General features: G+C 46.3%; 1 protein-coding gene across 1 annotated transcript, besides 5 other annotated features; it reads left to right on the forward strand.

Moving 5' to 3' along the window:
- Positions 776-1,277: an enhancer, noted in NCBI's record as "H3K4me1 hESC enhancer chr16:23183549-23184050 (GRCh37/hg19 assembly coordinates)". NCBI's record gives its function as "activates a minimal SCP1, AML or CMV promoter by ChIP-STARR-seq in naive H9 embryonic stem cells {active_cell/tissue: H9 hESC(naive)}" and the evidence as "EXISTENCE:reporter gene assay evidence [ECO:0000049][PMID:30033119]".
- Positions 11,015-11,264: a silencer, noted in NCBI's record as "silent region_7275". NCBI's record gives its function as "represses an Ori minimal core promoter by ATAC-STARR-seq in GM12878 lymphoblastoid cells {active_cell/tissue: GM12878}" and the evidence as "EXISTENCE:reporter gene assay evidence [ECO:0000049][PMID:35858748]".
- SCNN1G (sodium channel epithelial 1 subunit gamma) lies at positions 11,293-45,431 on the forward strand. The gene is made up of 13 exons (NM_001039.4): positions 11,293-11,361; positions 14,776-15,136; positions 17,919-18,219; positions 20,900-21,090; positions 22,719-22,822; positions 25,812-25,975; positions 38,298-38,396; positions 40,582-40,699; positions 41,226-41,304; positions 41,385-41,442; positions 41,650-41,711; positions 43,260-43,335; positions 43,637-45,431. The coding sequence occupies exons 2-13, from the start codon at positions 14,820-14,822 to the stop codon at positions 44,015-44,017; spliced, it is 1,950 nt and encodes a 649-aa protein (NP_001030.2). The 5' UTR covers positions 11,293-11,361; positions 14,776-14,819; the 3' UTR covers positions 44,018-45,431.
- Positions 14,300-14,801: an enhancer, noted in NCBI's record as "H3K4me1 hESC enhancer chr16:23197073-23197574 (GRCh37/hg19 assembly coordinates)". NCBI's record gives its function as "activates a minimal SCP1, AML or CMV promoter by ChIP-STARR-seq in naive H9 embryonic stem cells {active_cell/tissue: H9 hESC(naive)}" and the evidence as "EXISTENCE:reporter gene assay evidence [ECO:0000049][PMID:30033119]".
- Positions 14,802-15,301: an enhancer, noted in NCBI's record as "H3K4me1 hESC enhancer chr16:23197575-23198074 (GRCh37/hg19 assembly coordinates)". NCBI's record gives its function as "activates a minimal SCP1, AML or CMV promoter by ChIP-STARR-seq in naive H9 embryonic stem cells {active_cell/tissue: H9 hESC(naive)}" and the evidence as "EXISTENCE:reporter gene assay evidence [ECO:0000049][PMID:30033119]".
- Positions 51,996-52,290: a silencer, noted in NCBI's record as "tiled region #8546; K562 Repressive non-DNase unmatched - State 21:Repr". NCBI's record gives its function as "represses a minimal TATA promoter and a strong SV40 promoter by Sharpr-MPRA in K562 cells {active_cell/tissue: K562}" and the evidence as "EXISTENCE:reporter gene assay evidence [ECO:0000049][PMID:27701403]".

The raw sequence follows: 70,942 nt of genomic DNA on the forward strand, positions 1-70,942 counted from the left end.
AACCGAAAACACAAAAGAAGGGAGAGAAAATGGCCAAAACCCTGGTCAGGATGACGTGTCCATGACTCTTCCAGGCAAACACGTAGGCAGTAATTGGGGTCCCTGAAATTTCCTCCTTTTGCAGAATACCTACTGATTATTCCAACCCCTAATTGAAGAGACACCCATAGAATTAGAAACCCAAACTCCATCGTGTGAGATTCGTTCTCCCAAGCATGCCCGCCCTTCTCTCTTAAGTGTGTGTTCCCACTTTGCAATAAAAGCTTCTTGCTTCATTCTGACTCATCCCTGAATTTTTTCTCCCGACAGTGTAAAGAATCTGGCCAGTGGCTAGGACTGAGGCCTCAGCGGCATCGGGAGACCTTCCTGAGCCTTCTGGCAACATTACTAAATCATGTAAGGCTCCAGGATAGACCATATGACAGGCCACAAAACAAGCCCAACCAAGTACATTTAAAAGATTGAAATCATGCAGTGCCAGAGGTCTCTAATGGGATGCCCATCTCCCATGAAATGCCATTCACAATGTTGAAATGAATACAGTAAGGAGGATGAAGGAGTGAAAGGGACATTGTCCAGCCAGCCTATTCAGTGTGTATAGATGAGTGATATCATGGTCAGATTACCTTTAGAACCGGACATGCACAATTTTTTTCTTTTTTTTTTTTTTTGAGATAGAGTCTAGCTCTGTCACCCAGGCTGGAGTGCAGTGACACCATCTCGGCTCACAGCAACCTCTGCCTCCTGGGTTCAAGCGATTCTCCTGCCTCAGGCTCCCAAGTAGCTGGGACTACAGGCACTCACCACCATGCCAGGTTAATTTTTGTAGTTTTAGTAGAGGTAGGGTTTCACCATATTGGTCAAGCTGGTCTCGCACTCCTGACCTCAGGTGATCTGCCTGTCTCAGCCTCCCAAAGTTCTGGGATTACTGGCATGAGCCACCACGCCTGGCCTATTCTTGCTGTTGTGGATAGCTATGTTCTATAAAGTTGCCACAAACACTGACTTAGTGAATACTGAACCATTCTTTCTTCTTCTTTTTTTTTTTTTTTTTTTTGGCAGGTTTCAAAAACTCGCTTTATTCCAATGTAAAATGAAGACATGATGGTTTAAAAACAAGAAAAGTTATTGATCAACTGTGAGGATGCTTTTGCTCACGTCCACCGCCTTTGAAACAACATGCCTGGACAGACCACACCCATAAGCAGCTCTCCGCAAAGACCCAGGCAGATGCCCCAGCCCCCTCCAGCTCACAAGGCAGCCAGCTACTCCTTCATCAGAGCTCCAACAGCAGGCACAGAGAAGCAGCACGGGCAGCGGGGAGGGGAAGCAGTGGGGCCTGTGGGGGCCCCCGCCACCCACAGAGCTAGTCTCTGTAGAAGGTGCTGTGTGGCAAGGACCAGGAAGGGAACTGCGCTACAGAGAGCTGACATCACTTCTGCATCTTTAACTTTCCCCAGGATCCAAGATTCAGCCCTGCTTCCCCCAGCCCCTCCCCAGCCCCACTGTGCATTAGGCAGCTCAGGTTAAAATGGGGAGAAGGTCAACCATTGCTTCTAGACAAAATACAGAGTTAGGTTTCCGAGAGCCTCTGGTCACAACATTTTCATCAACTGATCAATATGTAACTTTGCTTTATGTGTGTTTCTGTTTAAAGTCACCTTATTTAATATGTAGTTGATGCAATAACATTGACATCATGGCCAACATTACTATAATTCATGCCTTAATAAAGCCTGTCTAACATATGCCTTTCTCAGTAAGGCACATACAGTCTTGCTGTGCTTAGGAATACTAGATAGCACTTCGCACTACACTTGGGGGCCGTTGTACTCTAAGCACAATTTAGTGGAATTGTAAATCAGTGACAGAAAGAAATTTGGGAAATTCACAAATATGTGACAATTAAGACACTCCCAAATAAATATTGGATCAAAAAAGAAACCACCGGCTGGGCATGGTGGCTCATGCCTGTAATCCCAGCACTTTGGGAGGCTGAGGAGGGCAGATCATGAGGTCAGGAGTTCAAGACCAGCCTGGCCAACATAGTGAAATCCCATCTCTACTAAAAATACAAAAAATCAGTAGAGCGTGTTGGCAGAAGCCTGTAATCCCAGCTACTTGGGAGGCTGAGGTAGAATTGCTTGAACCTGGGAGATGGAAGTTGCAGTGAACAGAGATTGCATCATTGCACTCCAGCCTGGGTGACAGTGCAAGACTCTGTCTCAAAAAAAAAAAAATTAAAAAATTAAAAAATAAACCAACAGAGAAATTAGAAAATATTTTGAGGTGAGTAAAAATGACACAACATATAAAAATTAGAGGATGTAGCTTAAGCAGTTATTAGGGAGAAATTTACAGCTGTGAACACCTACATTAAAAAAGAAGAAAGATCTCAAATCAATAACCTAACTCTACACTCTCAGACTCAAGAAAAGGGAGAGTGAATGAAATCATGTAGGGCCTTATGGGCCATTGTAAGGACATCATCTTCCATAACCTCTGAGTATCTTTTGTGTTCTGAGACTTGGAGAAAAATCCAAAAGATGAAGAACAAACCCACGGGCTTAAAGAAAACTAAAAAAAAACCCAGTCAATTCTCATTATTCATGGATTTCATATTTCACTAGAATTTATTTGTAACCCTAAAATCAATACTTGCAATGCCTTTAGGGACATGTGCCAAGCAGCAAAAATTTTAGTCACCCACTGTGCTTGTTCCCAGCTGAGGTCAAATAAGGCAACACTCTACCCTCTTGTTTCAGCTCTTATACTGTAAACTCATGTCCTTTTTTGCAGCCTATATAGGCTGCCACAATTTTCACATTTTTGTTTTGTTGGTGAGTTTGCTCCCTAGCGCTGAAGTGCTATCTAATATTCCTAAGCACAGGAAGGCTGTATGTGCCTTACTGAAAAAATATATGTGTTAGGTAAGCTTTATTCAGGCATGAGTTATATAGTGCTGTTGGCCATTATTTCAATGTTATTGAATCAACTATATATTAAACAAGGTGACTTTAAACAAGAACACACATAAAACAAAGTTACGTATCGATCAGTTAATGACAACGTTGTGACCAGAGGCTCTCGGGAACCGAACTCTATATTTCTTCTAGAAGCAATGGTTCAGTATTCACTAATTCAGTGTTTGTGGCAGCTTTATAGAACATAGCTAGCCCAAATAGCAAGAATTGATTGTACATGTCCAGTTCTAAAGGTAATCTGACCATGATATCTCTCATCCACACAGACTGAATAGACTGGCTGGAGAATGCCCCTTTCACTCCTTCATCTATTCATTCCAAAATTGTGAATTGCATGTCATGGGCGATGAGGCTTCCACTGGAGACCTCCTGCATAAAAGGAGAAACTATGGCTGCTGTCCGCAGTGCTGATATCTAAAGCCAGCTTCTCTCAAGAGAAGCAGCATCAAAAAAATTGAAATCCACACAACTGAATCTGAGGACCCTGGTTCCTACTCCCCAAAGGTCAAAGACAGTAGGTTGCCCCAAAAGACTAAGTCATTAAGAATGCATGAAGAGAGAGCATTAATCCCATCTTGGTGGGGCAAGATAACATCCACAAGAACTGAGGGACATCATTCTAGATTTGTAGGAATCCTGGAAAGAGTCAAACTTGGGAGCAAGATTACTTATCTCCTCTGGATCCCACATTTAGCCAACCCTGTGCCACAGATGCCTAAGCCTTAGTAGCAGCTTAACCAAGTTTTCTAAGCCACTTTATATATCTTTATATCTCCTCTGACTCTATGGAAGTTTTGAGATCTCCTGCTATCTCTTGTGACTAGCCTCCTGAGACCCTGAACCCCAGCAGTGATCCTCTAAGGACCAGAAACTCTACAGAGGTATTGCAAAAACGTTCCAACGCTGGGCGTGGTGGCTCACGCAGCCCTTTGGGAGCAGCACTTTGGGAGGCCGAGGTGGGCGGATCACGAGGTCAGGAGTTCGAGACCAGCCCGACAAACATAGTGAAACCCCGTCTCTACTAAAATATATACAAAAAAATTAGCCGGGCGTGGTGGCACATGACTGTAATCCCACCTACTCAGGAGGTTGAGGCAGGAGAATCACTTGAACCTGGGAGGTGAGCTGAGATCGCACCACTGCACTCCACCCTGGGTGACAGAGTGAGATTCTGTCTCAAAACAAAAACAAAAACAAATGTTCCAAAGGAGTATAAATAGAATTTCAGGGAAAGCAATGCATTGGAGAAGCCAAGAGAAGAGAGTGTTTCACTGAGACAATTATCAGTTGCAAGTGCCAAAGAAGGCAACAGTAGAGAAATTATGCAATATGAGATGTTTTTGCAACCCAGAATTTATTCTGATTTTGCTTGGAAAGAACCACTTCTTCCCCATTCTCAGCCCTTGTGTTTTGAGTGAAGCTGAATCTACCCAGAGACAGAGCATATAATCCAAGCCTAAGCCAATCAATGCATCCCATTCTTCTAATCATGGTGTTCAACTGGAAGTTGAAACAGCCAGGCATGGTGACTTGCACCTTTAATCCCAGCTACTCAGAAGGCTTAAGCCCAGAAATTCAAGGCTGCAGTGAACTATGATTACACAACTGCCCTCCAGCCTGGGCAACAGAATAAGACCTCATCTCTAATAAGTAAAAAAAGAAGTTGAAACATGCCTCAAACAAGGCAATAAAGCTCAATCAAGATTGTCCTACAATATGTGCTTAAGCTATCAGTCCTTCTGGACTCAGCATTATGTATATGTAGAAGCTAGAGCTAGTGCAGCCATCTTGCAACAACACTGGACAGAGAATGGTGTGAACACTGATGAATTAGAACCAAGACTCAAAGGCAGAAAAACCAGGACCTGTTGACATCTTTTGAATTCAAGTGTAAGCTGAGCCTGAAGCCAGACTCCCTTATACATGAGCTAATTTGTTTCATTCTTTAGCCTAAGCTAGTTCACGGTTGTTTGATTCTGATATCTGCAATATATAGAGTTTTACCTGAATTAGAAATAAGTGCTGGATGCAGAATGTTTTGAGTGATGCATGATAAAATGTGGAATTTACAAGGGCCAAATCGATGGGGTATAGGGCAATAAAAGCCCCTCCGACACAGCTGGGAAGTTGTGCTTTCAATAAGCCCCCATCACCATGGGTAATCTGTGCATTCTCTTGACCCATAAAAAAGTCTAATTAGTAAAAGAATGTTTTTTCACTCTGAAAGGCCAAGGCAGGCGGATCACTTGAGCTCAGGAGTTCGAGACCAGTCTGGGCAACATGGCAAAATCCCATCTCTACAAAAAATACAAAAGTTAGCCAGGCACAGTGGCATGTGCCTGTAGTCCCAGCTACTTGGGAGGCTGAGGCAGGAGAATAGCTTGAACCCAGTGGGTGGAGGCTGCAGTGAGTCGACACTGTGCCACTGCGCTCCAGCCTGGGTGGCAGCAGTGAAACCCTGTCTCAAAAAAAAAAAAAGTCTCTTACACTAGAAAAATGGTACTAACTTTTGCCAGAAACATATGTGTACCCTTTGGGGAAAAAGGGTCCTAGAAAATTAATGTAACCAAGCTTATATTTCTCTATTTCAACAACTGATGCTATTGGCTTAAGCTAAGACTATACACAGAAATAGTATCCAGGTCATTGAATTAGAGTCCAATTAATAAATAAGAATGGTCTTCTACCATGCCACCACCCTCATCAGCCCAGCAAGAAAGACTTTCCTTGTCTTCAACAAGGAAGACCTTGTTGATTGCTTCTTAGAACCCTCCCATCCGACTACATAATATAAATGTGATCCTGGAAATGTGAGTCCCTTTGACCCCACACCTGACTCATATTAGCCTTAGGTCCTATGAAGATAATTTGGTAAACTTTGGGTCTTATTGAGATAGCTGGTTGGGCGCGGTGACTCACACCTGTAGTCCCAGCACTTTGGGAGGCTGAAGTAGGTGGATCACTTGAAGTCAGGAGTTCGAGACCAGCCTAGCCAACACAATGAAACCCCGTCTCTACTAAAAATACAAAAGAAATAGCCTGACATGTTGGAGCATGCCTATAATCCCAGCTACTCAGGAGGCTGAAGCACGATAATTACTTGAACCCAAGAGGCAGAGATTGCAGTGAACTGAGATCACGCCACTGCACTCCAGCCTGGGTGACAGAGACAACATCTAAAAAAAAAAAAAGAGAGAGAGAGCTAGGATCAAGGGGAGTCTATTTCCCTGTCAGAGTTCTAATTACCTGTTATCCCTTTAAATAGCTCAGGGCTCTCCCTGTTGTCATTTGGCATATAAAAATGTTGCCCAGATTTGTAGATATTCATCTGGGACTAGATATGAAATACACTCACTTTAAGAAACAGAAGAAGACATCACCACATCCAAGTGGGAAGATAGGATTTTTATTCTCTATATTAGTTGGGACTTTTTTGGTTTTGAGTGAGATAAACAACTCAAAATGTCCTAAACACAATAGCAAGTTTATTGGCTCATATGACTGAGAATTCCAGAAGGTAGACCCAGCTGTAGGCAGTGCTGGGTCCAGAGACTTGCTGGAACCCTCTCCATCACTGGGCTCTGCTTTTCTTTGTGTTGGTTTCACTCTAAGGCCCTATGTGATACTTTCCACAGCCCTTGGATCACACAGTCCTTTCTGCTAGAAGTCCCAGTAAAAAGAGACATCCTCCTTTGCAATATTCTAGACAAAGTCTTGGGTGGGTGTGACTCTCAGACTCTCATTGGATTGAATTTCTGTCTGTGCCCACTCCTGAGCAAAAGACTGTAACCTAAAGGCCAGGCATGGTGGCTCATGCCTGTAATTCCAGCAATTTAGGAGGCCAAAGTGGGTGGATCACCTGAAGTTAGGAGTTTGAGACCAGCCTGGCCAACATGGTGAAACCCTGTCTCTACTAAAAAAAAAAAAAAGAAAAAAAAGAAATTATCCGGGTGTGGTGGTGTGCACATGTAGTCCCAGCTACTTGGGAGGCTGAGGCAGGAGAATCACTTGAACCCAGGAGGCGGAGATTGCAGTGAGCCGAGATAGCACCACTGCATTGCAGCCTGGACGACAAAGCGAGATTCCATCTCAAAAAAAAAAAAAAAGACTATAACCTGAGTGACAAGATAAGCTGATTTGCTAGAGCCAGAGATGGGGGTCAACCTAAGTTGAACCACATGAATGAGGATGGGGGGTGTGGATAGGATTGAATGGTTCTCCAAAGGAAATTCAGGGATGTCTCTAGAATAAAAAGAATGGATATTGGCAGAAAAACAAGCAAATGGCTTCTACACCATTGCTCTCGACAAGCAAGTCTAAAATCTTAGTATTTAGGGGGCAATGTAAGTCTCATCTATATTGCTTTTTCCTAAGTGGACCAGAAGTGTTTTTTTGAAAACAAAGGGAAATGTTGGTTCACTTGTTTTAAGGTTTCTTCCTCACTTACAGCCACATGATCTGAGAATTTCCCATTTACCAGTAGTGGTGAATCTCTTCAGTCATATTTGTTTTACCCATTCCTACCCTCACAGTGTTAGCTGATTGGACCAGGAATGAATACACCTGAGCCAAAGAAACTAGCTCATTGGCAGGCCAGTGGCCAATCAAATTTATCTTCAGGACTCATGAGACTAAGACAGGCTTTGAAAATTCAAGAAAGCCCACAAAATCCTCTGCCAGGCGCACTGACTTACACCTGTAATCCCAGCACTTTGAGAGGCCAATGCGGGTGGACTGCTTGAGCCCAGGAGTTCGAAACCAGCCTGGGCAATATAGAAAGACCTCCATCTCTACAAAACCCACAAAATGTATCTGGGTGTGGCAGTGCATGCCTATGTTCCCAGCTACTCTGGAGGCTGAGGGGGAAGTATCACTTGGGCCCAGGAGGTGGAGGTTGCAGTGAGCCGAGATCGCACCACTGCACTCCAGCCTGGGTGACAAAGCCAGACCCTGTCTCAAGTAAAAATAAAAATAAAAAAAGACCACAAAATCCTCCTCCTGAGAGATCCAGACCTTTCCTGGTTCCCATTCTCCTGAGACCCTCTGTGTTTCTTTGGATTCTGTAAAGGAGCCCTGCCTGCATCCATTTAATAATTTATTGATTCTGCTTGAGCTAATTTGAGTCTGTTTCTGTTGCCTGAAACCAAATGACTTTGCTAAGGCTAGGTTCGGTCATAGTCATATGCAAGGATGGCACGGAGGCCAGTGAAGGTGAAGCAGAATATGCGAGTGTGAGTAGGAAGAGACGAGGGCAGAGGGACAACAGGGTCAGATGATGGAGGGCCTTGCAGATGACCATAAGGATTTTGGCTTTCATTATAAATGAAGCAAGAAGCCACTGAATGGGTTTAAATAGAGAAATGGCATGATCTAACCTTAATTCAATAAGAATCTCTTTGACTGGCTTATTGACAAGAGGCTGTGGAGGGCAGAATTAGCAAGATTAGTGAGGAGCCTATGGCAATGATTCGGGTGAGAGACAATGATCAATTAGAGCATGGTGGTGGCCCCAGAGGTGGGGAGAAGTAGATTCTAGGTATATTTTATAAATCTGAACACTGATGCTTCAAGAAGGAGAGGACGTTGCCTATGGTCTTATGATGACAGGAGTGGTTTAGAGGCAATACCACTCTGTACTGAAGAATCAGATGGTGTTGGTCATAGGAGTGTACACATTTACCAAAACTCCTTGACTTGTACATTTTGGGCCAGGTGCAGTGGCTCATGCCTGCAATCATAACACTTTGAGAGGCCAAGGCAGGCAAATTTCTTGAGGCCAGGAGTTCAAGACCAGCCTGGGCAACATAGTGAAATTCCATCTCCACAAAAATAAAAAATTAGCCAGGCATGGTGGCACAGACCTCTAGTCCTAGCTACTATTTTGTAATCTGAGGCAGGAGGATTGCTTGAGCCCAGGAGTTGGAGGCTGCAGTGAGCTATGATCACACCACTGCATTCCACCCTGGGTGACAGAGCAAAACCTTGCCTCAAAAACAAACAAACAAAAAAATTGTGCGTTTCACTGTATATAAATTTTAACTTGAATCTAGCCTAATTCCATGCCTATAATGCCAGCACTTTGGGAGGCTGAGATGGGTAGATCCCTTGAACTCGGGAGTTCAAGACCAGCCTTGCAAACATGGTGAAACCCCTTCTCTACCAAAAAAAAAAAAAAAAAAAAATTAGTTGGGTATCGGTGGCATGCACCTGGGGTCCCAGCTACTTGGGAGGCTGAGGTGGGAGGATCCTTGGAGCCACAGGAAGTTGAGACTGCAGTAAGCCATGATCATGCCACTACATTCCAGCCTGGGTGACAGAGCAAGACCCTGTCTCAAAATAAATAAATAAATAAATAATTTAAAAGACAAAAAGAAGAAAAAGCTGGCTTTATTTTGCAGTGAGAATATAACTGTGTATTGTCATTCAAAACAAACATAGAATTTGAACAGTGTGTGTTTCAAAATCCCATTATATATGTATGTGTATATATATAAAACTAATATGTGTGTGTGGACACACACACATACACACACACCAAATAATAACCAAACTGTTAGCCATGCTTATTTGGGGAGGGGGGGGCACAGTTTATTGTTTTAATTCTTTGCAATGAGCATATATTGTTAGAAGAAGCAGCTGAGATTTTTTAGAGGATTTTCTTTAAATTTCTCTCCAATAATGCTGGACCTGTTTCCATCCACCTGGGCAAACCGCCCTTGGACCAGCAACCAAGGCATCTCCTAGGAATTTGGAAATTCGGACTCTTAAGACCCACTCCACCCCTATCGAGTCAGAATCTGCATTTTAACAACATCCATAGGTGATTGTAACCACATTCAAATCTGAGAAGCTCTAGGTAAGAACAGATCCTTTCCTCTCTCTGGGCTTCAGTTTCTCCCCGGCACAAAGGGGCTGTGTCTCTATGGTCCCTCCCAATTGCAGTTTTCTAATCTCGTTTCTTGTAGTTATCTGAGTCCCTATAAAAAGGCAGCTGAAGCTAGGAAAGGTGGCTTACCTCTGTAATTCCAGCTATTTGAGACGCTGAAGTGGGAGGCTCGCTTGAGCCCAGTAGTTGGCAGCTACAGTGAGCTATGATTGCAGCACTGCACTCCAGCCAAGGTGACAGAGGCAGACCCTGTTAAAAAAAGAAAGAGAGAAATAGAGGAAAGAAAGAAAGAAAAAGAAAGAAAGAAAGAAAGAAAGGAAGAAAGAAAAAGGAGGGAGGGAGGGAGGAAGGAAGGAAGGGAGAGAGAGAAAGAAGAAAGAGGGAGGAAGGAAGGAAGGAAGGCAAGCAAGCAAGAAAGAGAAAGGAAGGAAGGAAGGAAGGAAGGAAGGAAGGAAGGAAGGAAGGAAGGAAGGAAGGTGGGCGGGCGGGAAGGCAGGCAGGCAGGCAAGGAAGGAAGGAGGAAAGAAAGGAAAGAAAGAGAGAAAGAGAAAGAAGGACAGGCCAGGCGCGGTGGCTCACACCTGTAATCCCAGCACTTTGGGAGGCCAAGACGCGTGGATCACCTGAGGTCAGTAGTTTGAGACCAGCCTGGCCAACATGGTGAAACCGCGTCTCTACTAAAAACACAAAAATTAATCCGGGCATGGTGGCGCGCGCCTGTAACCCCAGCTACTTGGGAGGCTGAGGCAGGAGAATTGCTTGAACCCGGGAGGCGGAGGTTGTAGTGAGCTGAGATAGCGTCATTGCACTCCAGACTGGGCGACAGAGCGAGACTCCGTCAAAAAAAAAAAAAAAGAAGGAAAGAGGAAAAGAAAGAAGAAGGAAGGAGGAAATAACGAAAGAAAGAGAAAGAAGCAGCTGAAAAGGTCAAAGGATGAGTGGCCTGGCTGAACAGCCCCTGCTGCCTACAGCCGGACGCTGGTGGGCACTGAAGCTGCAGGTCTGGAGGGAGTCCGAGGAGCGAGGCTGCGTGGGATTACTGCTGGTGCTAGGGCAGGCACCTGCCATCTGGACGGGAGTGGAAGGAAGTCGCGGGGCAGTAATAGGGGGCAGCAGGCGCTTTGAGGCGCCTTGGGGTAAGTGCCGCAGAGACCCAGCGGGAATGCAGGATGGCAGGGCGGCCTCGGGGCGGCAGCAGGCACTGCGCGGTGGCCCAGGAAGACGCAGCGCGGCCGGGCTGGGGCGCAGGGCGGCTTCGGGGCGCCAGGGGGCGTTGTGAAGTCGTGGCCCGCTCCGGGCGGTCTCAGGTGCCTGGCGGCCTGGGGAAAGCACCTGGGCAGGTGGGGGCGGGGCCTGGGGAGGCGGGTCCCTAGGGGGCGGGGCCTGGCCGGCCCACAAGAGCCCGCGGTGGCGCTGCCAGGGGATGCTAGCCCGAGAGCGAGCAGAGGAGCAGCGCACCCGCACGAGCCTTGGACCCTTTGGAACCGAAAGGTGAGTTCAGCCGGGTTGGGTCGGACCAGCTCGGGGGTTCTGGGCACTGGAGCGGATGCCGGGCGCCAGGGCGTCGGACGCCGTCAGCGCGGTGGGTGGCCGAGCCAGCATCAGCCGGTGGCGGCTTCCCGGTGCCCGGGATGCTGGGACACCTTGCCCGGGCGGTAGCGGCCAGCTCTCCCGGGTCTACCCACGCCGTGGCCCGGAGCACGAAGCCAGTCGAGAGCCACTCAGAGTCCGGGGGTCTGGGGGTCCCGGGCCACACCTGGCCTCTTTTCTCCGCCCAGCGCCTGTTCAGCCCCCTTCCCTGCCGGGGTGAGTCGCGTGGACCTGTCCGCTACTGTTCCTTCTACCCTCTGGAATGCTTTCTCCGGGGTGACTTGGTGCAGAAAGAAGCAAACACTTGAAGTGGGCTGGTTGGATTCGCTCCAGCGCCTTCAGCCGGCGCTCCCCCGGGGCAGACGTGGCTTCCGCCACAGGACAGCGCCCGCTCGCTCCGCGCAGGGAGGGCAGGGCTGCGGGGTCGCTCGGCAGGAGCTCGGGTCAGGGCCCTGAGGTTGAGTTCAAGTGATTTCTGCACAGGACTCGCCCTTCGGGACGGGCACTGATCGGGAACTCTCCGGTCCAGCGAACCCAACGCTAGACTTGGGGCAAATCTCTCATCCCTCTCCAAGCTTTGGGGTCCTGCACTGTGGGATGGGGGACAGGCAAAGTCGGTGGTAGGTGAGGAGGGGGTGCACGGAGCCGCTGCGATGAGCCAGGGCCCTGGAATTCTAAAGAATCCTTCAAATCCTTTCTACCTGTGTGGTCTTGGGCAAATTACCTAACCTCTGTGCCTCAGTTTCCTTCTCTGTGAAATGGGCCAAGTAATAGCACCTCATATAACTGTAGTGAGGATTAAATCAGGTAGTGTGTGAAAAGGACTGAGTGGGATGCCTGGGAGTACAGAAAGGGATCAATAAGTGATAGCTGCCATTATTGCTGCTTTCCCTGCTGCTGTTATTATTATTAATGATTGAAGAGCAGCCTAGTTAGTCGTTAAAGGGACTCCTAGGTGCAAATCCCAGCTCAGCCACTTTCTAGTGTGACCTTGGGCAAGCTACTTAACCTGTCAGCGTCTGTTTCATTTGTACAATGGAGGTGGTTGTGATACCTACCTCAGACGATTATCGTGAAAATTAAATGAGGTGACAGCTGCAAAGTACTTAGAAGAGTAAGTGCTGGGTATCAGCTAGTAATTCTTCCACCAAGGGTATCACATTGGCTCAGGCTGCATAATCTAATGGTAGCTACAGTCTTGTTTTGCTTTGAAGTTGAAATATTATTTATATGAATATTTTATCTGTTTTGCAAAGAGCAAGATCAGTTCCCTTCCTTCACTTGGGGGCTCCTCTGACATTGTCGACTGATCCATTGGGGTCAAGGTCGGTTCTGGGGAAGGGGCTGATGGGGCAGAGGTACCCCTGAGAGCTGGGGATAGGAGCTTCCAGAATCACAGCTTCTGTTGAACATTCACAGAGGAGGGCTGCAGTTTTATTTGACAAGCAATTGAACCTGGACCTAGATTTTAAAAACAAACTCTCGCTAATTTTTTTCTTTCTTTCCTTCTTCTTTATTTCATTTTTTATTTTTTTGGATTGTAGTGAGGGAGGAGGTAAGGATAGGCAATATTTTAAGTGATAAAAAAATAAATTATATTCCTCTTGCCCAGAGGCTACTAGCATCATTTTGATGGTGTTCTTCATCCCAGCAAAATCATATCAATCTATGGAGGGTTTAGAGCAGTTTGTCTGCTCTGGACATCTCACCTCCATGCCCAGCACTCCATTTCCTTTCCATCTGAGGCCTTAAACCCACTAGCATCATAAGCTTGGAAGCCTCCTAGCTTTGCCCCAGCTTCCAATTTTAGCCCATATTTCATGGGTTCAGGGTGGGAAAAAAAGACATAACTCTGCAGGTTCCGAATACTGCCTAAAAATCTTGATGGGGCACATCGAAGTCACAGACATGGGTCCTCTCTGGTCCTGGGGACCACCCTGTATGCCCTAGGATATGTCCTAATTTGCCTTTGTCACTGTAGAAGGCATAGGACGACACAGTTTTCATATATCCCCCACCCCCAATACTAGTGCTCACAAGTCTTGGGAAGTGGTCATGTGCACTGTTCAGAGTTTGGAAATTAAATAGCTGTGTTCCTTCTCTTTCCTCCTACCTTTAGTTCTTGGTATTGTTAATTAACTCCCTGCACCCAGCGTACTACCAGGCCCCTCAAAGGCGTATGCCATAGCGGTGAAGGCTGCAGGGTTCCATCCAGCTCCTCCACTAACCAGCTGCATCATCTTACACAAGATATTCAACCTCTCTGAGCCCATTTTTCTCCTCTGTAACATGGATATAATAATAGCATGCCTACTTCATGGAATTATTGAAACACAAAAGGAAATATATGTAGGCTATGTGTATATTTATAGAGAGAGACAAATTTACTTATGAGACTAATGAGACTATATATTATAAACATGAAATGAGTTTTTATGTAGTATATTAGTTCATTTCTAAAATTATTTCTCATTGTAAAGTTTGTATAGTTGAGATGCATCGTGCACATTGATGAATGTGATAATTTGCCTTCCAATACTGGTACTCTCCCCCAAAGCTGTTATTAAATCAAGGGCATTCTCTAAATTAATGGTATCTTAGAATCAAGGAAATATGGCACAATGCCTGGCAAACACTAAGTGGCCAATAGTTGCAGGTTATTGTTACATCAGGTGATCTAGAAACATTAAGAGCTTGACTGTAAAGAGAAGAAACAAAAGAGAAATCGTTTCACTTATAATAAAGCCTCAGAGAAAAGGCTGGGGAAAATGCAGCCAGGAACATGATCTAAGGTGGCTGCCGGGAAATTTTCTTGGCAGATTTCATCTGTCAGTTACAATCTGCCGAGCACTGCTCTGTGCCAGACACTGTGCTAGGAACCAGGGGGCATAATGAGATAGGAATGCTGCCCTTGAGGAAGGCGGGCTACTGGAGGTGATAAGGCACGGGTACCCCTGCCTGATAAGAGAGCTGATGGGGCTGCTTCCAGAGTTCCTGCCCAGGAACCCGGGGAAAGGTCCTGCAGCCTGTCCAGCCAGCGCTTCGCAGGTTGCACCTCACCCAGCCCCCGCACGGCTAGGCCTGGGGGCCGTAAGAGAAGTAGGCAGCTTCTCTGGCAGCTGTGGTGGCCAAAAACAAACGTCCCGTGGAAAAGGGGCCAAGGATTCAGAATGCAAAGTGCCTAAGCCACAGAGGAACAGAGGAAGGAGGTCTCTAAGGGCGCATGGACTGGTGTTTCCCAGACTGTGGTCTCCAGGGACACACTAGCCGGCTAGTGCCTGCCAGCTCACCTGCTTCTCTTCTTTGCCCCTCCAGCACGCCCGTCCTCAGAGTCCCGTCCTCAAAGTCCCATCCTCGCCATGGCACCCGGAGAGAAGATCAAAGCCAAAATCAAGAAGAATCTGCCCGTGACGGGCCCTCAGGCGCCGACCATTAAAGAGCTGATGCGGTGGTACTGCCTCAACACCAACACCCATGGCTGTCGCCGCATCGTGGTGTCCCGCGGCCGTCTGCGCCGCCTCCTCTGGATCGGGTTCACACTGACTGCCGTGGCCCTCATCCTCTGGCAGTGCGCCCTCCTCGTCTTCTCCTTCTATACTGTCTCAGTTTCCATCAAAGTCCACTTCCGGAAGCTGGATTTTCCTGCAGTCACCATCTGCAACATCAACCCCTACAAGTAAGAGGCATGAGCAGGGAAACGCGAGTAGGGAGCCAGGCCCCCCACAGAGGCCAAAGCCCCTCCCGAAAGTGACACACTGGCAGCCTGGAGGTCGATTCCAGCCTACAAATGTGCTTTCTAGAAATTTGAATTTGTTGCTAACGCTGGTAAACAGCCCCCTCCCCAGTTCTAAATCTGTATGTACCAAGTTTTCAGACCATCAGTGACTTGTTTTTTTTCTTTTCTTTTTCCTTTTTTGAGATGGAGTTTCGCTCTTGTTGCCCAGGCTGGGATGCAGTGGTGCGATCTCGGCTCACTGCAACCTCCACCTCCCAGGTTCTAACAATCCTCCCGAGTAGCTGGGACTACAGGGGTGTACCACAGCGCCAGGCTAATTTTTTTGTGTTTTTAGTAGAGACAGGATTTCACCATGCTTGGCCAGGCTGGTCTTGAACTCCTGACCTCAGGTGATCCACCCGCCTTGGCCTCCCAAAGTGCTTGGATTACAGGTGTGAGCCACAGTACCTGGCCTTTTCTTTTTTTTTTTTTTTTTTTGGAGGCAGGGTCTCACTCTGTCACCCAAGCTGGAGTGCAGTGGTGCAATCATAGCTCCCTGCAGCCCCGACCTCCTGGGCTCAAGCAATTCTCCTACTGCAGCCTCCTGAGTAGCTGGGACTATAGGCACATGCCACCACATCCAGCTAAAATTTTTTATTTTTTAAGAGATGGGGTCTCGCTATGTTACTCAGGCTGGTCTCAAACTCCTGAGCTCAAGTGGTGCTGCCACTTTGGTCTCTCAAAGTGCTGAGATTACAGGAGTGAACCACCACACCCACTCCATCAATGACTTCTGAGGATGGGCTAGCCCAGAGAGAGCAGAAAGAGGAAGCTGCAGGATTTGTTTCACTTAGAAGAGGCCTGGAACGAACTAACCCCCTCTGCACACTCCCCATATCAAGCCCAAATTAGCCAACCCCCATCTGCATCTGCACCCCTGGCTCTCCGAGCTCACATGTTCACTCTGCCTGCAGCATAAGTGAGCTCAAGGCTGACTCAGAAGTGACACCCAGGTGACTTCTGTAAGCACCTCAGCTGCCCCAAACCCTCATCTGAATAAACCCAGCCCCATTAATTGAGCTCATCGGGCCCTGGGTGTGATCAGCCCTTGGGACTGCCCTATCATCCTCGGCAGGACCTGTTCTAAATGGGTCATCAGAGTCCTTCTCAGGATTATGGAAAACTGGTCCGTGAGGCAGGTCAGAATCAGGCAGACTTTGTCAGAGCAGGGGTGGGGAGAAGGGAAGAAGAACAGGGGAGAAAGATTATCAAACGAAACTAACTTGTCCAGAATCGTCAGTGAGTTGGTGCAAAGCTCAAAATCAAGATCAAGTCTAAGACTCTCTCTCCGCCCTCCATGTCTTCCTCTTCTTTCTTTCTCCCTCCCTCCTTCTCTCTCTCTCTCTGGTCCTCCTTCCTTCTTTCCATCCATTATTTGTTCCATAATAATTTACTCAGCATCTATAAACTGTCATGCACTGTACTAGGTTCTGGGATAGAGAACTGAACAACCCAAACACAGTATTTGCCCTAGTGGAGCTTATACTGTAGTGGAGGAATAAAGTCTTAATAAATATAATAACACTAATATAACTAACAATAGAGGCACAGTGGCTCATGCCTGAAATCTCAGCACTTTCAGAAGCCAAGGCATGAGGATTGCTTGAGGCCAGGAATTCGAGACCAGCCTGGGCAACAGAGCAAGGCCCCCTCTCTAAAAATATTTTATTTTAAATTAGCCAGGTGTGATGGCACACATTCATAGTCCCAGCAACTTAGGAGGCTGAAGTGGGAGGATTGCTTGAGCCCAGGAGTTCTAGGCTGCAGGGAACCATGATTGCACCACTGCACTCCAGCCTGGGCAACAGAGTGAGACCCTGTCTCTAAAATAATAACAATAATAGAGGGCATTTAATTATCTATATGTATGTCTGTGTGTGTTTATTATATTTAATAAACTCATTGAACCTTCCCAGCAAATCCCGTTTTACAAAGGAGAATGCTAAAACACAGAGAGGCTAAGACATTTGTCCAAGGTCAGGTAGCCAGTACCAGGATGGGGAACCTAAACTCAGGTAATTTGGCTAAACCCAGGGGTTTCTATTCTCAATTGCTATGCTCTGCTGCCTATGCCTAGAGCAAGTGGGAGAAAGGAGAGAGGAGAGAGTTAAGAGGAGGCTGGAACCATTTGATTTGTGAAAATTAAAAGATGGTATATTGTGCTTCACGCAGGCAACTCCTTTATAACTATTTTGTGTTCTTGGGGGTCATCGAGGTAACAGTTATACCCTCCTTCCCCCCAGCACAGATTTGAGGACAATCAGTGGGCAGAGGCAGAGTGAGCTGGGTGGAGAAGGAGCCTGCCCATTAGGTAGACTCCTGGTTGGCAGTTATTTACTTGTCCTCACTGTGGCTGGTTTATGGGAGGCACCTGACAGTCACCACTACAGAAATGCTGGTTGGGACAAACTTGTCAACACACCCTGAGGGCAAGCAGACAGTGGTGGCAGAGGTGAAGCCACAGGAAGTCACACATGGGTCACCCATGAGCCTTTCCCCATTTGCCAGAGCCAGGGGTCACTTTGGATGGGTCAAGTCATGAAAGGCGTGGTCTCCTCTGCCAAGGAGTTGGGAAAGGTGGGCATGAGGCTGACACGTGTTGATGGAAAACAGCCTGGAGGAGCACCAGAGTTCTGCCAGGGCCGCCTCCCCTCTCCCTGACTTTTCCTCCCCACCTTGGCAGGTACAGCACCGTTCGCCACCTTCTAGCTGACTTGGAACAGGAGACCAGAGAGGCCCTGAAGTCCCTGTATGGCTTTCCAGAGTCCCGGAAGCGCCGAGAGGCGGAGTCCTGGAACTCCGTCTCAGAGGGAAAGCAGCCTAGATTCTCCCACCGGATTCCGCTGCTGATCTTTGATCAGGATGAGAAGGGCAAGGCCAGGGACTTCTTCACAGGGAGGAAGCGGAAAGTCGGCGGTAGCATCATTCACAAGGCTTCAAATGTCATGCACATCGAGTCCAAGCAAGTGGTGGGATTCCAACTGGTAAGATTTCACCTTCTCATTCTTTCACTGCTTAGGGGCATGGGATGGGCTGGGTCCAGGACTCTTCTCCTTGACCACTAGCCCCTGTGGTCCAACTGGAAGAAATACACCCAGCTGGGGTCAGACACAGTGACTCATGCTTGTAATCCCAGCGCTTTGGGAGGCCAAGGCGGGCGAATCACCTGAGGTCAGGAGTTCGAGACCAGCCTGGCCAACGTGGTAAAACCCATCTCCACTAAAATACAAAAATTAGCTGGGCATGGTGGCACATGCCTGTAATCTCAGCTACTTGGGAAGCTGAGGCAAGAGAATTGCTTGAACCCGGGAGGTGGAGGTTGCAGTGAGCCCAGATGGTGCCACTGCACTCCAGCCTGAGTGACAGAATGAGACTCTGTTAAAAAAAAAAGGGGAGAGTTGGGGGGCAAACGGAGGGAGAGCATTAGGACAAATACCTAATGCATGCGGGGCTTAAAACCTAGGTGACTGGTTGATAGGTGCGGCAAACCACCATGGTACATGTATACCTTTGTAACAAACCTGCATGTTCTGCACATGTATCCCAGCACTTAAAGTAAAATTATTTTTTAAAAAAAGAAAGAAAGAGAGAAAGAAAGAAAAGAAAGGAAAGAAAGGAAAGACACCCAGCTGGGATGATTCAGCTGCAAACAACTGAAACTGATTCAGGTAATTTTAAGTAGTGGGGGGCAGAGTGGGGGTAAATGTATTAGAAGGCAACCAGTAACTCATGGAGGCCTCTCAAAGGGCAGAAATTAGGGCAGATGCAGGGATCTGGGTAGCAAGAAATGATGAAAAGTCATTTCAGATATTGCTGCTGGAGTAAAGAAGCATCAAATATGTTCAGTTTTTGTTGGTGTTGTTAATGCTTAAGAGTCAAATTCCATCTTGGGACTATCTGGTTGGTCAAGCTTGGGTCACCTAATCACCCTTTGGCTAATGGATGGTGGAGTATCTTCATGGACAATCTCACCAGGCTGTATCCAGAGGGGGAAAGGAAATTCTTCCAAAGCAAAATTGAGGTGCAGGCACCCAAAAGAAAAAGACGGACAATAAACAGCAGAAACATCAATATTCGTGCAGTACTTGCCTTCATGAGGTGCTTGGCTTGACTTCATTTTCCCTTTTGGTCCCATTTGAGGGGATTTTTTTTTTTTTTTTTTTTTTTTTTTTTTGAGACAGAGTCTCATTCTGTCACCCACGCTGGAGTGCAGTGGTGTGATCTCGGCTCACTGCAACTTCTACCTCCCGGGTTCAAGTGATTCTCCTGCCTCAGCCTCCTGAGTAGCTGGGATTACAGGCATGCACCACCATGCTTGGCTAAGTTTTTGTATCTTTAGTAAAGACTGGGTTTCACCATGTTGGTCAGGCTGGTCTCGAACCCTCGACCTCAGGTGGTCCCCCTACCTTGGCCTCCCAAACTGCTGAGATTACAGGCGTGAGCCACCGCACCTGGCCTGAGGGGCTCTTGAGAAATGCCATTCACTGAAAATGAATTCTAGTACCTTCCTGGGCAAACTCTATCACCACTCTCCCTCTCCATGCCCCAGCCACCTCTGGAGGACAGGGGCTATGTCCATACCTTATAGGCTTGATTGCCAATTGTGTGACCTTGTAGCTATAGTCCCAAATCCTGAAAAATGGACCTTCTTCTAAATCATTGAGATTTCAAAGTCTTCTTGGGTCCTTTCATGGGATATCTGCAAGGCTCTTCTTGATACCAAAATCAACTCTTTATATAGATGTTTGTTTGTTTGTTTTAGAAACAAGATTTCACTCTGTCACTCAGGTGGGAGTGGTGCAATCATAGCTCACTGCAGCCTAGAACTCCTGGGCTCAAACAATTTTCCCACCTCAGCCTCCCAAGTAGCTTGGACTACAAGAATGCATCACCACACCTGGATAATTTTTCTATTTTTTATGGAGATGGGGTTTAGCCGTGTTGCCCGGGCTGGTCTCGAATTCCTGGCCTCAATCAGTCTTCCCACTACAACCTTCCAAAGCATTAGGATTACAGGCATGAGCCACTGCAACCAGCCAAAATCAGTTGACATCTGTCCATTTAGAAAAGTTTCCAAGCTTTGTGTGATAAGAACATTTGGAATGTATAATGGCTTCTCTATAAAGTTCTCATTGTATATTTCAAACATGGGTCCTCCCAGCTACCACACGTGGTTGGGAAGGATGGTGTTTCAGTCAACATTTTGTGGGTGAGATAATGGGCACAGAATACCTTGCCTGAGATCCTGCAGAGAAGTAGTCTCTCCCCCTCCTGCAGAGTCTGGGCTGGAATCCAGATGTCTTGACTTTTGATATGATAGGAAATGGGAAAGGTTGTTAGGAACGTAGTAGCATCAATCGGATGAAACCTAGGTGCCTAGGGACCCTGAAGAGCTGGTTTTGCTTCTTCCTTGGTGGGCAAGTAGTGCAGAGTTGCAGGAGTAGGACTCTGTGTCCTTTCTCACTCAGCCCCTTTTTGGTCCTTGAGGCTTGAGGATGATCACTCCCAACCCCTAGAAGTGAGAGGAAACCCATCCTTGCCCCAGATATCCAACCTGTTCCCCTGAGTATCTGGCCTGGAGTCTCAGTCACTCATTCTTATGGTCCTTCTGAAGAGTAGCGATAGGACCGATGGCTTCAGCCTCGCATCTCCTCTTATTCACAGTGCTCAAATGACACCTCCGACTGTGCCACCTACACCTTCAGCTCGGGAATCAATGCCATTCAGGAGTGGTATAAGCTACACTACATGAACATCATGGCACAGGTGCCTCTGGAGAAGAAAATCAACATGAGCTATTCTGCTGAGGAGCTGCTGGTGACCTGCTTCTTTGATGGAGTGTCCTGTGATGCCAGGTCAGGAGAGAATGCTGCTCTCTCAGCCTCTAAGGACTGGCAGCTCTGAGTACCAGGCCCCTTGCAGGAACCTACAGCCTTGATGATAGGTCTTGGGAGCAAAAGGTGCTCTTCTCACTGATGCTGCCTTTTGGAAACTGCTTACATGGGAGCTGTGTTCTAGAGTCAGTGAGTGAGGTATACATGACATAAAATCAAAATATCCTTAAACTCATTAAACTACTCATTAAAAACAAGGTAGTTGGCCAGGCATGGTGGTTCACGCCTCTAAATCCCAGCACTTTGGGAGGCTGGGGTGGGTGGATCACTTGAGGCTAGGAGTTCAAGACCAGCCTGGCTAACATAGCGAGACCCCGTCTCTACTAAAAATACAAAACTTAGCCAGGCATGGTGGTGCATGCCTGTAGTCCCAGCTATTCAGGAGACTGAGGCAGAAGAATCGCTTGAACCCGGGAGGCGGAGGTTGCAATAAGCCAAGATTGCACTACTGCACTCAAGCCTGGGCTGCAGAGTGAGACTCTTGTCTCAAAAAAAAAAAAAAAAAAAAAAAAAAAACCCAACCCACAAGGTATTAGATTGGCACAAAAGTAATTGCTGTTTTTGTCATATGGTGTGCCTATAACCTAACCTTGTATATTACCATCATGCATACTGATGACTAAGAACCATCGTTCTAAGGAAGGAAGGAAGAGATGGAGGGAGGGATGGGAGGAGAAAGGCCCATGTTCAAATATGTGAGATTTCAAACCTTTCACCTTTATGATAACACTCAGATCCCTTATAGTGACTGAGCAGTGGGTGAGACATTCTAAAGTGTTCCTGGGCTGGGCACAGTGGCTCACGCTTGTAATGCCAGCACTTTGGGAGGCTGAGGAAGATGATTGCTTGAGCTCAGGAGTTCGAGACCAGCCTGGGCAATGTGGCAAAACCTCCTTTCTACAAAAAAAATTCAAAAACTTATCTGGGCATAATGGCACACACCTGTAGTCCCAGCTACTCAGGAGGCTGAGGTGGGAAGATTGCTTGAGTCTGGGAGGTTGAGGCTGCAGTGAGCCATAATTGCGCCACTGCACTTCAGCCTGGGCAAAAGAGCAAGACCCTATCTCAGAAATAAAAATACAATACAATACAATAAAATAAAACACTAAGCCTCTTTCACCTATCTGTATATGTTAGCAGACAGATTGGTTCTTGTGAAAAGTAAATAACTGGAATCATGTCTCCCTAAGAGTTGGGTTCCAAAGTCATGTAAGGGCACAGATGATGCCCTGGGGATTATTTTCTAGGACTGAGAATTTTAATGGAAAATGTCAAGTGTTGGCTGAGAAATTCAAAAGTGGAGGAATTTGGGGACAGACATGGCACAAAGAATGTCAAGTCAGGATAGAGATGAAGGTGAGAAGATTCCGAGAGAAAACAGAAGGCAGAGAGTCTAGTTCTATGTCCATGTGTGTCAACCAGGATGAGGGGCCTTGTTTGTCATTTGATCAGGAGCAAGATGGGGAAAATGAGTCACATCTCTCACACATTCTCCCCAAAGAGAGTTGGCTCCATTAGCACTGCCCTGCCCAACTTCAGCTAAGATGCATGGGGGAGATCCCTTTCTGACCCATTTTCTTCCTCCATAGGAATTTCACGCTTTTCCACCACCCGATGCATGGGAATTGCTATACTTTCAACAACAGAGAAAATGAGACCATTCTCAGCACCTCCATGGGGGGCAGCGAATATGGTAAGGAAACCTGTGCCAAGGAGATCTTGAGGCCCTCCAATAGTGGACATGGGGGCAGCAGGACAGTGGGGATGCGGGAGCCCTCTGGAAAAGCGGGATCTCTCCCACTTGGCCAGAAACCAGGGATGCCCCTTTTTCTATCAGTGTTTCCATCAGTGTTCATGCTGGTTCCTTCCTTCCAAGTTAGTGTTTGTTTTCCTTTTTGACTTTTCTTCCATCTTTGAGAGAGCGACAGGGACATCACTGGGGTTCCTTCTGCTAGGGAACTACTCTGGTTTAAACTCATAGCTAGGGTGAGTAATGCAGGACAGGTGGTTTCCAAAGGGAGTTGAGCCCAGATATGCTGAACAGATTAGGGAAGTAGACGCACATTTATCTTAGTTCAGGTGACAGATTCTGGACGGAGCCGAAACCCAGCTTGGCCACTCACTGTGTGACCTTGGGCAAGTTACTGCGCTTCGTCTATAAAGCGGGACTAATAATAGTATCTCCCATGTGAGATTACTGACAGGACTTAAGATACAGACTTAGAATAAGACCTGCTCTGCACTCTGTTAGTCTGCTTGGACCGCCATAACAAAATACCAGAGACTGGGTGCCTTGGACAGTAGACATTTATTTATCACAGTTTTGGAGACTAGAAAGTCTAAGATCAAGGCACAGGCAGACTCGGTTCTGGTGAGGCTTCTCTCTTTGGGTTGCAGAAGGCTGGCTGTCTTCTCTCCATGTCCTCAGATGGCCTTTCCTCTGTGGTGTGTCAACAGAGAGAGGCCTGTGATGTCTCTTCCTCTTCTGATCAGGACATCAATCCTATCAGATTAGAGCCCCCTGCTTGTGACTTCCTTTCACCTTAATTAAAGTCCTATCTCAAAATAATATCCCTTTGGGGGTTAGGGCTTCAACATATGAATTTGAGGCAGAAAACAATTCAGCCATAACACATACCAAGCACACAATAAGTGCTAGTTGCTATTGTTATTACTGCTATTATTACCGTTACTAGCATTGCTACCAGTCTACCACCATTGCTGCTGCTGCTACTACCCTCAAAATAATACCACTGCAATTTCCAGCACTACTATTCCACTATGATTACATTTCTAGGGAAGGTAGGAACTGAACAGATTGGCCTGGCTTATGCCCAAAAGGAATTCTTGAAAGGTCCCATGCAAATTGAAAATGATGTGATATGTAGATATACTCGCACCAGGACAAGGGAGGGCCTGTCATAAAGGAAATCCACACTTGGAATCCTGGCCTTTGTCCCTGTGTAGTCTGTGCTCTTACTAAGTCTGCAAGAAATCATAATTCAGTGCACATATTTCATGGGGAAGAAGTAATCTGGAAACTGAAAGTGAAAAGTTGCAGAGTACTGGCTCTGCTATGGAGGGGCTGTGTGACCTCAAGCAATTCACTTCCCCTCTCTGGGCTTTGTTTGTAATTGTTTACAACTTATTTACAAATTGTTTGCAATTGTTTACAAGTTGTTTACACATTGTTTGCAATTGTTTACAAATCGTTTGCAATTGTTTACCAATTCTTTGCAATTGTTTACAAATTGCCCTTGTTTACAAATTGAATGTCAGAATAACTCTCAAAATTCTCTTCTTTCCATCCATATAGACCCTGCTGATTCACTCATCCACTTACCAAGCATGGAGTTTCTCCTGTTTGCCAGGCCCTCTTCTACGTACCAGGGACACAGCAGTGAAAAGATAGATGTCTTCTCTGCTGTTAGGAAACTTACATTTTCGTGGGGAGAGAGAGATGAAAAATGAGTACACAACTACACAGACATGATCTAGTTACAAATCCTAAAGACTGCTATTCAGGGAAGAAAGAGGCAGAGTAGGAAGACAGAGTGGCTGGGGTCAGGATGGGGGGGTTAGTTTGGATAAGAAGGCCCAGAAAGATCTCTAAGAGGAGGGCTATTTAAGGAGCAAAAGATTCATGTTAAGGTCTACACAAGAACATTCCAGGGACTAGCAAGGGCAAAGGCCCTGGGAAGGATGTGAATCAGATGTGTTCTAGAAACAGAAATAAGACCAGTGTGCTTGGAGCTTATTGAGGTGGGGAGACAGTGGGAGGAGATGAGGAGGGAGAAGTAGGCAGGGCTGTATCATCATCACCTTGATAGATGCAGCCAGGTTTATTCTGTGGCATTCCCATATATCCAGTGAGATGCCACTGAAGAGTTTCAGGTTTCAGGGAGTGACCTGGCCTGAGGTCCAATTTTCAAAGGACCTCAGCCCATACATGAATGAGCAGGGTCTCTACGGATGGAAAGAAGAGAATTTTGAGAGTTATACTGACATTCAATTTGTAAACAAGGGCAATTGGTAAACAATTGCAAATGATTTGTAAACAATTGCAAACAATTTGTAAATAAGCCCAGAGAGGGGAAGTGAATTGCTGGAGGTCACAGCCGATCCATGGCAGAGCCAGGACTCTGCAACTTTTCACTCTTAGTTCCCATGTGCACTGATACTGTGTTTACTCTGGTGCTGTGTCCGCATAGACTTCAGGGGGCAAGAGCAGGAGTGGGAGGAGAAGTTGGGCCAGTGATGAGAAACACCATTAGTGATTCATCTCTTCTCTGAGTGCCCACCCTGAGGGGTTAAGCAGCCGGAGCAATGCATCTTCTTTTGAATGTTCCGAGCTCCCCATCTCAAAGGACCACATGGAGATTCATGTCTCAGGCAGAGTGGCAATTTCCTTACACTTGGCAAAAACGTATGCTTGGCAAGAACTGTGACAGTAATACTGTGTTTGAACCCCTGTTTTGGGCTAAGCTGTGGGGGCACAGCAGAGAGCAAGTCAGGCATGCATTCCAATCTCACGGAGCTTCCAGTCTAGCCCTCGTCCACCTGTCACTTGCTAGAAATACCTGGTCTTGGGTTTGAAGCTCCTGAAGCAGTGGGAGAGGTGGTTTACCCCCAGGAAATGTTTTCCTAGCCTTGGATCACAGCAGGTTGTCTTATCCTCCCAGGGCTGCAAGTCATTTTGTACATAAACGAAGAGGAATACAACCCATTCCTCGTGTCCTCCACTGGAGCTAAGGTGATCATCCATCGGCAGGATGAGTATCCCTTCGTCGAAGATGTGGGAACAGAGATTGAGACAGCAATGGTCACCTCTATAGGAATGCACCTGGTAAGAGAATATTCTCATTTCCATAGGCTTGGAGAGAACAGATCTTTTTTTTTCCAAGGATAACCAATGGGGTGCAGCTTATGGAAAAGGGTGTTTGTTTCAAAAGGGAACATGGTCCCAGATTTTCCCATGGTTATCCCATTCATTTCAGGAGTTACATTAAAGGTTGTGTTTGTATCTTCTGGCCGGCTGCAGTGGCTCACACCTGTAATCCTAGCACTTCAGGAGACCGAGGTGAGGTCAAGAGTTTGAGACCAGCCTAGCCAACTTGGTGAAACCTGTCTCTACTAAAAATACAAAAAATTAGTTGGGTATGGTAGTGTGTGCCTGTAATACCAGTTACTAGGGAGGCTGAGGCAAGAGAATAGCTTGAACCCAGGAGGAGGAGGTTGCAGTGGGCCGAGATCACGCCACTGCACTCCAGCCGAGCAACAGAGCAAGACTCCATCTCAAAAAAAAAAAAAGGTTGTATTTGTATGGATTAATAGGACAGGGTGCCATTTGGGGAGAGAATTTCAAGACACCAGCATTTATGGAACCTATGCTGGAAGCAAGGCATTAGGACACTAACTATATATTTGTCAGTAATACAAACAGATAAGATTACCGTCTATCTTTCTGGGCTGCTTAGAGGCCTATGAGGCATGTCAATAACTGTATTAAAGCCTAGTGGAAAGTCACTCAGCTATCCAAAGTCTATTTAGCCCATTACACTCCTGTCAATTTTACCTCATTTACCAAGAACCCCTTCTCCCTCCAAATTTGACCTTTGTGGACCTCATTGGGCACTGAGAACATGCAAACCTATCAACAGAAGCACAAGTAAGCCGCAGACTCCAATCCCCGAGTCAGCCTTGCCCAATGGGAGCTGAATGGCAAGATGAAGAGTGGACTCTGATGGCCTTGGTCACTCCACTGCTTATGGAGTTTTCTTGTTTGCAGGCCTGGGGTCTTTTTATTCCAGTATCTATCTGCCTCTCCCTTTCTCTCTTTCATAGAATGACTGTTAAGAACTTATTTAGACCGGGCACAGTGGCTCATGCCTATAATCCCAGCACTTTGGAAGGCCAAGGTGGGTGGATCACTTGAGCCCAGAAGTTTGAGACCAGCCTGGGCAACATAGCAAAACCCCATCTCTACCAAAAACGAAATACAAAAAAAATCACCAGGCATGGTGGCACAGGCCTGTAGTCCCAGCTACTCAGGAGGCTGAGGTAGGAGGATCACCTGACCTCAGGGAGGTCGAGGCTTCAGTGAGCCATGATTGTACCATTGCACTCCAGTCTCGGTGACAGAGTAAGACTCTGTCTCAAAAACAAACAAACAAACAAAAACTGATTTAAAGGAGTTAGGTGCAGTGCATAGACTTGTAGTCCCAGCCACTCAGGAGGCTGAAGTGGGACGATCACTTGAGCTCAGGAGTTCAAGACCAGCCTGGGCAACATAGCAAGACCCCATCTCTACAAAAAATATAAAATTAGCCAGGCATGCTGGGGCACACCTGTAGTCCCAGCTTTGCAGGAGGCTGAGTGGGGAGGAGTGCTTGAGCCCAGGAGTTCAAGACCCAGCTTGGGCAACATAGTGAGACCCTGCCTCTATTTTTTTTTTAAGAACTTATTTAAAGAGAGTGTCCACACCAACCATACCAAGGAGTGTACCAAGCAGAGTGTATCTCTCTTCCACTCCCGACATCCAGACTTCTCCTTCCTCTCCAGAGGGACCACCACTGTTGCTACTGTGTCTTGGCAGGGATATTCTAGTCATTCAAGCAAGTGCATATAGGTATAAGCATTTCTCCTTTTATGCAAATACAAAATATTTCTCACTTAATGCTATAGCTGGGAAATGGTTCCATATCAAAACATATAGATCTGCATCATTCTTTTAAAAGATTCATAGTCTTCCATTGCGTGAATAAGTTATTGATGCAACCCCCCATTGATAGACATTAGGTCATTTCAGGCACAACTAAAAGCAATGGTGCAATGTGACGTGTATTTGCCCAGTTACTTCCTAGAAGTTTGTCAAACAGGACATGTGTTTGCCAGATTGTCCCCCAATGAGGATATAGCAATTGAGAACCACACCAGCAATATGAGAGTAGCTATTTCCCCACACTCTAACCAACATAATGTATTAATGTTTAATCTTTGCTAATCTGTCAAGAGAAAAATGGTATCTGTTATCATTTTAATTTCATTCTTTCATAATGATGTTTTTCTTTTCTTTTCTTTTCTTTTTTTTTTTTTTTTTTTTTTTTTTGAGACAGAGTGTCACTCTGTCACCCAGGCTGGAGTGCAGTGGCATGATCTTGGCTTACTGCAAGCTCCACATCCCAGGTTCATGCCACTCTCCTGCCTCAGCCTCCCGAGTAGCTGGGACTACAGTCACCCGCCACCACGCCTGGCTAATTTTTTGTATTTTTAGTAGAGACAGGGTTTCACTGTGTTAGCCAGGATGGTCTCGATCTCCTGACCTTGTGATCCGCCCGCCTCAGCCTCCCGAAGTGCTGGGATTACAGGCGTGAGCCACAGCGCCTGGCCCATAATGACGTTTTTCTTTACCTGTTTGTGGGTGGGGAGAAAGAAACAAAATCTCCTTGTGGACTATACATTTGTTCATGCCTTTATTTAAATCCAACCTTAATATCCCCAATTAAACTTCCTAGCTTTTATCCTTCACAAACATATCCTCCAGAGAAGTGGTTTCCAAACCTGGTTGATTATCAGACTCAAAGCCACTGAATCAGAATCTCTAGAAGATGAGCCCAAGGATCTATATTTTTACCAAGTTGTAGTGGTTATTCTAAGAGGCAGCACCCTTGGGAGTCTTGGCTTGACCTTTTTTTAATGTTTAAATTTAAAAAATTTTTAGAGTCAGGTTCTTGCTCTGTCACCCAGGCTGGAGTGCAGTGACACAATCATAGCTCACTGGAGCCTTGAACTCCTGAGAGCCTTGGCTTTAGAGCAATGCAGAATTAGAGGAAAAGCTAATTGTGTCTTCCCAAGTAAAAGTGAAGCTAGAATGACACAAAGTTCTAGCTATAGCTTTGCATTGGGTTACATAAAAAGATGGTGGGCAATTAGGGCTTGGATATCCGCCTGTCATTTATCCATTCAATTGACATTTTCTGAGCACCTTCTATGTGCTAGACATGGGGCACCTCAGTGTGGAGGACACCGTCCCTGTCCTGAGAGAGTCTAGAGTCCAGCAGAGAGGATTGAGTAATAAACCAGAAATAATACAAATGATTCATTATAATTGCCATAACTGCTATGAAGAAGAAATGTAAGACCATATGAGTGCATATTATGACACGACTGACCTGGGGCTCATTTTCAATGGGGAAGATGAGGTTCAAGGAAGGCTTTCCTGAGGAGGTGCTATTTAAGCTGAGACAGCGAGATGATGAACCGGAATGGAAGTATGACAGATGAAATCTGGGGCTTCACTGCCTCATGGTGCCCCATGAAAAGGACAACACTGGACAAGGGAAACCATCAAAATGGTCTTTCTGGGCCCCCAGATGCTCTCAGGAGGCATGTTACTTAGGGGCTTTGTTCCAGCATGGGAGGGAAGTAATGTGTATCAGCTTGAGCTGTGTGAATGAAAAAGGAAAAACTATCTCGAACCCTCAATCTGCTCAAACTGTGACTTGAAAAGACTTTTTTAAGAGATAGCCACTTAAGCAGCTGGGCAACTCATTCTTTTGTTCACTGGCAGATGGCAAAACCTCAGAGCACAATGGTGAGCATTTTGGTCAGACATGTCCCACACACTTTTATCTGCACCCTGAAGTAGGATCCAGGATTTGCAGCGCATCCTTCCCTTATCCTTTCGCCCTCTTCCCCCTTTTCAAACTGGTGTAAGTTACTAGAGCTTGTAAAAGTATAAGAACTAAGGAATTCTGCTCTCTTGTTTTCTTGCTCTGAGCTTGGAAATACCCACCACATTGTTAAGCAAATGTTCTCTTTACCAGTAGTGGGTAAACAAAGACATGAGTGAGTTTTCTGCTACACCTAATTTAAGATGTAGAAAATCAAAGCCACAGAGCAGGGTCAGTCAGCTCTAGGTCTGATTTATGAGCATTTAGAACAACAACAAAAAAAAAAACAGGGTTTATGAAGAGGTCAGCAGAGTGTCACTAAGAAAAACTCCAACCAAACTAGACTTCCTTCCTTTCTTCTTTTCTGATTTTATTTATGTATTGATTGATTAATAGGTGTGTGAAGCTGGTAGGCTCAGTCAGGCTGGCCAGGCAGTTGGTAAACAAAACTTCCTTTATTCACTGAGAGATTGTGTGTCCAAAGCACTGAATATTAAAAGGTGAACCCAACAGAGCTCCTACCTTCAAAGTTCCTAACTTTCAGAGGGGAAGACAAAAGTTTGTTTGCTTTTTTAAAGACAAGGTCTTGCTCTGTCATCCAGCTGGAGTGCAGTGGTGTGATGACAGCTCGCAGATCACAGCAACCTCGACCACCTGGGGTCATGGGATTCTCCTGCCTCAGCCTTCCAAGTAGCTGGGACCATAGGCACATGCCACCATATCTGGCTAATTTTTACATTTTTGTAGAGATGGGGGTCTCGCTATGTTGCTCAGACTGGTCTCAAACCCCTGGCCTCAAACAGTCCTCCCATCTTGGCTTCCCAAAGTGCTGGGATTATAGATGTGAGCCACCACACCTGACCAAAGACAAAAGTAAGCACAACTTTGCAATACAGTTTCCATCTCTGTGGAAACAGACCTTTTCTGCCTGGTTCCAAAGCTTACTTCTTAGAACATAACAGATCCTCAGTAAATATTGATAGATGACAGATGGATGGGTGGGTGGGTGGGTGGATGGATGGATGGATGGATGGATGGATGGATGGATGGATGGATGGATAGGTGAGTGGGTAGATGGGTAGGTGGATGGATGGCTGGCTGGCTGAATGGATAGATAGGTGAGTGGGTGCGTGGGTAGGTGCATGGATGGATGGATGCCCAGACAGAAGCTACTGGAGAAGGCTTTCTAAATAATGGATTTAGAAGGACAAGTGCAGGCAAATAGTCAAGAAGAGCCAGTCCAGACAAAGAATGTAGCAATTACAGAGGAGTCACAAAAAGGAGTTTATTTAAGCTGTGTAGAGAAACTTTTCAAAAAATCATTTTAGTGGAAGTACAATCAGTACACTGGAGACAGCACATTTGTAGTAATTCTAGAAAGAAATGATGTGGACCTCAGCTGAGGCAATGGCTGTGGAGATGAGCAGAGGAAATAGATTTCACGGATATTATAGCACAGAAGCAACAGGACTTGACAGCCAATGTTAGCCAGAAGGGCCGGGGGAAGTTAGATTGATATTTAGGTCCTGGCTTGGGCAGGGAGATGGAGGAATGCCAGGCTCAGAATTAGAGAATCCAAGGGCAGGGTATGTTTTTGGGAGAAGATGACCACTTCGATTTGGGACAGACCCAATTTGTTATGCCTTTGAGAAGTCAAGGTGAAAAGAAAGCATTCATTAGATGCTATGGACCTGGAGTTAAGGAGAAAACCTTGGGGGGTAATTGTAGACATGGAAATAAATGCCATCACCCAAGACCTGAGACAGAACCCTAAACATGCAAATGTTTAAGGGCTGAGCAGAAAGTAAAAGGAGAAAGAGAGGCAGATAAGTAGGAACAGAAGCCAGAAAGAGTTGGCATCAGATAAATCAAGGAAGAGAATTTTACAGAAGGTGTGACCAAATAAGCAAGTACAGTCGAGAGGTCAGGCAAGGTAGAAGGCAAAAGTATTCTCTGGTTTTGGCAGCCAAGAGGTCACCAGTGTTCTATGCCAGAGTTGTTTTCAGTGGAAGGAGTGGAACAGAAACCGAAGTGCAGTGGGTCGAATGGTGAATGGAAAATGAAGAAGTGGACGTGGGTGGACCACTCACCCAGTGGGGTTGGGGACCAGGCCCTGGAGAATGGGGAGACTCCATGTCATTACAAATCCTGTTGTACATTTTGATTCTAAAGCACATAGCCAGACTTTATTTCACAAGTTCAGTCTATGCCAAACAGGGATTAAGCGCTCTGATGGGTCAGGCGCGGTGGCTCACACCTGTAATCCCAGCACTTTGGGAGGCTGAGGTGGGCAGATCACGAGGTCAGGAGATTGAGACCATCCTGGCTAATACAGTGAAACCCTGTCTCTACTAAAAATACAAAAAATTAGCCGGGTGTGGTGGCAGGCGCCTGTAGTCCCAGCTACTCGGGAGGCTGAGACAGGAGAATGGCATGAACCCGGGAGGTGGAGCTTGCGGTGAGCCGAGATCATGCCACTGCACTCCAGCCTGGGCGACAGAGTGAGACTCCGTCTCAAAAAAAAAAAAAAAAAAAAAAAAAAAGAGCTCTGATGGCTGAGATTCAAACCCACCCCAGTTTTGCACATTGGTTGTATAATCTCTGCCTCAGTGATCTCATCTGTAAAATAGGGATGATAATAATGACGTTACTTCATGGCTGGTGAGAATTTAATGAGTTGGTGCATGTGAAACGCTTGGAAATGTGTTTGGCATATAGTCAGTGCTTAAAATATATTGGCTTGGCTGAGGGCAGTGACTTACACCTGTAATTCCAGCACTTTGGGAAGTTGAGGCCAGTGGATCACTTGCACCTAGGAGATTTGAGACCAGTCTGGGCAATATGGTGACACCCCATCTCTACAAAAAATATAAAAATTAGCCAGCCGTGGTGGCACACACCTGTAGTCCCAGCTACTTGGGAGGCTCATGCGGGAGGATCACTTGAACCCAAGAGGCAGAGATTGCAATGAGCTGTGGCCATGCCACTGCACTGCAGGCTGGGTGGCAGAGTGATACTCCATCACAAATATATACATATATATATATATATATATATATATATATATATATATATATATATAGAGAGAGAGAGAGAGAGAGAGAGAGAGAGAGAGAGAGACTATTACTATATATTTTTTAAGAAAAGAGGTGAAGAGAAGGAAAAATAACTTTGAGTGAAAAAGGAAAAAGAGGGGTTAGGGAAGGTTTCTATTGTCTTTTTTGACACCTCTCTCCTTTATGAATTTTATATATATATACATATATAATATATATTTATATTATACACTACTAGTACATTATATATAAAAGATACTATTAATAATTATACATACATAAAGGATAATGATTATTTGCCGTATGTGTTGCAAACATCTTTCCCAGTTTGTGGTTTTCTTTAGGGTACTTTTTCACATGCAAAATAGTGAATGTTTACATAGTCAAAGTCTTTGTTTTCTTCTTTAATCATTATGTTAATGAGAGTTCTTCCTCTTTGAGACCAGATACTAAATTGAGTTTGCTTCCAGTTATTTTATTATTTCATGTAATATTCTAAACCATCAGAATTTTTTTCACCGGGTACAGTGGCTCACGCCTATAATCCTAGTGCTTTGGGAGGCCAAAGTGGGAGCTTACTGCCGCTCTGACCTCCTGGGTTCAAGCAATCCTCCCACCTCAGCCTCTCAGATAGCTGGGATTATAGGCGTGCACCACCACACCTACCTAAATATTGTATTTTTAGTAGAGACGGGGTTTCGCCATGTTAGACAGGCTGGTCTCAAACTCCTGACCTCAAGTGACCCACCCGCCTCAGCCTCCCAAAGTGCTGGGATTACAAGCATGAGCTATCATGCCTGGTCTATTGTTGTTATTGTTTAATCAAAATCAAATAGCCACTAGGTAGCACAGTGGGAATCTGATTTCAGACTTGTTCGGATCCAAGCCTACATTCCTGACCCCTTAGCTAGCCTGCCTGGTGCTCCCGGTTGTTTAGGGGTGAATGACCATTGACCATAATACGGTCCGTTGAGAAAAAGCCTTCTAGAAGGGCCCAGAATTCAACCCCCTTACGCCCACGGTCAGAGGAGACCATCAGGACAGGGTCATGGGAGGGGCCCTGAGACAGCCTAGAGACCCAAAGCAAACAAAACCTCCTCAATAATGAGTCCAAGCTGGGCACAGTGGCTCATGCCTGTAATCTTTGGGAGGCCAAGGAGGGCAGATCACCTGAGGTCAGGAGTTCAAGACCAGCCTGACCAACATGGTGAAACCCCATCTCTACTAAAAATACAAAGAAATTAGCCAGGCATGGAGGCACACACCTATAATCCCAGCTGCTTGAGAGGCTAAGGCATGAGAATGGCTTACACCCGGGAGGTGGAGGTTGCAGTGAGCTGAGATCATGCCACTGCACTCCAGCCTGGGCAACAGAGTGAGGCTCCATCTCCAAGAAAAAAAAAAAAAAAGTCCCTCCCAGGTCTGCACAGGTTCAAGAAGAAAACCATCCACCTGTTCCATCCCCAGCCTGGCCATCCCTGCTGTCCCCTCCCTGGCAGAAGCAGCAGCAGTCCATTCTGAGAAACAGGGGTATAGCATGGAAACCAAGGGAAAGAAAAGCCCCCCACCCACCCCCAGAGCCCAGCTGCCACTTTAGCCTGTTGACTGGGGCTGGTAGACACCTCCACCATGCCCTCAGTGGCTGGGGGAGGAAGTCCTTTTTACTACTGGGAGAATCTCTCACTCAAACAAAGTCTTACCCAGAAATGTACACAATGGAAACAGAAATGCAGGATGAATGTAGCTGAGCCTGGGAAACCAGCCTGCTTACCGCCCACCCCGCTGTGATGGGCCCTAAAACAGGGTGCAGACAGAACAGAATTTGCAAACCTCTAAGCTGTGGCAAGACAGCAATCTTTCTGAGAAGGTGACTTGGGATTACTGGCTGGGACAAGAGTTACCACTGAAATGTGAGAACAATGGTCTGATAGCCACCTTGTCTGGGAATAGCTTGGCTGGACTGACCACCTTACAGATGAGAAGTGATTATACTGGTTGGAAGGTCTCAAGGTTGCAAGAAGGTGGGAGCTGGCTCTCTAACCCCAGAAGCTGTGGGGGCTTTGATAAAGGCCCTCCTCTTGTCACCTCCCTTCCCCTCAGGCTCTGCTGCCATCTGGGCTTTCCCCCTTAGCACTGTTTATACCTTAAAGAATGAGCTTGCTGGGTGCAGCGCCCCATACCTATAATCCTAGCACTTTGGGAGGCTGAGGTGGGAGGATTACCTGAGCCCAGGAGGTCAAGGCTGCCATGAGCCATGATTGCACCATTGCACTCCAGCCTGGGTGACAGATCGAGACCCTGTCTCAGAGAGAGAGGGTGGTGAGCTAAGGACTCCTATACAATTGTCTCCTTCCCCCAAGATCTTCAGAAAGAAGCAGAAAGAATCTGGTTTGATATAAATGGGCTCCGTGTCCCACACATATACCCCTATACCTACACATACATGCCCACATCCACTCACACACATCCACACATACCTATGTGTGCACACACATACACACTTTTACATGCATAAGTGTATGCATAGATACACATACAAACTCACACATATGCACACATATACACACTCTTTTTTGTGTGTCCCTAGGGGTCAGGATAGAAGTCAAAATGTCTTCCTAGCCTCCACAAGCCAGCAGTTCTAGAAAACTGGAAGCTGGGGCCGAGGGAAGAGCATTCTGTCAAAGTTCATGCATTCGAGGCATGAACAGAAAATTTGCTCCATTTGCTCTACTTCTGGTTGCTTCGGAAAACAACCTGAACCTTTCAAGAGCTGTGAGTTTGATAAGCATCGTTGCAGAATGAAGGGCCATTGAGTACTCAGAAAGCGTTGAAATCCAAATGGTTTCTCATAATCAGTTTCCTGGAAGCAGGCCATGGGCTGGTTTTCAGGGTAGAGGGAGCCCCAGCCACCCCTGCTGGCTGCACTCGGCTTGCCTAAGTGGACAGACCCCTCATCTGGATGCCAGAGTATTATGCTTTCCTACCCCAGGAAGCTAGAGCCTGTAGCTGACACTCTAGACTCTGGGAACAGTTCAGCAGGACCGGGGGGACCAAAGGAACGCTTCTGCCCAGGGATCCTGCTGCTTGGAGAAGCTTAGAGGATGGCAAGGAATTGTGACCTCAAGGAAGGCCACTGCTTGGCATCTTTGCACCTCTGTGCCCAGCCCAGCCCTGGTGTGCACTAGAGGCCCTGCATGCATTTGCTACCCATCTATTAAGTCTATTTATTCTGTACTGACATAGAAAGACACTCACTCTTGTTAGTGAGAAGGGCGGGTTGCAGGGCAAAGTAAATGTATGAGTCCATGTCTGTCTGTCTGAGATGCAAGATCTGATCTGCTAGTGCGGGCACCCTGGGAAAGAGGGGAGGCCAGACAGCCACTTTCCCCTTTGTTTGCTTCTGTTGTTTAAACAGTTTTAAATGAGCATCGTCAATTGCCCTGGAGGTACTTGCAGCTAATTGAGGGAGACTAATGGGTCAGCAGATGAAATGCAATACAAACAGAAAGGGATTATACCAGTTGAGATGGCTAGTTTCCACCTGCCTCAAACCTCTTAATTCCTTCCCCCTCTACCCGTTTTCATTCTTTCTTCAAAGAGAAAATAATTTTCTTCCCTCCCACAAATCTGCCATTCTTTTTCTCTTTACCCCCATCTCCCCAACCAAAAAAATAAAAACAATTATACATGGGCACGTGGATGCACACAGCACACAAACACACAGTTGTAATAAACTGGTCACTATTTATCTTCCATTGAGTTGCTGACCTTAGAAGATGTTATCCTCCCACCCCCATTTTTGCTTGTTTGGCTTGGCTGGATTATTTATTTGCAGTGACAAATATTAAGCTAGAGCAAAATTTAGTAATCCACAATAAAACATCATTGAAGCCAGGTGCAGTGGCAGGAGCCTGTGGTCCCAGCTACTCAGAGAGGCTGAGGCAGGAAGGTCCATTGAGCCCGGGAGGTAGAGGCTGTAGTGACCCTTGATTGTGCCACTGCACTCCACCCTGGGTGACAGAGTGAGACCCTCATCTCTAAAAAAAAAAAGCAAAAAAAATTATTGAATAAGGATTTTGAATTTTGAGTGACAATGCTGTTTACCTCCTCTCATGATCAGGGTAGCATTCTACTCTGTTGAGCTTTCCTTAGCTTTTTTCTAAGAAAGTCAACATCCTTCAAGTCAACTTCTGGGACCAGAAAACAAGGCAATGGGTCCTTCACCTGAGCGAGAATCCCAAGCACTCACAGTCCCTGCTCCCGCTTCCTTTCTCTCCCTTCCCTTCCCTTCCCTTCCCCTCCCCTCCCCTCCCCTTCCCTTCCCGCCCTTCCTTCCTTTCTCTCTCTCTCTTTCTTTCTCTCTCTTCTTTCTTTTCTTTTTTCCTTCCTTTCTTCCTTCCTTCCCTCCTTCCCCCCTTCCCTCCCTCTCTCTCTCTCTTTGTTTTCAAAATAGGGTCTTCCTCTGTCACCAACGCTGGATTGCAGTGGCACAACCATAGCTCATTGCAGCCTCAAACCCTGGACTCAAGGAATCCTCCCTCCTCAGTCTCCCAAAATGCTGGGATTACATGCATGAGCCACTGAGCCTGGCCCCTGCTCATCTTTCTAATCCCTCCTCCCACGTCCCAGTGGATTTGCCAACTGCAAATTCATTTCATTCAGACAATCAAATCCAAATTTCTCAGCTGGGCATGATTTGGCCTCAACCTCCCCATCTGACTTTATCTCCAGCAATTTCTCTATTTTGCCATTTTCAGCCATACCAGCCCATCTTGCTTCAAGCCTTTCCTGTTTGCTCTACCCAATCGTACTCTGTCCACTTCATCCTCTTTTTTAAAGATAGAGTCTCACTCTGTTGCCCAGGCTGGAGTGCAGTGGTACGACGATGGCTCACTGCAGCCTTGACCTCCTGGGCTCAAGTGATCCCCCCATCTCAGCCTCCCTAGTAGCTGTGACTACAGGTGTGTGTCACCATTCCCGACTTCCTGTCCACTTCTTGACAAGACCAGCTCTTTCTTGCAGTTCCACGCTAAGCCAACAGGTCCCTTTTTCGGAAATACCTTCCCTAATCACTCTATGGGAAAAACTGCCCATCTGCTCTTAACGCCTCCAGTTTCCCTACCCCATTTCATTAAACACCATCCAGATTTATCCAAAATATCTTGTTTATTTATTTGCTTGCTGACCATTTGTTTACCCCACTGGAAGGTACGTTCCAGGAGAGCAGGGAACTTATCTATCTTGATCATTGCTGATTTCAGTGTCTACCACAGTACCAGGCACCTAATAGGTTCTCACTAACTTTTCATTAAATGAATGACCAAATAGCTTCTCAGCTCCCAAGGGCTGCTTGCAAAGTCCCCTGTCTGGTGCTCCTTGCAAAGCCCCCGCCTGGGTCCGGGGGGAGGACAGGGCTGAGTGTGTGCTGCTGTGATTGCAGACAGAGTCCTTCAAGCTGAGTGAGCCCTACAGTCAGTGCACGGAGGACGGGAGTGACGTGCCAATCAGGAACATCTACAACGCTGCCTACTCGCTCCAGGTAACAGATTGGCAGGGGCACCCAGCCCTGGGTTTATGGCCCGGACCCAGGAGACAAAGTTATATCTAAGCTGGGGTGTGGCTTGCACCAGGAACTCTGGTGAGGATCCCTGGGGTTCATCCAGAGACCTCAAGAACAAATGATGCCGGCTGGTTCCAGTCCTCTGCAGTTCGTCTGTAACCAGAGCTTAATTGATACACCGAGGTTTCTGTGGAACTCAATGTACAGCTGAGACAGGCCCACCTCCTAAGTAGGCCTTGGCAAGGGAGGAACAGGAAAGAAGCGGTCTGGGAGAGACACTGGCTGAAGGGTCAAGAGCATGGCTTCCGGGCCTGCTGGTGCCCCTCTCTGGATGATGGCCTTGGGCCAGCTGGGTTCCCCTCAGCAACCACAAGGGGAGGTGGGATTGGATCAGGGGCTGCTAATTTGCAGCTCCCAGTCGCCTTCCAGGTGGCATACCTGGTTTTTCAAGAGCCTGGATGGTGTTCGAAAGTCAAGGAATTTCACAAGAAAATCCAGATTTCCAGCCTCTCGAAAAAATGAAACGATACAGCAACATTGAGCCCATATTTCCTGCAGGATAAACAGTGGGTGTAGCTACCCCAATAAATGAAGCAGGTGTTCTCTGGCTCCCACAGTTTTCACTACCCCTCCAGTATGTCACTTCCATCACTGTCTCCTGTAGACATCTGACTTTTCAACACTTAAGTGAGATGATCTGTTCTGCCTCCTCTCACATTCTGGGAATTTATAGTTCACCTCCTACCAGGATACCCCAGAGAGTCCATGAGAATCATCCCAGCAGAACAAAAGGACCAGAAACCTTCAGCACTGAGTCTTCCAACTTAGATAAGAGCTGAGCTGAGAGGTGGTGTAGACACTGAGTAAAAGAGGACTTTTGGGCCAGGCATGGTAGCTCATGCCTATAATCCCAGCACTTTGGGAGACAAAGGTAGGAAGATCACTTGAGCCCAGGAGTTTGAGACCAGCCTGGGCAACATAGCAAGACCTTGCCTCTAAAAAAAAAAAATTTGTTTTAATTACCTGGGCATACTGGTGCACACCTGTAATCTCAGCTATAAGGGAGGCTGAGGAGGGAGGATCCCTTGAGCCTAAATGTTCAAGCCTGCAGTGAGCCATGATCACACCACTGTACTTCAGCCTGGGTGAGAGAACAAGACCCTGTCTTTAAAAATAAAAAAAGTGAGCTCATCAGAAAGATACTTCTGGATGACATTTAGTGAGAACTACCATGCACACACACACCTTACATGTATCAATTCATTTCATGCTCACAACTTCATGAAGTTGATATTATTATAAAGAAAGCAAAGCATCTGAGAGGTTAAGTAACTTGCATGATGCCAAACAGCAGAAAAATAGCAAAGATTGGATTTGACCTGAGTAGCCTGCCTTCAGGAACTCTGCCATTAGCTTTTATGCTATAAGCTCCATGGATATTGTGGTAGCTTATGATCCATGAAGATCCAACATGGAGGGGTTGGGCTTGAGAATAGGAACACAGGGACTGTGTTTATTTCTCTCTGTTTCTTGACAACTCCTCTAATTTTCCCACTTATCTTTGTGTTGGCACCCACATGATGGAAAATGACCACCCAACTACTGCAGCCCCAGCTCAGCCCCATCTCCATATCTCAGTTAGTCTAAATTCTTAATACATCGGCCAGGTGTGGCTCATGCCTATAATCCCAGCATTTTGGAAAGCCAAGGTGGGAGGATCACTTGAGGTCAGGAGTTTGAGACCAGCCTGGCCAACATGGTGAAACCCTGTCTCTACCAAAAATACAAAAAAATTAGCTGGGCATGGTGGTGTGCATCTGTAATCGCAGCTACTTGGGAGGCTGAGGTGGGAGGATCACTTGAGCCCAGGAGGCAGAGGTTGCAGTGAGCTGAGATCATGCCACTGCACTCCAGTCTGGGCAACAGAGCAAGACTGTCTCAAAAAACATAAAAAATAAAAATAATAAGTAAATTATTAATACATCTTCCAGGTTGGGCCCTTTGCAGTTCCGGGACCATGCCCAGCCCAGTTGGCATAAGGGGCAGGTTCATGTGGTTGGCCAAGGTTAAGGGAGGCTGACCCCCTGGGCTGAGGGATGTGCAGGAAACTCCCTGACATCCCTGAGCAAAGACATGAATGGCATTCCTGGGTCTCCTCTTTCAGATCTGCCTTCATTCATGCTTCCAGACAAAGATGGTGGAGAAATGTGGGTGTGCCCAGTACAGCCAGCCTCTACCTCCTGCAGCCAACTACTGCAACTACCAGCAGCACCCCAACTGGAGTGAGTGAGACCCAGCTCCAGCCTTGCATGCCCCAGGACCAGGGTCAGCCTAGTCCTGGCAATAGGCACTCCTGGGACTCCACCCCTGTTGCCTTTTGCGTGAGGGAGGTATTGGTTGAGAGCCATTAACTAGAGTTTTACTTCTGTTGTCAAGCCTGGCTTAAATTATACTTTGCAACTGACCACCTTAGTCAACTCCAGGAGGTAGGAACGGTGGATATTACCTTTTCACAGAATAGATAACCAAGGCCCAGAAAGGCTAAGTGGCTTGCCCAAGGTCACACAGCCAGAAAGGAACAGAGCTGGATCCAAACCAAGGGTGGTCTGACCTTCAACTCACATCCTCAACCGCCATTGCTTTCTGTTTCCCAACATCACAATGCAATATGTGTTTCCAGAGAGTTGGTAGAAAGTGGGAGGAGAAATCATTAAAATGAGACTGCGGGGCTGTCCTTGGTGACCTGGGGATGGCCAGGAAGGGTCCTGTGGCTCCAAAGCTCATGCTGCCCTCTCCCTTGTCCCTCAGTGTATTGTTACTACCAACTGCATCGAGCCTTTGTCCAGGAAGAGCTGGGCTGCCAGTCTGTGTGCAAGGAAGCCTGCAGGTATGTGGACCCCAAGGGGTGAGACGGGTGGCTGGGTTGGGTTGGGCTGCCTACACTCATGCTGTCCCCTCCTCCCTTAGCTTTAAAGAGTGGACACTAACCACAAGCCTGGCACAATGGCCATCTGTGGTTTCGGAGGTAAGTTCTTCTGCCCACCCTTCCCCACTGAAGCCCCCAGCCTGGAGCCCCACTGACATTTTTGCTGTGTCCTCTGGCCTGGGACATGGTCCAGGGGGAAAAGAATTACCTTGTGGAGGCTGGGGGACAAGTTGGGGAGCCTGAGGCGGGAGGCTGGCCCTAGCCTCTCAGGCACCCTCAGGCCCACGCTTTCTCTCTCCGTTGTAGAAGTGGTTGCTGCCTGTTCTCACTTGGGACCAAGGCCGGCAAGTAAACAAAAAGCTCAACAAGTAAGTTACCTCTACCCTGTTCCTCTGTCTCTTCCCACCACAGCCCCCAGCCTTCTCACTTGCTTCTGTATGTGTATGGCCAAATCCTCTTTTTTTTTTTTTTTTTTTTTATGGAGTCTTACTCTGTCACCCAGGCTGGAGTGCAGTGGTGTGATCTCAGCTCACTGTAACTTCTGCCTCCTGGGTTTCAGCAATCCTCCTGCCTCAGCCTCCTAAGTAGCTGGGATTATAGGTGCGCAACATCACATCTGGCTAATTTTATATTTTTAGCAGAGATGGGGTTTCACCATATTGGCCAGGCTGGTCTCGAACTCCTGACCTCAAGTGATCCACCTCCCTTGGCCTTCCAAAGTGCTGGGATTATAGGCGTGAGCCACCAAGCCTGGCCCCCTCTCCTTTTCATTCACTCACTCATTCATTTCCTCAAAGCTGGGAGACGGTGAACTCACATCTGTGAATCATGCCATGTGAACTCACATTTCTCTAAGCCATCACTATCTCCCTCATGCGCACTGCTGGGCCTGCCTGCCATGAGAGCCAATCTGGCCAATCTTGCGTCCAACATTCATAGAGCACCCCCTAGGTGCCAGGTGCTGTGTGAGGTGCTGGGGGAACCAGGACAATCAAGCAGACATAGTCTCTGTCCCCCGAGGTACTTACACTCTAATGAGAAAATAGACTTTGACCAAGCAATTGCAAACCATTAAACCAAGTGTTGCAAGCTGGTGACTGATCCTTGGCCCAAATCTAGCCTCATGAAAGCAACCCATTATTTCCAACTTTTCCTGAAAATTCAAAAGTTCTGGCAAGAACGACCCTCCACTGTTTTGTAGCACCAAACAGCTGAGTAATACTTGCTCTTTTGGCTGAGTCATGGTCCAGTTCACCATCGTCCTATCAAGAGGCAGTTTAGTGCAATGGTTAAGAGCATGGACTTTGAAGCTAGATCTAAATGAGTTGGAGTACTGGCTCAGCCAATTATTGACAGCATAGTCTTGGACAAGTTCCTTAACCAATCTGCATCTCAGTTTCCACATCTGCGAAATGAGGATGATGAAAATATACATACCTGCCTCATAGGGCTGTTGGTAGAATTCAATGAGTTAGTTCACATAAAGTTCTTACGACAGTGCTTGGCAACACAGGAAGTGCCCCATAAATGCTTGTTGCCATTGTGCCTATTATCATATTACCTCAACTACCCTGCTCATGTACATTACCTGTACATACTTGAGATTGCAATCAATCAATTACAAATGTCAATGTTTAATGAAGAACAGGGTACAATGGCAGTATGGCTGGGTCGACTGACTTAATCTGGAAGTTGGGGAGCAGTTCTTGAGTGAATGAATGACCTGTGGACCAGATCCAGGCTGGAGATATGCTCTGGGGTGTAGACGGAGCCCTTATGGGCCAGGTTCTAATATCCCCAAGGAGCTCAGTGCCTTGGCCATGCTGCCAGCTTGGGTAGGAGGGAGACAGCCATGCTGAGGACTGGTAATCTGGTAGGATGCCAAGGCTCTTGATTCACCTGTTGGAATTTTGCAGGACAGACTTGGCCAAACTCTTGATATTCTACAAAGACCTGAACCAGAGATCCATCATGGAGAGCCCAGCCAACAGTGTGAGTAGAGTGGCTTCCTTCCAGGACCTGTCCTGGGCCTACAAATGTGAGCATCTTCCTGGCCTTGGGGAGCAGAATCAGGGTAGGGGGTTCCAGCCTACTCTAGGAGGGCTGTTGTAGGCTAGCCAGGTCTCAGGTCGGAATGCACAGAGTAAGAGGAAACAGGAAGGCTGCCTGCTTCTTCCTCCCAGCCTGTGCAGGGTCGGGGCTGACCCGTGGCTCCCTTGGGAATCAGGGTTCCTGTGTGAGGCCAACTTGGGGGGAGGTTCCTCTTGATGGTGTGGCTTGGCCTGTCTTGCAGATTGAGATGCTTCTGTCCAACTTCGGTGGCCAGCTGGGCCTGTGGATGAGCTGCTCTGTTGTCTGCGTCATCGAGATCATCGAGGTCTTCTTCATTGACTTCTTCTCTATCATTGCCCGCCGCCAGTGGCAGAAAGCCAAGGAGTGGTGGGCCTGGAAACAGGCTCCCCCATGTCCAGAAGCTCCCCGTAGCCCACAGGGCCAGGACAATCCAGCCCTGGATATAGACGATGACCTACCCACTTTCAACTCTGCTTTGCACCTGCCTCCAGCCCTAGGAACCCAAGTGCCCGGCACACCGCCCCCCAAATACAATACCTTGCGCTTGGAGAGGGCCTTTTCCAACCAGCTCACAGATACCCAGATGCTGGATGAGCTCTGAGGCAGGGTTGAGAAGACAGATCTAGTCAGGACCACCAGCCATGGTCTAAGGACATGGATCGGGTGCCCCCAGACGTGTGCACAGGGGACCCTCTGCCCCACTCTGGGCTTTTCAGATACTCTGACCAAAAAGCCTGCTTTAAACCGCAAGATGGGGCCTGGGCATGCGCAGGAGGAGCCATCGGGTACTACGCAGCAACACTCACAACTGTCCAGGCTGAGATAAATCCCGGGACCTGAACTATTAGCACGTCACTAGAGACTGGGAGCCGAGGCAGTGGTGCTGGCCCAAGTGAAGGCCAGAGTGAGGACTGATGCAGCTCTTTACGGGTCTTGAGAGGGAAGGACTCTTCCAAAGCCCCAAAGCCGAGGGTTTCACCCACACTGCCAGCCTGGGTTGGGGCCCAAGGATGTGACCTTGAGTGTCAAGGCTGGACAGCTACTGCCAGATGCCAAAGATAGGAGAAAGTGCCAGCCCTGAAGCTGGAGCCGTTTGTGAATAAACTGTTCTTCATCATTGACACTGGAGAAAGGTGTCCTCCATGCCCTCAGGCAGCAGAGAACTGGCCCAGAGCCCTTGGAGTGTTGGTGGAGATCAGAGTGCCGTGGTGGAGGTCTGGGACTATGTCAGAGTGTCCTCACTTTGGGGCATGGGTGGGTCCAGGAGATGGATTTAGTTATTCAATTTTGTGGATGAATAAATTGAGGCACAGAAAGATTAAGTTACCGGCCCAAGGTGACACAGTGAGGAGGTGGCAGAGCTAGGATTTGAACCCAGACAATCTGACTTCATGATTTTGCATCCAATTCGTGTCTGTGCCTTTTAAAGGGTGAGGTCTGTGTCACTTTGGGTGGGGAGGGGGAGCATGGTGGGCCATGCTCTGGGCAGCTGTTCCAAGACAGAGCTGACCCTTCCATTACCAATGGCCTGTCCCTCACCAACAAGCCAACTGCCACAGATGACCCACTTCATACCACATTCACATCTTTCCACCTGAAATGGCTAACAGGTATTAAATCCTTGGTTGGTGTTTAAAGCCAACCCAAGAACAGGGTGTTAGGTACTGTTTTAAGCACCTAGATAGGTTAGCATAGGGGACTGCAAATGGTGTTCCGCAAAGCAAATCCTGTTTTTGACCATGAACTAAGAATTTTATTTTATTTTATTTTTTATTTTTTGTAGAAATAGGATCTCACTATGTTGCCCAGGCTGTTCTTGAACTCCTGGCCTCAAATGATCTTCCCACTTCAGCCTCCCAAAGTGCAGGGATTACAGGCACAAGCCACCGTGCCCAGCCAAGAATTTTTATTTTTGCTTTTAAATAGCAAAAGAAGAAGATTCTGTGACTCATGAAAATGATATGAGATTCGAATTCCAGTGTCTATAAATAAAGTTTTATTGGTACACAGCCACATCCATTTGTTCAAGTTTTGTTTATGGCCATTCATGCACTACAGTGGCAGAGTTGAGTAGCTACAACCCAGACCTGCAAAGCCAGCAAACCCTAAAATATTTTCCCTCTGTCCCTTTACGGAAAACTGTGCTGACCCTTGGATGAGCACATTCAATGGGTATGATTATCCCATTTTGTGGATGAAGAGACTGAGGCATAAAAGATTAAGTTACTTGCCCAAGGTGACACAGCTAAGAGGTTGCAGAGCTAGGATTTGACCCCAGACAGTCTGACACCAGAGCTGGTGCCTTTTATCACTCCATTATTTTGCAGCCATTCTGGTCTGTACCTTTTAAGAGTGAGTCCGATGTCATTTTGGGTAGGAAGAGGGAGAGGCTAAATACCCTGGCTCTAGGGCTAAAGGAAGTCCTTCATCCATGGGTGGGGAAGGTCCACATTTCAGGACTAATCCCTTCATGAGAATGGCTGCTAGTAAGGGCAAGAGTCTTGGTAAAAGAGAGGGGCTGTAGGGACCCTGTCTGGACCTGGGCATCCCTGGTCCAACTCAACCCCAGGCCTGTGGCTAGAGTAAGCCTCTGCTCTATCTGGTGTTTCCACCAGACCTTATAGGGCAGGGCATTGCCAGGAGGCATGCCAGCCAGCAAGGAGGAGGTCATAGAGACCCCAGACTGGAGGGAGCTCCCCTGTGAAGTGGGCTCAGGAGCCAGGCCCATGCAGGTGAGGATTGGGCTACAGAGGCCGTGAGCCTGGCTTTCGTCCATGCTGGGCTCTGGCGGCTGTAGCCGGTGCCGACAGGGAACTTGCAGCTGATGTCTACCTGAGCACAGCACAGACAGGAGCTTCCTCCTCCTCCCCAATGGTGGGGACAGGAGGTGCCCTCAGATTCGTGGAATTGGCCAGCCTCTGCCTGATGGAGGAACACTTCTAGTAGGCTTGTCAAAGGCAAGGCCATGAGAATCCAAAGCCAACAGCCGCTCAACTCCCCCCAAGCACACGGGCGTGCACACCCAGCAAACTCCAGCTGTCTCCATTCTTGTTTGGCTCTTGCAGTGCCCAGCATCGTCTTCCCTCCTTCTCCACTTCACCCTTCCAGGCCAGCTGCAAATGTCAGCACCTCTGTAAAGTTTTCCCTGACCCTCTTCCCTTGCCCCAAGAAGTTGGAGCTTCCACCATTACACAACTTTCACCCATATATATATATAATATATATAAAATATATTATATTATATTTTATATATATTATATATTATATATATTATATATTATATATATATACGTATTTATATATTATATATATATATACGTATATATATATATGAAACAGGCAGGGTCTTGCCTCTGTTGCCCAGGCTGGAGCGCAGTGGCATGATCATAGCTGACTGCAGCCTTGACCTCCTGGGCTCAAGTGATCCTCCTGCCTCAGCCTCCTGAGTAGCTGGGATTACAGGTGCTTGTCACTACCCATGGCTCATATTTAAATTTTTTATAGAGACAAGATCTCACTATGTTGTCCAGGCTGGTCTTGAACTCCTGGACTTCAAACAATCATAGCTCACTGCAGCCTCAACCTCCTGGGCTAAAGCAATCCTCCTGCCTCAGCTTCCCAGGTAGCTGTAACTATAGAAGCACACAATTATGTCTGGCTAATTTTTTATTATTATTTTTTGTAGAGATGGGTTCCTGTTATGTTGCCCAGGCTAGTCTCAAACTCCTGGACTCAAGCTATTCTCCCGCCTCAGCCTCCCAAAGTACTGAGATTACAGGATGAGCCATGGTGCCTGGCCCTGTATACAATTTTTTATCCACATCTGCCTCTATCATTAGACTATGAGCTCTGCAAGGGCAGGAATTGTGTCTTATCTCCTTGTCCCTAGATGGGGACGGGACAGAGTACAGTGTTGGCATTTAGGAAAAGTTTGTGGCGCTTATAAAAACAGTGACAATACTAACAATGGCTAATATGCATTGAGCTCTTATGGTTTGCCAGGGATTCTGCTAAGCACTTCACACACATCAGCTTGTGTAATTCTAACAGCTCAGGAACTCATAAAGAAAGAAATGGAGGCCGGATGTGGTGGCTTACGCCTGTAATCCCAGCACTTTGGGAGGCCAGAGCGGGCAGATTGATTGAGCTCAGGAATTTGAGACCAGCCTGGGCAACATGGCAAAACCCCATCTCTACAAAAAATATGAAAAGGTATCTGGGCATGATGGTGGCGCACGCCTGTAGTCCCAGCAGCTACTCAGGACACTGAGGCAGGAGGATGTCTTGAGCCCAGGAGGTTGAGGCTGCAATGAGCTGAGATTGTGCCACTGCACTGCAGCCCGGGGAACAGAGAGAGATCCTATCTCAAAATAAAATAAAATAAAATAATTAAGAGAAAAGAAAAGAAATGGAGTCACAAAGAGTTCTCACGGCCACACTGCTAGTAACTGCTGTGCCCAGGCTAGCAGGCAGAGCCAATGCACTTAAGCACTGTGCAAACTGCCTTTCAGATAGAAGCTTTTCCCTAGAGGCTAAGTGTGTCTGCCCCTGAAGTTTTCTCCAGCCCTCTTTAGCTTCAGATCCGGCCTACTCAGCTGAGGGGCCTTCTTTTCCCAGGACAAAGGTGAGGACAGAGTAGAACAACTTCATTCCCAGACCCCTTTCATAAGCAACTGCCATAGCTAGGAGCTACTGATTCCAAGGGACACCGACTCCATTTGTAAGTCACAAGAATGCCTGTTCTTAATGTACCCCTGGTCTTCTCAAATGGAGCCACCACCCTCACTAGTCCTCTGAGTCACTGAATCCCAGACCCTAGTGTCCTGCCACCCATGGACCACCTCCCTGATGAACAGAGGCACTGCAGACTCAGCCTATGTCCTGTGATCCTGCACAAGGGAAGATATTAGATAAACATGCTAGTCTCTTCTGGGGTTAAAAACTCAGGAGAGAGGTCTGGGCTAGATGGAGACATGGGCATCATCCAGGCAGGACAAAGCCAGGGGTGTGGATTAGGTCACCATGGAGGAGAAGCAGATCAGAAGAGGAGAAAAGGGTTCGGTGCAGTGGCTCGCACCTGTAATCTCAGCACTTTGGGAGGCCAAGGCAGGAAGACTGCCTGAGCCCAGGAGTTAGGGGCTGCAGTGACCTGTGAGTCTGTCTGTACTCCAGCCTGGGCAACAGAGCAAGATCTTCATCTCAAAAAAAAATAATAAAGAAGAGAAAAGAGTCAAAGATGGAGACTCCGAAACACTGACGTTTAAGAAAGAGACTTAATAAGGACAAAAGGTGAAGTGACAGGAAGCTCCCCTCCTCTTCATGAATCTCCCTTCTTCCAGCTCTCCTTCCTCCTTCCCTACTCCAGGCTATGCCAAGAGAATGTCTCCGAAGTGCAGACTGGACCACAGCACCTCCTGCTTAGACACTTCTTGGCAGTGCCCCATCTGCCCCATCTGCCCCATCACACCTTGGCCATGTTTCTCAAGTTGCAGGACTCACCCTACGGTGATAATTTTAGGCAGCACACAGACTTATCTGCAACTCTGAATGGTTCCCTCTCTCTTCCTCCACTCACCCTCCACTCATTCACGCATTCCTTCAAGATCAGATGCAAATGTCACTCTCTCTATATGGTCTTCCCTTGCAAGTTGGAGCATCAAATATCATTGACAAACAGAATAAGAAAGCTAGTCCATTTTCCAATGTGCAAAAGCAAAGTTCAGCCAGTGTGGTGGCTCATGCCTGAATCCCAGCACTTTGGGAGGCCAAGGCAGGAGGATTGCTTGAGCCTAGGAGTTCAAGACCAGCCACAACACAGGGAAACCCTGTCTCTACAAAAAAATATACAAAAATTAGCTGAGTGTGGTGGTGTGTGCCTGTAGTCCCAGCTACTCAGGAGGCTGAGGTGGGAGGATGGCTTGAGCCAGGGAGGTCAAGGTCACAGTGAGCTGTGATTGAACCACTGCACTCCAGCCTGGGCAACAGAGCAAGACCCCATCTCAAAAATAAATCCCCAAAAAGCAAAAAACAAAATCTCGGTTCGATGTTCACATGTCTTCAATACTTTCTAACACTGTTCGTCTCTCTTTTCTAACAAAGAGAGAGCTGCCTCAGAGCCTGTAGCTCTCTAGCTCTCTTGCTATCTAATTTGAACTTAGCAGCATCAATTCTTCACTGCCTTTGTTTTCTCAGTGGTCTTCTGCTTAATGTAACCAATGCTTAATGTAATCAATAGAAAAAAAAGTCAATTGATTGACCGAGATTTGCCAAAAAAAAAAAAAGTGCAAGATCATGTACTATAGAAGAACGCATCTCCTTTAGTCACTAGTTTAACAATCACTTATTCATGCAACAAACGTTTATTGAGCACTGTATTCATTTCCTGTGGATGCTGTAACAAACTACCACAAACATAGTAGCTTAAAACCACAGAAATCTATTCTCTTACAGTTCTGGAGGCCAGAGCTCTGAAATGAATCTTATGGAGCTAAAATCAAGCTATCAGCAGGGCTGTGCTCCCTCCAGAGGCTCTAGGGGAAAATCTGGTTTTTTGCCTTTTCGAACTTCTAGAACTGCATCCCTTGGTTCCTGGCCCCTTCCTCCATCTTCAAAGCCAGCAGAGAAGCCTCTTACTTCAGTCATCACATTGACTTCTGTTGTTGCCAAATCTCCTTCCGCCTCCTTTTAATAAAAACACTTGTGATTACATTTAGGGTACACCCAGATAATTCAAGATATTTTCCACATCTAAAGATCCTTAACTTGGCGGGGCACAGTGGCTCATGCCTGTATTCCTAGCACTTTGGGAGGCCAAGGTAGGTGGATCGCTTGAGGTCAGGAGTTCGAGACCAGCCTGGCCAACATGGTGAAACTCTGTCTATACTAAAAATACAAAAATTAACCAGGTGTGGTGGCGTGCACCTGTAATCCCAGCTACTTGGGATGCTAGACAGGAGAACTGCTTGAACCCAGGAGGCAGAGGTAGTGAGCCAAGATCGCACCACTGCACTCCAGCCTGGGCAACAGAGCAAGACTCTGTCTCAAAAATAAATAAATAAATAAAATAAGTATATTCCCAGCAGAATATTATTCACCCATTAAAAAGAAATGAACTCCAAGAGGTAGGAAGGTGGGAGGAATGAAACACTACCTATTGGAGACAATGTACAGTGTTCAGGTGACAGCTACACTAAAAGCCCAGACTTCACTACTAATGCAATATATCCGTGTAACACAACTGCATTTGTATCCCTAAATCCATAAAAATAAAACAAAAAGTTTAAAAAGAATGAACTACTGACATATGAATGAACCCTGAAAACATCACGCTAAGTGAACAAAGCCAGCAGACTCAAAAGGTCATATATGGTCCCATTCCATTTATACGAAATACTCAGAATGGATAAATTCACAGACAGAAAGCAGATTGCAGGGAGGAGAAATGGAGAGTGATTGCTTAATGGATATAGAGTCTCCTCTGGGGATAAGGAAAAAGCTTTGGAACTAGATAGAGGTGGTGGTTACATGGCATGGAGGACATAATAAATGCTGCTGAACTGTGCACTTTAAAACAGTTACGTGGCTGGGCGCGGTGGCTCACCTCTGTAATCCCAGCACTTTGGGAGGCTGAGGAGGGTGGATCACCTGGCGTCAGGAGTTCGAGACCAGCCTGGTCAACAAGGTGAAACCCCATCTCTACTAAAAATACAAAAAATTAGCCAGGCATGGTGGTAGATGCCTGTAATTTCAGCTACTCAGGAGACTGAGGCAGAAAAATGGCTTGAACCCAGGAGGCGGAGGTTGCAATGAGCTGAGATCATGCCACTGAACTCCACCCTGGGTAGCAAGAGTGAAACTCCATCTAAAAAAAAAAAAGAGTTATGTGATTAAAAAAATACAAAATCCAAAAACTAAATTTATTTAAATGAAAAGAGAGCGAGTTGACCTAATGAAAAATAATAAGTGAAATTATAAAGAAAAGCAAGATGCACTGAGCACAGTTAGAAGAGCATAGTTCTAACTGAGCAAGTTAGAAGAGCAGAAACTTCTGGCCTGGGGCTGGGGTAGTGGAGAAGAAAGTAGAAGTGACTAGAGGTACACAGGGCATTTGGAAAACTTGGTAGCAAGGAGCTATTTCTCACCTGAAGTGGCAGTAGAAACCCACTTGTTTGCTTTGCTTTTTTTGTTTGTTTGTTTCACTCCAGGGTAGAGTGAGTACAATGGCATGATCACAGCTCACTGCAGCCTTGACTTCCCAGACTCAGGTGATTCTCCCATCTCTGCCTCCCAATGGCTACAGTGAGTATGCTCATGCCACTGCACTCCAGCTTGGGTGACAAAGCAAAACCTTGTCCTAGAAAAAAATCTTAGAAAAGAAAGAAAATGATGAGTGGGTGTTAACACAGGTGTTGCATGGATGTTCACAACACATCCTAAAAGCAACCTAGCATTCAAAGAAATGTCCCCAAGGTGCAAATATCTTTCTGGCTCTGTCCCCTCCTCCATAGAGGCATCCCCAAGAAATGATCGGCCTGGCATTCCCCAGGGTGGCTGCCCTGGGAATGTCCCCTCCAGGCCTACCTCTGGCTCACGCAGCCACCGCTACCTCCTAGGAAACGGAGGAACAGTTCTAGCTCCTTCACTCCCAAGGCAGGACAGGCCCAGGGTGGAGAAGGGGTCTGGATCAGCAGGATTCCCGAGACATGTGCTCTAATTGCGGGCTGCAGACTGAAGGTGCCCCATTGTGCCCAGCTGCAAGCTGGAAGGAGCAGCAGGAGGAGGTGAAACAGAACTGATTGTTAAAACGCTCCTTCGCCCTCCTCCAGGAACATTCCCAGGGGAATCTTCCCAGCCTCATCTGCTCATACCTCTGGCCAGATGGGCAGGTGTTTGTCTGACAAACTCTGTTGTTCAACAGCTCTCTTTGTTAAATGATTGCATGTACTCAGGGATCTGACAGTTGTCTTTTGTTCTTTTTTAACAACAGTATTATTGTTATTATTATTTGAGACAGGGTCTCACTCTGTCACCCAGGCTGGAGTGCAATGTCACCATCATAGTTCACTGTAGCCCCAACCTCCCAGGCTCAATCCTTCCACCTCAGCCTCTCAAGTAGCTGGGACTACAGGCAAGCATATAGTCAGTAGCCACACCTGGCTAATTTTTGTATTTTTTGCAGAGATGAGTCTTACCATGTTGTCCAGGCTGGTCTCGAACTCCTGGGCTCCATCTACCTCAGCCTCCCAAAGTGCTGGGATTACAAGCATGAGCCTCCATGACTGGTAATAACATTATTAAAAATACATTTTTATTTGTAGTTGTAGAAAAGTAGTAAGCATTGTGTTTGGAATCTTGTCTGTGAGTGGTAAAAGCCTAAATTACATTGCATTAAGAAAAAGTAAATACATATAGGCTCACATAATTGAAAAGTCCATGGGTCTCTGCTTCAGGTATGGCTGGATCCAGGAATTCAGAAGATGAGATCTGAACTCTAAGTTCTCTCTCTCATTTGTCTTCCCTTATGTTAGCTCCATTCTCAGACATACTTGCCATACAGTGTCAAGATGGGTGCTAGAAACCCTAGATATGTGTACTGTCTCTTAGCACTCCCCTCACCCAAAGAAAGAGAACTTCTGTCTTACAACTATCTCAAAACCCCAAATTATTGAATGGGCTTGCACTGGACATACTTAGGTCATGGGGCTTTTCTTGAACCAATCACTGTGGCCAAAGGAATGAAAACATTGTGGGTTGCCAGGCCTGGATTTTGTGTGTACTTCTGAATTGGGAGAGCAGCCCTCCCCCTAAAAGTCACATTAAAAGAGGAGGGTAAGGAATGATTGCCCAAGAGCCACCAGGGTTTAGCACAACAATAGATACCCCATTCCACACTATAGAAAACTGGGCATTTCAGAAAAGCACAAAGAAGAAAATAAAGACCAGCCATTACTCCAGCAGTGACAGGCTTCCAGGAGATACCATCTGGGCTCTCTTTTCTTACATGGGGTATCTCAAGCCAGCTCAGAGGATTTTCTAACCCAGCAACGTGAAAGAGATTCAAGTACAAACTTGAGAAAAAGAAGAAAAGCAAAGGGAGTTTTGGCAAGACAGGGAGGCTGGCTATCTGTGGTTGCCTGCCAATCTTCTGCAGCCAGTCAGTCCCCAGATCCCTGCCAGCCTCAGAACACACTTCTGCCCCCTGAATACCTCCAGCCTCTGAATCATCTGACATTAACTTGTTCATCCATTTTCCTTCCATTCACATTTCCATCCATTCATCCATTCATCCACTCACTCTTCCACTCACATATCCATCCATCCATCCGTCCGTCCACTCACTCATCCTTTCACATATCTGTTCATCTATCCACTCATCCATCCATCCATTCACATAACAGTGCATCCATTCCTCCATCCATCCATTCACATATCCATCCATCCATCCATTCATCTACTCACTCATCCATTCACGTGTCTGTCCATCCATCCACTCATCCATCCATTCATTCACATATCCAACCATCCACTCATCCATCCATTCATTCATCCACTCACTCATCCATTCACGTATCCATCCATCCATTCATCCATCCATCCATTCACATATCCATCCATCCATTCTACTACACATGTATCCTGTAATTATTTTTTACATTTGATCTTAGCCAAAAGGCCAAGAAGCGATCCATAATTATTTTTTAAGCCCTGAAGTCAGACTACCTTGTTCAAATCCAAGTTCCAACACTTATTAGCTGTATGACTCTGGGCCAGTTTCTTAACCAGTCTCTGCCCCAGTTTTCTCATCCATAAAAGCAGGTGGAGGCAGGGGTGGGTAATAACAGTTTTTACTGCCTAAGCTTATTTTGAGGATAAAATGAGATAAGGTTGATTCTGAGCACTTGGCAGAGGGCCTGACTCATGAAAGATCCTCAGCAGAATATTTTAGTGTTGGGCTTTTGTTGTTGTTTTTATAACATTAGGTATTTACCATGCATCAGACATTAGTAAGCCTGCCTACAGGCAGCTGAATGGGCTAAGGTTGGGTAAGCACTGCCAACTACAATTTTTTTCCTCTGCTGCCCTAGAGGCAGATGCTGTAAAGAACTTTTAGGACCACAGGGAAATGTCCTCTGGGATCTTCTGGTTTTTAAAGCTGCTATATCTTGAACTTTAAAATAATAGTAATAAATGCAACTCAGGCTTTGTAACTCCTGAAGATCCTCAAGGGAGTTTTCTGGGGTCTGCTATTATTGACTTAAACTTTCGGGCTTAAGGCTGGGCACCTGAAAAACAACCAAACTGGACATCTAAGGAGCCCCCACATTCATGCAGATCTGGGGAGTAGGGCAGGCAAATGCCAGCCCACCCTCAATGGACAGTTTATGGAAATTGATGGCCTTACAGAATATCTTGGGAGTCAAGGGAGTGTCCTCATCACATCCTCCCTTGGTGCAGAGATGTTGAAAAAGAGACGAGGATTTAGGAGGTCACTAGCTCCTTCTTTAAGTGGAAAACTGGATATGGCTTTCTGGGCCATGGCTTGAGATCTTAGAATAATGTTCTTGGCCTTGGCGAGGGATGGATACAGCTCATGAAATAAGGAGAGATTATGATGGCCATGGGCCAGCCAGCATGCACCAGGGTCTTTACACTGAGTATGAAAGGAGGGAGAGAAAAAGGACAGGATCAGAGCTTGGCATGGGGCCTGAGTCGAGGGTGAGCCAATGGCCAGAGGAGAGCCCAGTGCAGTCAGGATCAGGGGTCAATCTGTGGTCAGGATCAGGGTTAAACCCGAATAAGGGCCAGGTTCAGTTCGTGTACAGATCTCTGGTCCTGATGGTCCTGCCTCAATGTCAGGCTTTGTGTGGAGGCTGCAGTCTGCTACCTTGTCCATAGGCTTCCTCAAGGTGACCTTGACATTTTCCCAGGCTGTCTCTGCCACTTCCACTGCACTATTTACAGCCTTCCTCCTTTGAAGCCCCCAGCACCAACATACCACTTCTTTCACCCTTGCCAACACCACCCAGCATCATCCAGGACCGTTTACATCCCCCGAAGACTTCAGCCCCTGCTGCCCTGTTTGCTCCTTACATTTAGGCTTTTTTTTTTTTTTTTTTTTTTTTTTGAGATGGAGTCTTCCTCTGTGACCCAGGTTGGAGTGCAGTGGCACCATCATAGCTCAGTGAAGCCCCAACTCCTTGGGCTCAAGCGATTCTCCTGCCTCAGCCTTCTGAGTAGCTGGGACTACAGGCATGGACCAGCATGCCAGGCTAATTAAAAGAAAAAAAAATTTTTTTTAATTTTTTGTAAAAATGAGTTCTCACTGTGTTGCCAGGCTGGTCTTGAACTACTGGCCTCAAGTGATCCTACCGCCTTGGCCTCCCAAAGCTCTGGGATTACGGACCTGAGCCACGGCACCGAGCCTTATTTGTGCTTTTTCAGGTGTGGCAGACACCCCAGCTCACACTGGTTTTGGTAAAGAGTGGGGGAGGGGGTTATTGTGACTCACTTAACCATCTAGATGCATCCAGGTTTAAGGGCAGATGGACGCAATGTTCAGTCATCAGGGTCCCATCCATCGCCCTCCTCCATTCCCCTGATCTCCTTAACTTTCTTCTGAGATCACTTCTCTCCACAGGGTGCAAAGATGGCCTCTGACAATCACTCACCCCTGACAACCACTCACCCTTCTAAGCCTCTACTGCTTTTCCAGCTCATTCATATCTAAGAAAACGAGATCCTCCTTCAGCCTGCATTCATATATCAAACCCAGCAAGGGATTCTGATTGGTCCTGTTTGGGTCACATGCCCAGCTTTCAACCAATCACAGCAGTCAGAGGATGACACTCTCATTGGCCATGTTTGAGTCATGTGCCCATCCTGGATAAAGGTGCGTGCCACCCACACCATGTGGATTCCCCGAAGAGCAGTGGCCGAGCAAAGAAGCCCAAGTCCTCATCTTGAGCAAATTGTACTTGAATTCTGAATGGACCACTCAATCAGGAGACCTAACAATTCTTTGAGTTTCTCAACTCCAGTAACTTTCCTCTTCAGTCTTTGGTAGCCACACATTCCCAAAGCTACACCTTTGATTTGAAATACCTCCCATCCCTCCACTTTTTTTTTTTTTCTTTTTGAGAGGGAGTTCGCCCTGTGGCACAGGCTGGAGTGCAGTGGCAAGATCTCGGTTCACCACAACCTCCACCTCCGGGGCCCAAGGGATTTTCCTGCCTCAGTCTCCCGAGTAGCTGGGATTACAGGCTCCCTCTACCATGCCCGACTAATTTTTTTGTATTTTTAGTAGAGACGGGGTTCACCATGTTGGTCAGGTTGGTCTCGAACTCCTGACCTCAAGTGATCCACCCGCTTCGGCCTCCCAAAGTGTTGGGATTACAGGCGTGAGCCACTGCGCCCGGCCCCCTCCACTTTTCCTACTTTTGTTCTCTACCCTCTTTCTTGACCCAATCGGAATCTCCAGACCCCCTCGGCCTTCCCTAAACTCCCAGCTCATCCGCCCTCTCCATCTTGTTTCTATAGGAGACCTAATAGTCAAACACTTTAGCCATGCATTCAACACCTCCCTACAGTTTCACCCTTGCAACCCTGGAACAGTGCAAATGGGAGTTTCTCTCTTTCGGCTAGTGGGCTCATTAGCCCCGCTGGGGAAAATTGTGTAATTATACCAATTGATCAGTTACACATTTATGGTTACAGCAGTTACTTAGCATAATGCTTCTCAAACTTTGATCTGCATATGAACCATTAGGGATCCAATTTAAAATGCACACTCTGATCTGTTAGGTCTGGAATGAGGTGTGCAGTTCTAACCGGCTCCCAGGTGAGGCAGAAGCTACTGGACATTGGCCTGGCGCGGTGGCTCACGCCTGTAATCCCAACACTTCGGAAGGCTGAGGGAGATGAATCACCTGAGGTCAGGAATTCGAGACCAGCCTGGCCAACATGGTGAAACCCCGTCTCTACTAACAATACAAAAATTAGCTGGGTGTGATGGTGGGCACCTGTAATCCCAGCTACTCGGGAGGCTGAGGAGGGAGAATTGCTTGAACCCTGGAGGCAGAGGTTGCAGTGAGTCAAGATCCTGACATTGCACTCCAGCCTGGGTGACAAGGGCGAAACTCCATCTCAAGCAAAGCAAAACAAAATAAAAAAAGAAGCTACTGGTCCTCAGAGCACACTTTCAGCGGCCAGGGTTCAGCATTCCTTTACCTTAGTGTCCCTCAGACACTCCTCAAGAACCTGGGGTGCTTGTTAAATATGAAGATATCAGATCTCTTCCATGGAATTTCTGACTCAATATATAGGGGTTGGAGGCCAAAAGGGCTCCTTAATTTTAACAATTTTGAAGTGACTTATCTCCTGGGATAATTGGAAAACAGTGTTCTTTCATGTAATTTGATTTGCATGTCTCATTTTGGATTCCAGAACTTCTCTGCCGTTCACAATCCCCACCCTTTGCTCATCACCATAAGCCTCAGCAGGTGAGCTGGCCCTGACCTTCCAGAGAAAACTAAGGTGTGTTGGCATGAGTGAAACTTCACTTATATCCCCTCTTATCTTTATTCTTTTCCCTCCAACGTTGGAGAAGGGGGTGCCTCTTCTACCCTATCCCATTCCCACCCGCTGTTCATCCCCCTTGTTATCCCACGGCTCCCCTCCTATTTTTTTTTTTTTTTTTTTTTAGAGGGAGTCTCACTCTTGTTGCCCAGGCTGGTGGAGTGCTGTGGCACAACCTCAGCTCCCTGCAACCTCCACCTCCTGGGTTCAAGCCATTCTCCCGCCTCAACCTCCCAAGTAGCTGGGATTACAGGCGTGCACCACCACACCCAGCTAATTTTTGTATTTTTAGTAGAGACTGGGTTTCACCATGTTGGCCAGGCACCCACCTCACCCTCCCAAAGTTCTGGGATTACGGGCATGAGCCACCACACCCAGCCTGCCTGTGAGACATTTCTATGTCATAAACTTTTTTTTTTTTAAGAGGTAGGATCTTGTTCTGTCACCCAGGCTGGAATGCGGTGGTGTGACCTTGGCTCACTGCAGTCTTGAACTCCTGGGCTGAAGCAATCCTCCCACCTCAGCCTGCAGAGTAGTTGGGACCGCAAGTGTGTGCCACCACACCCAGTTAAGTAAACTTATTTTAAACACAACTTTTTTTTTTTTTTTTTGGAGATGGAGTTTCGCTCTTGTCACCCAAGCTGTAGTGCTATGGTGTGATCTCAGCTCAATGCAACCTCCGTCTCCCAGGTTCAAGCCATTCTCCTGCCTCAGCCTCCTGAATAGCTGGGATTACAGATGTGCACTGCCCCACCCAGCTAATTTCGTATTTTTATTAGTAGAGACAGGGTTTCACCACGTTGGTCAGGCTGGTCTCGAACTCCTGACCTCAAGTGACCTGCCTGCCTCAGCCTCCCAAAGTGCTGGGATCATAGGCGTGAGCCACTGTGCCTGGCTAAAAACTTTTCTTAAAAGGCTTTTTGGGCCAGGCTCAGTGGCTAACACCTGTAATCTCAACACTTTGGGAGAGTGAATCAGGAGGATGGCTTGTGCCCAGGAGCTCCAGGCCAGCCCTGGCAACATAGCAAGACCCTGTCTCTACAAAAAAATACAAAAATTAGCTGGGCATGGTGGCATGTACCTGCAGTCCCAGCTACTTGGGAGGCTGAGGTGGGAGGATCACTTGACCTGGGAGGTTGAGGCTGCAATGAGCGGTGATTGTGTTACTGCACTCCAGCCTGGACGAGAGAACAAGACCCAATTTCCTTAAAACAAACAAACAAACAAAAAAGGCTTTTTGCTTTAAATCAGTTTAGCTCTATGGATGAATTGCAAAAATAGTATGGACAGTTTCCGTATACCCTTTACCCAGTTTCTCCTGATGTTACTGTGGCTTAGAGAGCCGTGGGATGTTTGTCAAAACTAAGAAATGAATGTTGGTACAAAACTTTGAACCGAACTATAGACTTTATTCAGTTTCACCAGTTTTCCCACTAATGTCCAAAAAGTGTGTGTTTTAAATTATACAATACCTTCATTCATCATTCTTTTAAAAATTAGAAAATACAAATATAAAAGAGAAAAAAACCCACAGTCACCAAAATCCACGATCCAGACACAACTATAGGTGACATTTTGCTTTTCTCTTGCAGTGTTTACCCATGTAAATATGTATATATATACATTTTTTTTACAAAAATATGCTCACCCTGTCCTACAATCTGCTTTTCCCACTAAATTGTGTATCATAAATGGCTTTTCATGTTGGCAATTATAGCTCAAGATCATAATTTTTATCATATTAACATTTTTATTTTAACTTTTTGATAGGTAATAGATTCACATGGTTCAAAATACAAAAGGTAGAAAAGAATATTTAGCAAAAATCTCCCTCCCATCCCCATTTCCCACTCACCAATCCTTTCCTCCAACACACGATTGTGTAGGTCAAAACAGGTTAAAGCTGAGAGCAAATTCTGGGATGAATAAACCATTATTTCACTCAGCCAATCCTCTATTACTGGATACATAGGTTGTTTCTATAGGTATATGTTATAAATGACACTTTGATTCACCACTGCCTTTGCCAAACTATTTCCTTAGGATAAATTCCTACTGGAGCAGCCAGGTCAAAGAGTTTACACTTTTTTGGGTTGTTGTTGTTGTTGTTGTTTTTGAGACAGGGTCTCGCTCTGCTGCGCAGGCTGGAATGCAGCGGCACGGTCTTGGCTCACAGCAACCTCCGCCTCCCAGGCTCAAGTGATTCTCATGCCTCAGCCTCCCGAGTAGCTGGGATTACAGATGTGCCACACCACACCCAGCTAATTTTTGTATTTTTAGTAGAGATGGGGTTTTGTCATGTTGCCCAGGCTGGTCTTAAACTCCTGGCTTCAATTGATCCTCCCACCTCGGCCTCCCAAGTTACTGGGATTACAGGCGTGAGCCACCGCACCCGGCCTAGAGCTTACGCTTTGAGAAGAGAGAGTCCTTTTATTCCAAATTGCTTTCTACAAAGATTACACACCACTTTGGCTGCCCAGGCTATCAGACTGTACCAAGCAGATAAGTCACAGTGTTGTCCTTTTAATCTGCATTTCTTTTGTAACCAGAAAGGTTGGGTCATGTTTATTCCATTATCTATGAACAGACAAATTTCTTGGAAGTTGATCTCAGATGGCTACCTCCCCTTATTCACCCCACATTGACTCTTTTACTCCTTACAGTTTGGGATCCACTCCATCCCGCCCCCACCAAGATGCCCCAGCAAAAGGGCCACAAAAGCATCCAACCAAATGGGCCCTTCCCAGCCTCATCCTGTTTAATTTCCCTGCCACCAAACATTAGAGACCAGGCCATGCCTCTGTCCCTGAGCCTCTTAGGCCAGGCCATCCTTCTAAAAAAAATGTATAGTTGTTAGACGAAGCCTGTTTTTTTGTTTTGTTTGTTTTGTTGTGTTTTGAGATGGAGTCTCACTCTGTAGCCCAAGCTGGTGTGCAGTGGTGTGATCTCAGCTCACTGCAATCTCCACCTCCCGGGTTCAAGTGATTCTCCTGCCTCAGCCTCCCAAGTAGCTGGGATTACAGGCACGTGCCACCACACCTGGCTAATTTTTGTATTCATAGTAGAGACAGGGTTTCACCATGTTGGCCAGGCTGGTCTCGAACTCCTGACTTCAGGTTATACACCCGCCTTGGCCTCCCAGAGTGCTAGGATTATAGGCATGGGCCACTGTGCCTGGCCCAAATTCACAATTTCTTTAATCCAATTTGAGTTTTGACAATATGCAGTCATGGAACCACCACCACGACCATAATATAGAATATTTCAGTCCCCTAAAGTTCCCTTGCACCTCTTTGCTCTCAAGCCCTCCCTACTCCTACTCCCTAGCAACCACTAATCTACTTCTTATCACTATGATTTTGCCTTTTCTAGAATTTTCTATAAATGGAACTGTAACAGTCAATCTGTATGAGTGCAGCAACCTCAATTCTTGCCTCCTCGGAAGAAAGAAATCATCCAAAGGACATAAGGTAGAGTGACAGACCAAGGCAATTTTTAGAGCAGGAGGGAAAGTTTATTACCAAGCTTTAGAGCAGGAACAAAAGCAAGGAAGGTACACTTGGAAGAGGGCCAAGCAGGCGACTTGAGAGAGCTCAAGTGCATGGTTGGACCTTTTGACTTAGGGTTTTATATGTTGGCATACTTCCAGGGTCTTGTATCTGTTCCCTGATTCTTCTGTTAGGGTGGGCTGTCTGCATGTACAGTGATCTGCCAGTGCTTGGGAGGGGCTGCATGCATACTGTGTTTACTGGAGTTGTACATATGCCTACTTGAGGCGTTCTTCCCTTACTGGCCAAATGTTCCTAGAAGGCCATATATCAGTTAAACTCTGCCATTTTGCCTGTTAATGAGCATGCTTGAGTCCACTCGCTCAACTCCCAAGAGCTTATTGGGAAGATGCTCTTCACTAGTTTCAGGTCTTTCTATCTATTGGTAGACTGTCTTTCCCTGGCCCTGGCTGTGACCAATTATTATTTTAGAGAACAGCTTAACAGCTGCCTGACCATCACCTGATTGTCGCCTGACAGTCCTGGTCTGTGGATCGGGGGGAGCCCTCTCCTGCCCTGCTCATGTCTGCCTGCCTACTGTAACAGAAGCATACAGTATTTGGGTGTTGTGGGGTTTTTTGTTTTGTTTTATTTTGTTTTGTTTTTAGAGACAGGGTCTCGCTCTGTCACCCAGGCTGGAGCGCAGTGACAGGATCTTGGCTCACTGCAACCTCCACCTCCCGGGTTGAAGCAATTCTACCTCAGCCTCCCAAGTAGCTGGGATTACAGGTGAATGCCACCGCGCCCTGCTAATTTTTTGTATTTTTAGTAGAGACGGGGTTTTGCCATGTTTGCCAGATGGGTCTCGAACACCTGACCTCAAGTGATCCACCTACCTCAGCCTCCCAAAGTGCTGAGATTACAGAAGTGAGCCGACGTGCCCAGCCAAGGTTTCTGTTTCTGGATTCTTTCACTTAGTATAATGTAAATGTTTTCATTTAGCGTAATTCATCAATGTTGTTCCGAGTATCAGCAGTTCATTTCTTTTTATATCATTGTATGGATATACCAGTCTGGCTATCCATTTCCAGGTTGATGAACTTTGGGGTGGTTTCAAGTTTTGGGCTATTTTGAAGGAAGCTGTTAAGAACATTCAAGTACGTAGGTTTTTATTCCTCTTGGGTCAATTCCTAGGACTGAAATTGCAGGTCACTGTGAAGGTGCAGTGGGTGCATGTTTCACTTGATAAGAAACTGCCATCTTGTTTTCCAAAGTGATCGTACCATTTTACATTCCCACCAGCAGCACATGAAAATTCCAGCTGCTCCACATCTTCACCAGCACTTGGTATTGTCAGCCTTTATCATTTTAGCCACACGAATAAGTATGAGGTGGTATCTCATTGTGGCCTGAATATGCATTTCCCTAATGATGATGTTGAGCGTCTTTTCCACGTGTTTATTTGCTACTTGTGTATCTTCTTTGATTAGAATTTTTAATTGAAATAAAATGAGGTAGGCCAGGTGCAGTGGCTTATACCTATAATCCCAGCACTTTGGGAGGCCGAGGTGGGAGGATTGCATGAGGCCAGGAGTTTGTGACCAGCCTGGGCAATGTAGCAAAATCTCATCTCAACTAAAAAAAAAAACAATTAGGTAGGCCAGGGGCTGTGGCTCATGCCTGTAATCCCAACACTTTGGGAGGCCAAGGCAGGGGCATTACTTGAGCCCAGGAGTTTGTGACCAGCCTGGGCGACATAGCAAAACCCTGTCTTACAAGAAATTAAAAATTAGCCAGGCATGACGACAGGTGCCTGTAGTCCCAGCTACTCAGGAGGTGGGAGGATTGCTTGAGGTCAGGAGATGGAGGCTGCAGTGAGGTATCTTCATGCCACTGTGCTCCAGTCTGGGTGACAGAGACATTGTCTAACAAAAAAAAAAGAAAAGAAAAGAAAAAAATAGGTTAACATAGTCCCATGGTTTTAAAATATTTAAAAATACAAAAGGGAGAAGTAAACTCCTTCCTTTCCCTGATAACCCTCTGAGGGCAGCAGCTGAGGAAACTGAGGAACAGGCAACTTTTCCCAGGTTACAAAGCTAGAAAGTGGTGGAGCTGGGATTTAAGCCAAGGCAGTCTGGCTCCAAAAAATGGATAGACCCTTATCCATTTTTACATCAATGGTAGTACACCATTTTCCATCCTGTTACTGACTTTTTCACTTCAAATGTCTTAGGTATTGGCCTGGCAGTGGCTGTAATTCCAGCACTTTGAGAGGCTGAGGTGAAGGGATCACTTGAGCTCAGGGGTTTGAGACCAGCCTGAGCAACATAGCAAGATCTCATCTCTACAAATACAAAAATATTAGCCAGGCCTGGTGCCGCACACCTGTAGTCACAGCTACTAGGGAGGTGGAAATGGGAGGATGGCTTGAACTCGGGAGGTCAAGGCTGCAGTGAGCTGACATTGCGCCACTGCACTCCAGCCTGCGTGACAGAGTAAGACTCTATCTCAACAACAACAACAAAAATCTTGGGTATTTTTCCATATCAATTCTTATTGGGTGACCTTATTTGTTTTGGTAATCCCATATGACAACCACTGAAATGATGTGCCATAACTTATTTGGCAAGTCCACTATTGACAGACATTTAAATTCTTTCCAACCCTTTGCTACAACAAATAATGCTGCAGAGAATATCCTTGTGCGAACCTCCCTCTATGCATGTGTAGGTATATCTGTCCAATAGATTCCTGGAAGGAGAATTACCAGGCCAAAGGGTATGTGTCTTCACTATTTTAGATTACCTATTTCCCCACATCCTCTCCAACACAGTGTTAAACTTCACCATTCTTGCCAATTGGATAGCTTTAAAAAAAAGCCCATAGGAGTTGAGAATTTGTGTCCACAAAAAAAACCTGCACACAGATATTTATTTATAGCAACTTTATTCATAATTGCCCAAACTTGGAAGCAACCAAGATGCCCTTCAGTAGGTGAATGGATAAATAAACTGCTACATCCAGATGACAGAATATTATTCATCACTAAAAAGGAATGAGCTATCAAGCCATGAAAATGAAACAAGGAAACATAAACACATATTACTAAATGAAAAAGACCAACCGGAAGAGGCTACATACTATATGATTTTAACTATGTGACAGGGGGTAGTGGGAGGAAGGGATGAATACACTGAGCACAGAGAATTTTTAGGGCAGTGAAGTTACTCCATTATGATACTATGATGATGGACACATATCATTAAACATTTGTTTATTTTATTTATTTATTTATTTATTTATTTATTTTGAGAAGGAGTCTTGCTCTGAAACCCAGGCTGGAGTGCAGTGGTGTGATCTCGACTCACTGCAACCTCAGCCTCCTGGGTTCAAGCAATTCTCCTGTCTCAGCCTTCCAAGTAGCTAGGACTACAGGCACACACCACCACACCTGACTAATTTTTGTATTTTTAGTAGAGACAGGGTTTCACCATATTGGTCAGGCTGGTCTTGAACTCCTGACCTTGTGATCCACCCACCTCAGCTGCCGAAAGTACTGGGATTACAGGTCTGAGCCACCATGCCAGGCTGTCATTATACATTTGACCAAACCCATAGAATGTGCAACACCAAGAGTGAACCCTAATGTAAACTATGGACTTGGGTGATCATGATGTGTCAATGTAGGTCCGTCAACTGCAACTAATGTACCACTCTGGTGGGGGTTGCTGATAGCCGGGAAGGCTACGCATGGGGGAGGAGAGGGATGGGAAATATTTGTATTAATACTTTCCTCTACATTTTGCTGTGAACCTAAAACTGCTCTAAAAAAATGAAGCCTCAAGTAGTTCTTTTGGGGGGTAAAATTAAAAAAATAAAAAACAAGAAAAACAAAACCTTTAAAAAAAATGGTACCACTTCATTTTTTGATCATGTATTTCTTCCATCATGAGTGAGGTTGAGTATGTTTCATGTGTTTAAAATTTAATTGCATTTCTTTTCCAGTGAATTAAAGGTCTCCTTCAGATGTCTGGTGGTAGAACATCTAGCCCCTGGCTTTTGTCTTCCTTCTCTGATTTTTTTCTCTTCCTTCCTTCCTTCCCTCCCTCCCTCCTTCCCTCTTTCTTTCTTTCTCTTTTCTTTCTTTCTTTCCTTCTTTCCCTCTTTCCTTCCTTCTTTCTTCTTTCTCTCTTTTTTCTTTCTCTTTCTTTCTCTTTCTCTCTTCCTTTCTTCTTGCCTTCCTTCCTTCCTTTCTTCTTTTCTTTTCTTTTCCTTCCTTCCTTCTTCCTTTTCCTTCCTTCCTTCCTCCCTCCTTCCCTTCCCTTCTCCTTCTTTCCTACCTTCCTTCCTTTCTCTCTCTTTCTCTCTTTCTCCCTCTGTCTCTCTTTCTCTCTTTCTTTCTTTCTTTCTTTCAGGGTCTTGCTCTGTTGCCCGGGCTGGAGTGCAGTGGTGTGATCATCATGGCTCACTGCAGCCTCAACCTCCTGGGCTCAAGCTGTCATCCTACCTCAGCCTCCCAAGTAGCTGCGGCCACAGGAGTGTGCCATGACACCCAGCTAATTTTTATATTTTTAGTAGATAGTGTTTCGCCATGTTGCCTAGGCTGGTCTTAGACTCCTAGGCTCAAGCAATCCTCCTGCCTTGGCCTCCCAAAGTGCTGGGATCACAGGCATGAGCCACCGCACCTGGCCTTTCATGTCTTCTTTTGCTGACTTCTCTTCTTTTGCTTTCCCTCCCCAAATAACAATTCTTCATGCTTTTCTTTTTAGTTCTCTTCTCATTCTACTTTATACTTCTGGGCTATCTTGTCCCTACCTACAACTGCCATTGTCCCCTCCTTATTTACAATTCTAATTCTACATCTTCATGTGACTCTATATGAAGTTCCAAATCCACATTTTAATTATCTTCTAGACATTTCTACCTCAACACCCCTCAAGCACCTTTAAAAAGTCTCTATGTTCAAAACTAGACTTAGTTTCTTGCCTGTCCAAATCTGTTCACCCTCCCAAAACGTCAACTGGCAGCATCTCCATCTACCCAGTTTGTCAGGCAAAACACCTACAAGTTAGCCCCCTCACTCTCATCCAGTCAAAAGAAAAAAAAAACACAAAAGTCAGCCCTCACCCCAAATCCAGTCACCAAGCCTTACATGTTGGACAGGCTTCAAAAGAGAGTTGGTCTAATGGATTGGACAAGAACCGTAATTTAGACACCTCAATTTTGGCACAAAAGTCTCAAAGAGCCCATCGGCAGCTCTTTTAAACCTTCTGTGGTCTACATTCCTCTCCACTTGGTCCCAGGATAATTTTTTTATAGCTAAATGTAGCTTTTCGATGATATCTGGGTAACTCATTTTATCTTAGGATGTTTCACTGTAATTAGGTATGACTGGCTAGTGCTGCGATTCCTGGCCTTCTCACATGGGTGATGGCAGCTTTAGGCCTCATCTATAGAGATGTAGCATGTTAGGGGAAACCCAGCTGTTCTGTGCTGCAACGCAGTCCAGGAGAAGTCTGGGTAGGTCAGCTGGGCACGGTGGCTCACGCCTGTAATCCCAGCACTTTGGGAGGCCGAGGCGGATGATCACTTGAGGTCAGGAGTTCAACACCGGCCTGGCCAACATGGTGAAATGCTGTCTCTACTAAAAACACAAAAATTAGCTGGGCATGGTGGTGGGCACCTGTAGTCCCAGCTACTCAGGAGGCTGAGGCAGGAGAATCACTTGAACCTGGGAGGTGGAGGTGCAGTGAGCCGAGATTGTGCCACTGCACTCCAGCCTGGGCGACACAGCGAGACTCCCTCTCAAAAAAATAAATAAATAAAAATGTAAAAATAAGAAGAAATCTGGGTAGGTGCTGGCCCAGGACCTACTGGCTACTGGCTGGCACAACCAGAAGTTCTAAGACGTAGGGGAAGATGTACATCTAAAAGGAAGCAAAACTTTGCTCCTCTCATCCCCTTTAGATGCATTGAAAATAATTCCCAGGTATTAGTCCCGTTTTCACACTGCTAATAAAAACATACCCAAGGCTGGGTGATTTATAAAGGAAAGAGGTTTAATTGACTCACAGTTCAGCATAGCTGAGGAGGCTTTGGGAAACTTACAATCATTCATGGTGGATGGGGAAGCAATCACAGGGCAGCAGCAAGGAGAAGTGCCAAGCCAAAGGGGGAAAAGCCCCTTATAAAACCATCAGATCTCATGAGAACTCATTATCATGAGAATAGCAGCATGGGGATAACTGCCCCCATGATTCAATTACCTCCCACCAGCTCCCTCCCACGACACGTGAGGATTATGGGAACTACAGTTCAAGATGGGATTTGGGTGGGGACACAGCCAAACCGTATCGACCAGCAATACTACAGGATAATAATAATTCCCATTTATTAAACTTTTACCCTATGCCAAACAGCAGGCTCATGTGCTACACACATAATCTCATTTAATTACCACAATGTGCAACAGAGCAAGACTCTGTCTCAAAAACTAATAATAGTTATTATTATTATCACAAACTAACAATAATATTATTATTAGATAATAATAATTATTATTATTATCACAATGACCCTATGAGGTACTAGTCATATATCCATTTTAAAGAAAAGGAAACTGAGGCTCTAAGAACTTTTTGTTTTTGGAAACAGGGTCTTGCTCTGTTGTCCAGGCTGGAGTGCAGTAGTGCAACCACAACCGACTGCAGCCTCAACCTCCCGGGCTCAAGTGACCCTCCTACCTCAGCTTCTCAAGTAGCTGGGACCACAGGCACACACCACCGTGCCTGGCTAATTTTTGTATTTTTTGCAGAGATGGGGTTTTACCATGTTTCCCAGGCTAGTCTCAGACTCCTGAGCTCAAGTGATCTGCCTGCCTTGGCCTCGCAAAGTGCTGGGATAACAGGTGTGAGCCACCATGCCTGGCCTTCTGATAACTTTTCTGTAACCTTCTTGAGTCTCCCAGGCTGACTGCAAAGTTTATAGGCATAAACACTTCACTGCATTCCAGAATAATGGTTCACTGGTGCAAAACTCTAGCCATGGAGGTCTCAGCCTCCATGGAAACAGACACACTGTTTTCCTTTGGCTCTCTGAGATTTCTTAGCACAGCATCAGAGGGTCTGCACAATGACCAGCCCTGGCTCACTCTTCGTACGATGGTCCCTGTGAGGTAGTTCCCACTGCAGGCCAACCCCAGGGCACGAGCCCAGGTTGGCAGGTCTCAGCTCCCTCCACCTATGACTCTCTTGCTCCCTGGGTCTGCGGTGAAGCCCCAACCACTGGTGTTCCAGCATTCTTCCTGCTCACCCAGCCACCATCTCAGGCCTGGTTCCCTGAAGCTGGCCATAAATCCTTCCAGTGAATATTAACTAAATAATCTGTAACAGGCACTGGGCAGGAGAGAAAAACAGTGTTAGTACTCACATATACTTGGCTCCGTTTTTGAATGAATGAATGAATGAATGAATGAGCAGTGTCCTTGCTCTGTAGACTACAATCTACAGGGGAAGACAGAGTTCGAATTCCAGAAGATGAGCTCTATGACTGGCAGAATATGAGAAATTCTAAGAGCACAGCATAGGGTGTCTACTTGCAGAAACTTCCAGGGCCATTTCCTGGAGGAAGCAGGGTTTAAGCTGAGACTTGAGGCATGACTTGGTTGGCCAAGTGAAGGAGGATAAAGGAAAGGGAGAACCAGGTTTATCAAAAGAGAAAAAAACCTCTGCCCCACAGATGGAAAATAAGGAAGGGTGCCCTTTAGACCAGTCCAGAAACATTTAGGAATTTCTGCAAGATACATTGAGTTTAAACCATATTGAGAGTAGACCTGACGAACCATGGTGTATTCCAAGCAGGAGAAAAGCCCATTCAAGTTGGAGGTAGAAGGAACCAAACATTCATTATGATCCCTGCCAGTTTCAAGGGGATAATAGTGGACCATGGATGCAGTTTATAAGGAAGCAAAGCTTAAGCCTGCTAAAGTATCCACCAATGCCTCTTCACACTAGGAGATGTGCTCAATTAAGCAGGTTCACCCCCAAGCACAGCCCCCTGATAAGGCCAGCTGGGCTTGTTAAAGAAGGTGTTGTTTCTTCAGTTAAATCTGACTGCTAAAACAAATGTGGACACACAAAAAGACATCTGACACAAAGGAGAGATACACGGTCACATTTGCCCTGGGCTGACACTTCCCCACTAGTGCCACAGATTGCTGACTCTTTACTAAGGCAAAGTAAAGGTATAGTAAATATAAACTTTCCCCTTCTTTCTTTGTCCAGGCCAAAAATATTTAGACAGACTGTTTAACCCATCTTAACACTCAGTGTTGAACAAATAAAGACCTCCTTCTGTAAAAATGAGCAAATAGAGAATAATGACTGAACACATACAAAGATCTAGCAGGTCAAAAGGATATTGACATGAGGAATTAGAGCAAATGTTCCTGGATATCTCACCCTTGCTGCCCAGAGGCCAAAATTTAAAAGAAAAAAAATGGTTACTTTGTAATATTCATAAGATTAGAGGCTATTGACTCTCTAAAGCAGTTCTTAGAAAATAATCCTAGAACATAAAAGTATTCTACAGATAAAAATATATCTATGGAGTCTAAAAAGGCAACAGAGGTACCTAACAGAAGATTGGATGTTGCCTGAAATTAAGTCAGTGAGTCTGAAGAAACGATTTAAAATTTTTTCTATGCCTAGATCAGTAGCTCATGGCTGTAATCCTAGCAGTTTGGAAGGCTCAGGTGTGAGGATCACTTGAGAACAGGAGTTTGAGACTAGCCTGGACTATATAGTGAGACCCTGTCTTTACAAAAATTTAAAAAATATAAATTAACTGAACATGGTGGTGCATGCCTGTAGTCCTAGCTACACAAGAGGCTGAGGTGGGAGGATTGCTTGAGCCCAAGAGCCCAAGACTGCAGCGAGCTATGATCACGCCACTGCACTCCAGCCTGGGTGATAGAGTGAGACCCTATCTCTAAAAAGAAAAAAAAAAGAAGAAGAAGAAGAAGAAAAGAAAAAATTATTCTAAAACTCAGAGAATGAATGAGAAATAAAAAAGATTAGCAGATTGGAGAAGACATTCAAGGGATGGACGTGCATATAATTGGTTCCCTAAAAGAGTAGAACAGGAGCATTAGAGATTTATTGTAAAGAATTGACTTACATGATTTTGGAGGCTGAGAAGTCTTATGATGTGTGTCTGCAAACTGGACACCCAGGAAAGCTAGTGGTGTAGTTCCAGTTTGAGTTCCAGAAGAAGAACCAATGGTTTAAGTTCCAGTCCAAGTCTGAAGGCCTGAGTACCAGGAGCACCAATCACTTAAGTCCCAATCCAAAGGCAGGAGAAGACCAATGTTCTAGCTCAAACAGTCAGGCAGAGAGATCACATTTTCCCTTCCTCCACCTTTTTGTTCTATTCAGGCCTTCAATAGATTAGATGATGCCCCATCC

The sequence above is a fragment of the Homo sapiens genome, chromosome 16 (genome assembly GCF_000001405.40).
Source record: "Homo sapiens chromosome 16, GRCh38.p14 Primary Assembly".
Lineage (NCBI taxonomy): Eukaryota > Metazoa > Chordata > Mammalia > Primates > Hominidae > Homo > Homo sapiens.

What these genes read in the sequence shown, in the direction of transcription:
- SCNN1G (NM_001039.4), top strand. Translation starts at nt 14,820, where the DNA reads ATGGCACCCGGAGAGAAGATCAAAGCCAAAATCAAGAAGAATCTGCCC. An exon ending in CCAGCAGCACCCCAACTGGA is followed by an intron (nt 40,700 to 41,225) that starts GTGAGTGAGACC and finishes CTTGTCCCTCAG; the next exon opens with TGTATTGTTACTACCAACTG. An exon ending in GGCCATCTGTGGTTTCGGAG is followed by an intron (nt 41,443 to 41,649) that starts GTAAGTTCTTCT and finishes TCTCCGTTGTAG; the next exon opens with AAGTGGTTGCTGCCTGTTCT.